The sequence below is a fragment of the Leucopleurus acutus genome, assembly GCF_964270905.1.
Source record: "Leucopleurus acutus genome assembly, chromosome: 7".
Taxonomy (NCBI): Eukaryota; Metazoa; Chordata; class Mammalia; order Artiodactyla; family Delphinidae; genus Leucopleurus; species Leucopleurus acutus.
In genome coordinates this window covers 3,578,310-3,638,102 of record NC_139150.1, presented here as the reverse complement: position 1 = coordinate 3,638,102, position 59,793 = coordinate 3,578,310, and the positions used below count along the sequence as shown (strand labels likewise).

Sequence of the window (59,793 nt, the reverse complement as noted above, 5' to 3'; positions counted from 1 at the left end):
CTGTCCTCAATTCTTTTCATTCTTTTTCCTTTATTCTGCTCTGCAGTTGTTATTTCCACTATTTTATCTTCCAGGTCACTTATCCATTCTTCTGCCTCAGTTCTGCTATTGATTCCTTCTAGAGAATTTTTCATTACATTTATTGTGTTGTTCATCATTGTTTGTTTGCTCTTTAGTTCTTCTAGGTCCTTGTTAAACATTTCTTGTATTTTCTCCATTCTATTTCCAAGATCTTGGATCATCTTTACTATCATTATTCTGAATTCTTTTTCAGGTAGACTGCCTATTTCCTCTTCATTTGTTTGGTCTGGTGGGTTTTTATCTTGCTCCTTCATCTGCTGTGTATTTGTCTGTCTTCTCATTTTGCTTAACTTACTGTGTTTAGGGTCTCCTTTTTGCAGGCTGCAGGTTCGTAGTTCCCGTTGTTTTTGGTGTCTGCCCCCAGTGGGTAAGGTTGGTTCAGGGGTTTGTGTAGGCTTCCTGGTAGAGGGGACTGGTGCCTGTGTTCTGGTGGATGAGTCTGGATCTTGTCTTTCTGGTGGGCAGGACTGTGTCCAGTCATGTGTTTTGTGGTGTCCGTGAACTTATTATGATTTTAGGCAGCCTCTCTGCTAATGGGTGGGGTTGTGTTCCTGTCTTGCTAGTTGTTTGGCATAGGGTGTCCAGCAGTGTAGCTTGCTGGTTGTTGAGTGGAGCTGGGCCTTAGCGTTGAGAGGGAGATCTCTGGGAGAGCTTTTGCCATTTGATATTACGTGGAGCCGGGAGGTCTCTGGTGGACCAATGTCCTGAACTCAGCTCTCCTACCTCAGAGGCTCAGGCCTGACACCTGGCTGGAGCACCAAGACTCTATCAGCCACCCGGCTCAGAAGAAAAGGGAGAAAAAAGAAGAAAGAAAGAAAGAAAGAAAAATAAATAAAATAACGTTATTAGAATAAAAAATTTAAAAATTATTAAAAATAAAAAATAAAAAGTAATAAAAAAAGAGAGAGCACCCAAACCAAAAAACAAATCCACCAATGATAACAAGCACTAAAAACTATACTAAACAAACAAACAAACAAACAAAAAATGGACAGACAGAACCCTAGGACAAATGGTAAAGGCAAAACTATACAGACAATCACACAAGGTAGCATACACATACACACTCATAAAAGGAGAAAAAGGAAAAAATATATATATTTTTAAAAAAGGAAGAGAGCAACCACATCAATAAACATATCTACTAATGATAACAAGCTCTAAATACGAAACTAAGATAAACATAAAACCAGAAACAAGTTAGATGCAGACAGCAAACCCCAATCTACAGTTGCTCCCACAGTCCCCCGCCTCAATTTGGGATGATTCGTTGTCTATTCAGGTATTCCACAGATGCAGGTACATCAAGTTGTCTGTGGAGATTTAATCCGCTGCTCCTGAGGCTGCTGGGAGAGATTTCCCTTTCTCTTCTTTGTTCGCACAGCTCCTGGGGTTCAGCTTTGGATATGGCCCCGCCTCTGTGTGTAGGTCACTTGAGGGCATCTGTTCTTCGTTCAGACAGGACAGGGTTAAAGTAGCAGCTGATTCGGGGGCTCTGGCGCACTCAGGCTGGGGTGAGGGAGGGGAACGGATGCGGGGCGAGCCTGCGGCGGCAGAGGCCAGCATGACGTTGCACCAGCCTGAGGTGCGCCGTGTGTTCTCCCGGGGCATTTGTCCCTGGATCACGGGACCCTGGCAGTGGCGGGCCGCACAGGCTCCCGGGAGGGGGGTGTGGATAGTGACCTGTGCTCGCACACAGGCTTCTTGGTAGCGGCAGCAGCAGCCTTAGCGTCTCATGCCCGTCTCCGTGGTCCACGCTGATAGCCACAGCTCGCGCCCGTCACTGGATCTCGTTTAGGAGGTGCTCTGAATCCCTTCTCCTTGCGCACTCCAAAACAGTGGTCTCTTGCCTCTTCGGCAGCTCCAGACTTTTCCCCGGACTCCCTCCCGGCTAGCTGTGGCCCACTAGCCCCCTTCAGGCTGTGTTCACGCAGCCAACCCCAGTCCTCTCCCTGGGGTCTGACCTCCGAAGCCCGAGCCTCACCTCCCAGCCCCGCCCGCCCCAGCGGGTGAGCAGACAAGCCTCTCTGGGCTGGTGAGTGCCGGTCGGCACCGATCCTCTGTGCGGGAGTCTCTCCGCTCTGCCCTCTGTTGCTGTGCTCTCCTCCGTGGCTCCAATGCTTCCCCCCCACACACCCCCATCTCCACCAGTGAAGGGGCTTCCCAGTGTGTGGAAACCTTTCCTCCTTCACAGCTGCCTCCCAGAGGGGCAGGCCCCGTCCCTATTCTTTTGTCTCTGTTTTTTCTTTTGCTCTACCCAGGTACGTGGGGAGTTTCTTGCCTTTTGGGAGGTCTGAGGTCTTCTGCCAGCGTTCAGTAGGTGTTCTGTAGGAGTTGTTCCACGTATAGGTGTAGTTTTGATGTATTTGTGGGGCGGAAGGTGATCTCCATGTCTTACTCCTCTGCCATCTTGAAGCTATCCTTAGCTGCTGTGTCCTGAGCCAGACTTTCTTTTTCAGGAAACCTCGGTTTTTTGAAGGCTTGTAAGGCCTTCACGTGATGAGACCCACCCTTTGAGTGATCTTTACTTGAAGGCAAGTCAGCCACACCTATAAGTAGCTTCACAACATGTGTGGACTAAATCACCAGTTTGATCGAATGACTGCACACTATGGCCTGGGCAGGTTGACACGTGAAACCAACCGTCACGGCCCACCTTCTTTTGACTTGGTACCCACAGCTCTGCTGTAGCCATGTTGAGTCTCTAAGTGAAGACAGTAAGAGAGTCGTTCTCCCTCCTGATGAGACACGCGGACACTGTCCCCAGGGCATGCAGAGTGCTGGGGTGATGCTTACTTTTCTCCTTGACGACCTGTAACTTAAACCCTGTGATGTGAGGGTAACAGTTATTTGTGTATCTTATGGTCTATGTTATGCTATATGGTAAGAAGATAAAGGAAGGGAAGAAAAGAAATGTATTTGATGCGTGCACAAGTGTGTGCGCGCAGTCTACAGTCATGAGGTTGGTGAACTTTTTGTCCTCTTGCAGCACCAGTGCCAGCTCGACTGCCAACTCCCAAGCTGGCACCACTGTCAGCGCCAGATCTGGTATTAAAGGCGTTTCTGGTACCAGCCCGACAGCTAGAGGTAGCACCAGCTCCAGAGCCAGAGCCAGCTCCAATCACCAGCTCCTGCAGTGTTCTAGAGCTGGAGCTGGCTCCAGGGCCACCTCCAGATTTAGAGCCAGTGCCAGGTGCAGAATGAGAGCCGGCTCTATCACTAGATCTAGAGTCAAGTCCAGTGAGAGAACTAGTTCCATCATTGGCTCATGGAAAAGCCCTCAAACTCCAGTGAGCTCCGCAACTGGCTCCAGCACCAGCTCCAGGGCTGGAACCAGCTTTGGCACCAGCTGTCTCACCAGCTGCAGGGATGGAAGCAGCTCTGTCATCAACCAATTTGCCAGCTCCAGCAGCAGCTCTAGAGTTTGGATCAGACCCAACACAAAGCCCAGAGTGACAGATAGCAACAGGAAGTGAACTCGAGTCTACCCCAGCACCACCTCTGGCAACACAGCTAGAGCTACAGGCAGCTCTAGAGGTAGAGCTCTCTCTAGAGCTAGTGTCAGCACCAGAGCTAGCTCGAGCATTAGCTCCCGAGCTAGAGAGAGCTCCACTGCCCGTTCCAGGGCGAGAGCCAGCTCCAAGCACCAGCTCAAGAGCGCGAGTGATATCTGGAGCCAGCTCCAGCCAAAGCTGCAGACTCGGTGTCAGTTCCAGCACCCGCCTCAGCACTGATCCATTGCCGGAGCCAGTTCTATTACCACTAATAGTTCTGGCTCTCCAGAACCAGAGTCAGAGCTGGCTGCAGAGCCAGAGTCAGCTCCAGCACCAGAGTTCGAGCCAGCGCCATGGCGACAGTCAACTCAGGCTCCAATACTGGCACCAACTCCTGAGATAGAGGCAGCTCCAGCCTCAGCTCCATTGCTGCTCCTGGGCGGGGCTGCTGTTATCCCACGAGCTGGAGCTGGCTTGAACACCAGCCGTCATGTCAGCTCTACCTCTGGAAGATAGAGACAGCTCTATCACTGACTCCCGTGCCAGCCCCAGTGACAGAGTGAGAACCAGCTCAAAGCCAGTTTAGAGCCAGTGCTAGGTGCCAAGGAAGAGGTCGCTCCAGCGCCAGCTCTAGCATCAGCCCCAGAGTTACAGCCATTCCTGGCACCAGCTCCAGAGAGAGAGTCAGCACCAAGTTCAGACCTAGAGCCTGCTCCAGCCACAGTTCTAGGACCAACTCCAGAGCCAGAGCCCCCGTGAGAGTCAGCTCCTGCAGCAGCTCCAGAGCAAGAGCTGGCTTGGGCGCCCGTAGCAGACTTAGAGCCAGTGCCAGCTCAGGAGAAAGAGCCACAGCTGCAGCACCAACGTCAGAGCTAAATCGTGCTCTGGCACCAGCACGATGCCATGTCAGAGGCAGAGGCGGCTCTGTCAGCAGCTCCTAGGCCAGACTCTGTGCCTGCTCTGGTGCCAGAATCTGCCCTGACACCAATTCCAGAGGTGGAACCAGTCCAGAGCTACAGCCAGCTCCACCGCCAGTTTTAGCGCCAGACACAGAGCTAGAGCCGGGACCGGCTGTACAGCTAGAGGCACCAGAAGCAGATCCAGCACCAGACCGGAGCTGGAGTCAGCCGCGAAGTCAGCGAGGGCTCCAGCACCAGGGACAGCTCCTGCGTCCTCTCTACAGCAAAATCCACAGCTGCTTCCGGCACCTGCTGTAACCTTAGCTCCGGAGGTACAGCCGGCTCCAGGACCTGATCCACGGCTCAAGCCAAACCAGTACCCACCCAGGAGGCAGCTTCAGTGGCCGCTGCAGAGCCAGAGCCGGAGCCAGCGACCGCAATAGCTGTAGCACCGGCTCCAGTGCCAGTGTGTGAGACAGCTCGAGAGCGCTGTCCAACGGCAGAACCAGGTCTAGACCGTCTCTGGAGGTAGATCCGCCTCCAGCGCCTTCCCCAGAGCTAGAGCCAAGTCCAGCATCAGCTCTTGCATCAGCTCCAGTGCCAGTCCTAGGAGCAGAGCCACCTTTGAACTAGAGCCAGCTCCGTACCCGCTCTAGGACTGGGCGGGGCTGGGGGCGGGGCTGAGGGCGGGACAGTCCCTTCTGGGCAGGTCACTCCCAGGGCCTCCTCCTCCTCCCTCCCTGAGGTCCCGGCCCTCGGGTCCTCTGAGGCCCCGCTTTCCCAAGCGAGGCTCAAAGTGGGCAGAGACCGCTCTGTTGGAAACTGTGGCCAATACCTTAACAACTGTATATGTTTTGACCCAGAAAATCCACCTCATGGATTCTGCCCTGAATAGAGATTTATGGACACAGATGTTCCCTTCAGCATGATTCTGAGAGTGAAAAATGGCAAATATCCCATAGCAGGGGCTTTTCGGAAATTCTGATTCGGGGCCCCAGAAAATGCGGAGGAGGAAGACGATGGACTGATCAGCACCCGCCCGGGGGAACCAGGTTCCAGAAGGGCACACGTGCCCAGAGTCCTCCCCACCTGACACCCACAATTGCACACGCACACACGTGCACATGGGCACACACACCACGCGAGAATTCCTGCGGGTAAACTCCTGGAATTGGCTTTGCAGGTAAAGGGTGGCACCCGTGGAGCTCTGGGGTCCTGCGCACTGTTCTCCCAGAGAGGAGTGTCCTTCCACGCTTCCCTCTAGAGGACCTGCTGGGCCTCTGCTTCCTCACACTGTCCCCAGGGCTGGTCGCCACCAGACTAGAAACCTGTCGGTGTGGTGTTGACAGCGCCGTCTCCACGGCGTCTACATCTGCGTGTCCTCGGGAGGTCAAGCGTCTCTGACCTGTACCGACCACGTGTGCGGCCTCTTGTTGGAGCTGCACATGTGTGTTCTCTGTCCCTTTTTAAAACATTGACTTTCAAGATCTGGGGGAGCACAGGGGTGTCAAACCTTTCTCTGGCCCTGGGGTGTGAGGAGGGCTGCTCCAGTTTGCGGTTTGTCTTCCCAGCTTTCTACATGTTTCTTGTTTCTGTTTGGCCATGGGAAGAGCCAGGCATTTCCCCTCTGTCTTCTGGCTCTGGGGCCATACTCAGAACAGGGGTCTCTACCCTGAGACTGCACACATATTTACAAAAAAGACTTCAATTTGTACATCCCATCTTTAATCCATCTGGCATTTCCCTTTCATATAATAAAAATGCTATTTTGAAGTAAAAAAAGAAAACAAAAATTAACTACTCCCCTCTTAAAATATGTGGCCTACAAAGAAAGCCACCTTGTATAATTCCATTTATAGGAAACATCTAGAACAGGTAAAGACACAGAGACAGAAAGCAGATTACAGGTTGTCGGGGGCTGGGGGAGAGAGGAATGGGGCATGAGCGCTTTGGCTCAGGGATTCCTTCTGGGGAGTGAAACAGTCTGCCCGAGACCCTGGGGAAGGTTGCACAGAACTGTGAATATACTCGATGCTCCTGAAATGCACAATTTCAAATTTAAAAAACTAAACTTGGTTATAGGAAGACGTAAAAGACACCATAAATAATGTGAAATGAAAACATAAAATGAAAAACCAAATCAGAAACAGTAACGGGGGAGGGGAAGGGAAGTTCGGGGGCGGGGGGAGCGGGTAGGAGTGGGTCAGGAGCTGACGCTGAGCGTGGCGCCAGAGCTCGTTCTCCCCGCAGGGGCAGTGGGTGCCGAGCCGGCTCTGGGTCTCCTCCGGAGCAGGTGCAGCCGCGGGCCCTGGATGCAGAGGTGCCGACGCAACTGATTGTGATGTTGGCTCCCACTCCGGTGGGTGCCGCCGCTCAAGGTGTTCCTCCAGCCACTGATGGAAACGCCTCCAGCTCTGGATCTGGCTTTAGTTCTGTTGCTGCTTCTGCAGCTGGATCTAGGTCTTCAGATTGCACAGGGGCTGGTGCTGGAGGCAGTTCTAGATCCTGAGATGGCAGTGAAGGTGCAGGAGGAGATCCACGTGCCTGCCTCACACGGGCCTTTGCAAGCAAAGGAAACAGCCCGCGGCCTTTTACAGAGGCTCCAGCCAGGATCTGAGACAGGACGTCTCCCCCCCAGCGGTCCCCACGTGGGCGGTCCGAGGCAGCCCCGGGGGCTCCTGCGTGTCCAGCACCGACCCCGCTCCTCACCCTCCGGCTCTGCCTTGGTGAGCTCTGTGCGCTCCAGCTGGGCCAGGAGAAGGTGGGCGCGGCGCTCCAGGTCGGAGCCGGGCATGTTGAGCTGCACGTAGGCCACCAGCTGCTTGAGGCACGGGAAGTCCGGGGGCTGACAGAAGTCCTCGGAGTACTGGTCCAGCCAGGCGCCCAGGATGGAGGAGACGGCACTGGGGGCAGGCGGGCGGGCAGCAGAGTCAGGGGCCTGGCCTTTCCTTCCACGCGGCTGTCCCCTGGCTCCCCCATGGGGGCTGGGCTTCTGGGCCCGCCCCTGCCCCACCCGCACTGGGCTGCCAGGCGGGGGCAGGCCTGGTCGGCAGGCCTGGTAGGAAGGGGCCCTCCGTCCCTGGTGACCACCTCTCCCTTCCTCGGGGGAGCCTGACTCTCTCCTGTCTGCCCCCAGCCCCCCGGGCCCTCCCCACTGGGAAGGAAACTGCAGGAGGGCAGGGAGGGCCGCGCCCGCTCTGTCCATCGCGCTGGCCTGGCCGCACACAGTAGGCGCTGCATAAACAGGGGAGGGAGAAGGGGACAAGCAGAGTGCGCCCCTGCCCGGCCTTCACGGGCCTCGCGCACCTGAACCGGAAGCTCGCGCACCGACGGCTGCCTTGGTCTGTGCGCCGGAGTGCGGGTCTCGTCCTCCCAGGGACGCCATTCTTGGTGGTGGGGAGGTAGCCGGCCCCCTGACCCTGACTGCGCTCCCGTGAGCCCCAGCTGAGCACTCACACTGGTCTGCGAGGCTGACGTGTCAGCAGCTTGCCCCCCACACCTCCTGTCCTGGGCCCCGGATCTGAGTGGGGAGGGATGCTCTCAGGGGCCGGCTCTGAGCCCCCAGCCTCCCCTCTGCTCCCTGGGGACATGGGACCCCAGCCACAGCTGACTCCTTTCCTCCTGCAGCCAGACCTCAGCCCTCCAGCGGGAATCACAAGATGTGTGGCAGCCAGGGTTCTGCTCAGCCCCTCCCATCAGACCCAAAGTCTACTCACTTTTTCAGTTGGTCCTGAGGTCCGCTGTCCTCGCTGGAATAAGGGAGGATGCACCCGTATCTAGAGGAGGCCGTGAGGGCGTCACATCTACCGTACCTGCTATGACGTCTAGTGTTACTGGCTGACCCTCCGGCTAGGATGGAAGCCCGGGAGGGCGGGCATTTTTGTCTGCACCGTTCACTGAATAAAGCCAAGTGCCTAGAAAAGTGCCTGCACACAGTAGGCGCTTCGTATGTATTTGCTGAACGAATGAGCCCAACCAGCACCTTACAGACGCCTGAGTGGGCCTGGGCCCTCAGCCGGCCCCCAGCCAGCCCTGCCCTGGCTACTCCCAGGAAGGACCCCTGAGACAGAATCTGGAACCTCCTTTACAAATGGGAAAACTGTTCTGCCCAGCGGCTGGAAGCAGAGAGCTTCTCCATGGGGCAGAGGAAAACCTTAATTAAAACCGCCCCAGCCCTCAGCAGCCCTTTCCACGGGGCCGGGCGCGGGGCCGCCCTGTCCGTGCTTATCCGACAGTCCTGGCAGCCCGGCCTTCACGTGAGCAAACTGAGGCTCAGAGAGGTAAAGCGACATTCCCAAGACACACAGCCAGTGGGTGGGCGGGGCGCTTACCTTTGGAACAGCAGGTCCAGGACCCGCTGGGTGGTGGTGAAGGCTCGGTAGGTGCACAGGAAGATGGTGACATAGGAGAGGTCGCTGCCCTGGAAGGCGGGCACCAGGTGCTCCACCAGCTTCTCCAGCGTGCCTGCCTTCACGGTCCGCACCTTGCAGGTCTCATACAGGTTCAGGGCTGACTCATTTTCATACACGGGCTGATTTTCGGACAAAGGAGGGACAGGTCAAAAAATAGTGTGAGAATATTCAGGCTCGTATGTTGAGATGCAACGGTATAGAAAGAATTGGCTTTGCACGTGGCCAGGGCCAGGCCTGGGAGCACTGGTGGGTGAAGGGAGGAGCCCAGCTCCTTGGGTTGGGACTGGCCACTGGAGGCAAAGCCCTGGGCTGGACCCTGGGCAGTGACCCCAGGTGGCATCTGGCCCCAGCCACCTGCAGGCCCGATTCTAGAGACCCCTGCATGCCTACACTCACCGCGAGCCTGTTCTGGCCCGAGTTGGTGGCGTGGTGCACCTGCCCTCACCCACCCTGGCCCCAAATCCCCCCCTGAACCCAGCTCTTCCAGGCCCCTGGGACACCAACCACTCAGGGACCGACCCTGCCAGACCCCAGGAAAGGTCAGGGCTAATGGGCAAGTCGTCACCGCGGCAGCAGGAGGGGAGGGCTCAGGCCCTTGCTCTCCAGGCCTTTGGGGCTTCTGGCCTCTCTTGGTGTTTATCTCCAGGTTGGCAAATTGGAGGTCCCCTCCTGCAGGGAGGATGCATCTGTATCTAGAGGAGGCCGTGAGGCTGTCATATCTACTGTGCCTGCTGTGATGTCTGTCGGGGCTGGCTGACCCCCGACTAGGGTGAAAGCCTGTGCTCTGCCTCCCCCCTCCTTTCACCTGAGGCCCTCTGGAAGTGCCCCCCCGGGCCGGCCCATCCGGGCTCTGGGCTCCGTCAGCCTGTGCCTCCCTTCAGGTCCTCGTGTACCTGAAACCGCCCAGCTCGTCTGTGTCCCATCGTCCGCCGAGTCACCTGCTCAGTGCGGCCACCCCTGTCCACCCCTGTCCACCCCTGCCCACCCTGCTCCCAGCGTCCCCAGGACCGGCAGCACAGTCAGTAACCGAAACACACTCTCATTGCCCCTGCTGGTCTTCACTGGCCTGTGTCTGGTGCAGGTTCCAGGGGGATCCTCAGGGGACAGAGGATGGCCAGGGCCAGGCAGGCCACCCTGGGGAATGGGGTGGGGTACGGGTGCTCAGGGGTGCCCGCCCTCCAGGGCTGCTCCCCTCCACCCAGCCCGAGTCAAGGGCAATGGAACAGGGCCTCCTCGCGTGTCCCTCGTTGCCCTGCCCGTGTTGCCCTCCCCAGACGGCCTGCTTTTGAAGGGCGGTGTGGCCCCTCCGCCTTGGGGAGGCCCAGCTCACATTCCAGAGCTCCCGTCCACGGCCACTGAGCCTTCTCACACTGTGCTGATCTCGAGGGTCTTGGCTGCCCACTCCGGCCTCCCTGGAGCGCCGAGCGACAGGCCCGGCCAGCTCTCTCCAGAGGAGTTCGGGAAATCTCACCCACGCACACCGAGGGAGGTGTCTTGTGGGCGGAAAGTCTTGGGGGGACCCCTCAATTTACCTGCCTGTGAATTTGCATGCCCATACTTCATGTTTGCAAATTAAACCAATGCCTGTCAGTTGGTTTCAAACTGGCATTCAGCTCCTTGCCCCTTCCAAACTGTGAACCCTTCCAGAAAACATCAGGGACCTCCGCCTCGCATGCCCCCCCTGAAAGATGCTGAGTGGGCCTGTGGGACCAGTCTTCCGGCCCCCATGTGCTACTGTAGGACGTGGACTGGCATGATGCATCCATCCACACGAGGCCATCCTGTTCTGACCCCACCAGACCCTGCTGCCTGGACCCTTGGCAGCAGACAGGGTCCTGGGGTGGTCATGTGCACCAGGAGACACGGGGTGGGGTCCTGGAAAGCAGGGGCCCACACCTCATCCCAGGAACACAAGTGTTGCCAAGGAAGGTCCCACAAATGAGGGGGCATCCAAAAGTTCGTGTGAACAGGGTCCCATCTTACCCGACCACCTGGGGAGGATGCCTGTTCAGGGCATGGGCAGGACACGAGGGCCTCGAGCCTCAACACCGAAGACGGTGTCGAGGGGCAGCAGGTGCCGTCCCATCCAAACCCACGTGCACATGCCTGCCTGTCTCCCTGAAGCTCAAGGACCCAGGGGGCAGGAACGTGTCTCGTGTGCTCCAGGGGCCCCGTGGGTGCCGATGAAAACAGAGCACAAAGACCACGCTGCAGAACCAACGGTCCAGGTCCCCATTCTGCCCAAATCTAAGCTTTATTCCTGTTGAAATCATGCTGTCTGCTTTGCCCAGCCTGTTCCAACCCGGATGGAGTCTTCTTAGTGGCTCACCCTGCAACCTCACGTTATAAAACAGCCCCTGAAGCCAGGCAGCAGGGAAGCAGCCCAACCTAGAGGTATTCTGGTTGAGAAAAGTCAACCTGGTGAGAACCTTCCTAACATACAAGGGACTCATCTTGAGGTAGAAACAAGGACTTCAGACTCCAGGGACGGGATGTTTTCCGACGGGTCCTTTTCAGGCAGGCCACTTGCCCAGTGAGCCTGCTGGGTCCTCGGGTCTGAAGTGGAGCCCCGGGCGGGCAGCTGCTGAGAAGCGTTCCTAGCAGCAGGGACCCAAAGCCTGGAATAACTGGGAAGGTGCTCAGAACCATGCCGGCGGGGGCGGGGGGGTGTGGGTGCAGGGGGTTGGGTTCCAGCTTCAGAACAGACTCGGCTGCTGTTTCACTCGGGAGAAGAGCAGGCAGGTCAAGGGGAATGACCCAAGTCCAGCTCGGCCTGCACTCCCGGGGAAGGAGGGTCGGCTGCACCGCGGCCCTTGGCGCCCTCCTGGCCCTGCAGTCGGTACAGGGCCTCGACCTGCTTGCGCTTCTCTTTGGCCCGGTTGATGGTGGTCTGGAAGAGCCTGCAGAAGAGCTGGACGGCCGGGGGCGAGTCGTCATTGCCCGGGACGGGGTACGTGATGAGGGATGGGTTGCAGTTGGTGTCCACGATGCCCACGGTGGGGATGTTCATCTTGGCCGCGTCCCTCACGGCTATGTGGGGCTCAAAGACGTTGTTGAGCGTGTGCAGAAAGATGATGAGGTCTGGCAGGCGGACGCTGGGGCCCAGGAGGAGGGGCGCGTTGGTCAGCAGGCCGCCCTTGAAGTAGCGGGTATGGGCATATTCCCCGCAGTCCCGGGCCACGTTCTCGATCAGGTGTGAGAACTGCCGACTGCGGCTCACAAACAGGATGATGCCCTCGCGATAGGCCACATGGGCCGTGAAATTCAAGGCCAGCTGCAGGTGCGTCGCCGTCTGTTCCAGGTCAATGATGTCCTGGTCCAAGCGGCTCCCGAAGATATACGGCTCCATGAACCTGCCGGACACCCACCAAGGCCAGTGTGAACCAGCCCCATGTGGCCACCTCCACCCGCCCTTTCTCATGCGCTCCCCCAGCCCTGGGCCCCTGCACGGGGGGCACGGCAAGCCCAGGGCTGGTACAGTCTGCAGCCCTCACCACGACGATGGCAGCGGGGACGCTGTCCCAGGAGTGACAGCCGCGGGCAGTGGGAGGGTGAGGGTGGGCGAGCAGGGCAGGCTGGGCTGCAGGCCACTCCATGTCTCGGGCAAGCGGCTTACCCCTCTGAACCTCCACCTGGCCGCGCGGAGTGCCTAACAGAGTGGACCCACACGGACATCTGGACACTTAAACGTGACGTCCGGACAGCGTCCCACCCGGTGCTGCTTGTCTGGCTCCCATCCTTGTCATTATCATCACCTTTGAGGCTTTACAACTGAGCCCCACCCCCTGGGGGGGCTGGGGGACCAGAAAGGCAGGGGGTGCCCCGGGCTGCAAGCGTGACAGGCCGGAGCAGGAGGCAGCCAGGCCTCGGAGGGAACCCTGAGGGCACAGACCCGCTGGCCTGGGCCGAGAGCCGGGGCTGCGAGACCGTCCTCTTGCAGCCCCCGCCCCATTCACTCTTCTGCTCACCCCCGCCGGGACTCTCTCTTCCTCTCCGAAGAGCCTTCCCAAGGCCCCACGTGCCCTCACCTCAGGTGACTTCTCCGCAGCACCTACAGTGGCGTCCCTCCTCCCACGCCCCGGCCCCACTCCCTCTTCCCAGACTCTGAGGCACTGGTTGCCCAGGGCTCCCACCTGGGACTTCCTCTCTCCTCCATCCCCCACTCCACATGTTCTCAAAAGGTCCTGATGTGGTGGCCCCCGGCCCAGGCTGCTTCTCCCTAGTGCCTGCGTGACATCCCCACTGGGGTGGCTGAAGGGTCATCCTCATAGGACCCAAGTTCCTGATGTGAAGGATGTCGACACCTGCTCTGGGCTCTGCTCAGCTGGACCTCCGGCTCTGCCCCCATCACCCCACATCCAACTACTGCTCCGGCTCTGCCGGCGCAGCTGGGCCCATCACCTTTCCCCTGAACATCTACAACCGCCTCCCTCCCTGGCCTAACTGCTCCTCCAATACACGCCCAACCCAGCCGTCAAAATCGCCACGTGAAAAGACTAGGCCAGTCACCACTCCTCTGCGTGCCCTTGGAGACACCTCCGTGAGATGCCGACGGCTTTGCCAGCACTGCCCTCCCGGATGGCCTGTCTGTCGGGGAACCAGCAGCAGCGGGCCTGGCCCCACCGACGACCAGGAGCCCCACAGCAAGGTCCGCGGGGTCTGGGGGTCAGGAGGAGCAAACGGGGCCTGAGAATAAACAGCTGCCCCTCCTTGGGGCTCAATGATCCCATCTGGAAGAAAAGGGAGCTAGACGCTCTTAAAACAAACTGAGGGCTTCCCTGGTGGCGCAGTGGTTGAGAGTCCGCCTGCCGATGCAGGGGACACGGGTTCGTGCCCCGGTCCGGGAAGATCCCACATGCAGCGGAGCGGCTGGGCCCGTGAGCCATGGCCGCTGGGCCTGCGCGTCCGGAGCCTGTGCTCCGCAACGGGAGAGGCCACAACAGTGAGGGGCCCGCGTACCCAAAAAACAAAACAAAACAAACAAACTGAAAAAGGGGCCCTGGACCCCAAGGCAAGGGTCCCGAGCCCCCCAGGCACCCCTACACTCGCCAGGGGCGTCACCTACCTGTGCCGACAGCCAGCTTTGTGTCCCAGGTGCACCCGGGCATCGAAGAGACTTCTTACAGAAAACAATTCCTTGACATTGAAGAAATCTAAGTGCTTGAGGGGCTCGCTCAGGATCCTCTCGTTCAGATCTGGGGCGGGGAGGGGGAGAGGATGCAGGGTCTGGATGCCGGCTCCCAAGCCTGGGGTCTGCGGGAGAGCAGATGCTGAGGGTCCCCAGGGGCCTTTTCTGGAGGCTCGGGGCGGAGGCCGAGATCTGACCCCAGTTTCGCTCCTGGGTAAACGTGGCCGAGTCTTCACTCGGAGAGAAGGGGCGCCGGGTGGTGTCTGAGGTCCCCGTGGTCCCGCCAGCCGCCCGCGGGAGCTCCCCGGCCGCGGTTCGTGGCGGGGGGGGGGCCTCGGCCCTACTCGGCGGTGGGGCTGCTCGGAGGGCTGCAAGCTCGTGCGGCCCAGCACGTGGGCTGCCAGGGGCGGAAGGCCGCCCTTCGCCCTCCCCAGTCCCGCATCCTCCAGGGGCCCCATGGAGACCCAGAGCGCCCGGGACTCCTAGCAGCGGGGCAATTTCAAACCCCCAGGACCGCAGGGCCGGAGTTACCGCTGCTGCGCTCGGGCTCCCGGGCTGCAGAGGCCACGGCGCTCCCCAGCGTCCTGCCGCTCGGCCCCACCGGGCCCGGGGTCGCCGTCTGGACGAGGTGCAGCTGGAGCGGCCAGCGCCGGACACCTGCGGCGACAGCAAACTCGTGGCGCGCGCCCCCCACCCGCCTCCCTCCTTCCCTCCCTCCCGCCGCCCGGCCCGCAAGAGGGTCCCTGCCGCGCCCCCCACCCCCGGGTCCCGGGCGCCGTACCTGCGCCGAGCAGCCGAGGTAAGACCGAGCCGGGTACCATGTCGTGGACTCCGGTAGGCGGACGGACGGACAGACGCGGAAGACGGGCAGGCGCGGCCGCACGAGCGGCTCCTCCTTCCGGCTGCGGCCCGCGCCTTCGCCGCAGCGTCACCTGCAGGCCCGGGGGTGCCACTGAGCGCCCGCCGCCTCTCGGGCACCCCAGCTCTGGACGCGTCCCCGCCCCTTGGCCCCCGCCTGCCCCCCGGGTCGGAGCACGCAGTCCTTGGGGAAGGCTGGGCCTTGCGCCCCAGGTCTGCCCGGGCACCGTGGACCCGCAAGGAGCGTGGGGCGGGCCGGAGCCGGGGTCCTGTCGAGCGCGGGGTCTGGATACTCCTCCCCTCGCCCCCTCCCTGCACAGTGCCCGGCGGCCGAGGAGGTTCCCAGCCGTCCCGCGGGAACTCGCCGGGAGATGGGGACCGTCTTCACCTGCGGCCAGTCCAGCACAACCTCCCGCTGTCCAAAAGTGTTTTAATTTTTAAACATTTGGCTTAGAAAGATTCCATAAAGTTAGGCAAATCTGGAGTCTTAATTTTAGATGCAGCGTACTGGGGGGCCTGAAGTCGGGGGTGGGGGTCAAGGAGCAGCCCTGGCCCACGCGGTGAGCGTCGGAGCGTTACAGCGGAGAGGCCTTAGAGAACCTGAACTCCGCAATTTGCCGATGAAGCCCCAGGCCCGGGGTTTCATCTGCCTGGAAATCTGCCCCCCACCGCATTTGGGAAAATGTTGGCGCCGAAGGCTACTGATCATAGGGTACCCGGCACTGCGGCCCCAGGAAGTAATGCCTTATTATCCCGGCTAGCCTAGGGCCTCGTGGCTCGCCACGGAAGGTTCTAGAACTTCGGACTTCTGCCCCACAAGCCGGCGGTGGGCGGCCTCCGGCCCAGGAGGCGCGGCGCCTTTAAGGGCCCCGCCCACCCAGTCAGGTGACCGGACCGTCGCTTAGCAACAAGACGCCGCGCGGCCCCTCACGGCCCCAGGGCTGAGAAGCTGTTTCCTGCCCGCTCTTTCTTTCCCCCGAAACTCGGGTGGACCGAGGCGAGATGTCCGAGGAGGACCCCCAGGGATGCGCGGAGCAGGAGGTGCCCAAGGCCAAGGCCCCGCCGGAGAAAACCAGCGACTACTACCGCGTGAGCGAGGACCTGCCGGCCAGGTTCAACAACCCGGCTTGGTTTCGGGGCTACAGGTGAGGACCAGGGAGTCCGGTCAGGGTCCACCTGGCATACGAAGAGGAAAGAAAGGGCTCCTGGTCCAGCCGCCAGCCAGGTGCCCAGCTGGTCCTGCGCTCTGCGCAGATGGCCCGTTGTGCAAGAACCCCCAGGCCCCCTCCCGGCCCCCAAGTCAAAAGCGGGGTCAGCTGTTAGCCACCAAATGAGCGCGGAGGTGCTGCCTGCGGCTGCGACTCGCGGGTGGAGTGAGTGGGCCTCCCGCCAGCGAGGTGGGGCGGGGTTTGCCCAGGGGAAATCACACAACTCGGGCTGATCCCAGCAGCACCCTCTAGGGCGGGGTCAGTCTCCTCTCCTTTCTAGGCGGAGAGGACCCGTCCGCCTGAGGTGCATGGCGACACCTCCATCACCAGGCTGCCGAGGGGCGTGGCCTGCCAGCTGTTCCAGTGCGCTGCAGCCTCTTAAGACACAGCTGGGCAGGCTGTGCGTGCCTTCCCTGCTCCCCCCTCTCCCCCTTAGTCCCTCCACGATCCCACAGAGTTGGCTCTGTTAGCATCTTCATTTCCCAGGAGGGACATCTGGGTTGTAGAAAGACAGATCCCAGAGTTAGTATGAGGCAGAGCTGGGGTGTCTGAGCCCACAGCCACTAGTTAAACTGCTGTACCAATAGCATCAGGACTAGAGACTGCAGGAACATTTTCTCCTGGAGGCTCAGAAGTGGAGGGACCCCCCCGCCCCGCCATGGGAAGGCATCCCAAAGGGCTGGCCCCCGCGAGTGGCAGGCCTGGAGGCTGAGTCACAGCTCCCAGCCTACCCACCCACCCAGGAAATGACAGCATGGGCCCAGGTCCCACTGGGGCTGAGGGCCAGCACTTGCCACCTGGGAGTTCTTTAGGGCTTTGGCAGAGGTCAGCAGAGGGAGTCAGGGAGGCTGAGCCTGCCAGGGAGGCCAACCCTGCACTCGACAGGAGCCCAGGTTCACGGCTGCATCGCCAATCTGGGGCATTTCCAACAAAGCTCCACCAACCAAATATGTTAAAGCTGTGGCTTGGGCAGAATTAAAACAAATGAGTGGAAAAGAAAGTATTTTTCTCATCTGCTAGGACCAAGGAGCCCCCCTCAGTGTACAGGACCAGTAACCAAGCTTATGGGAGCAGAGCACCCACCGTGCACGAGATGCCGGTAAGGAGGAAGCAAAGAAAGGTGCGCAGGTGGGGCATCTCTAGGAGGAGGCTGAGACTCCGGATTTCTCAAAAGAGCAACACATCAGGAGGGGGAGGTGCAGAGAGGCCCGCAGTTCCAACAGCACCAAGGGGGAGGGCGCACCTCAATTCCTTTTGGGACAGGGCAGGGTAGAAATAAATGAACGAATGAGTTTAGCAATGAAATGATTTAAAGGATGGAAAAAGGGCATGTAGTCTTCCTTACAACATCCCAAAGGGCTGGCCCCATTCACTCGTACAACCAGCCGACTCTCGTAACCTAATGCAGTAGGTTTTGAGGCAGATAAATGAAGAACTGCCTTCTTTTTGGAGTAATACCGTATTTTATGAAATATTTAACTTGTGATCTTAAGAGACAGCACTGGCTGATGAAAGCACAGGTTACAAAAGGGCCCCGGGATCTACGCACTTTTGGGGAACCTGACCCCTCTTTAAGATCAACCTCACATGGCAGGGAGCCTCCTAGAACCCCCTGATGCCCCTGCTGGGTCCAGGTAAAGGGCAGATGGACCAGTGTAAGCATCCCCTGGGTACCCAAGACAGGAGGGCCTCCCATTTTGGGGCTGGCAGTGTTGTTGTTTTTCTTCCAAATTATTCATGTTAAAAGATCATGATAATTGCTTATTTACCTGTTTTTCATGGGGGATAGAGCTTTTGTGAGAAGATTATTTCTCTAGAAAGTTCCTAGAGCATTTAAAGGTCATTCTCCCAGGATCAAGGGATCAGGTATTTCCACGAAAAAGACCGACACACTTACAAACATAGGTCCAGATGTTTTGCTTTTATAAAAAAAGGCCATTTGCTGGTCTTATGAGGCAGTGGGACGTGAGGCACCGAGGTTCTCCGGAGGCAAGTTTAGAAGTTTTTCCTGCTGCTTATCGACCTGCTTTATCTGGAACCTGGTTTCCAGTTTTCTGACCTGAGTGTGGCCGCAGGACTCAACCAGAAGCACGCAGGGTTTCCTTCCCACGTGGGAACAGAAAATAAAAATGCATTCTTTGGGTTTTAGAAAATATACTGAAGGAAACTATTCTTAATGACACTGTAGTGGTGGATACATGTCATTCATTATTCATTTGTCAAAACCCAGCATGTACAATGCAAAAAGTGGACCCTACGTACAGCGTGGACTCTAGTTAATGACGACCCGTCACCATTGTCTCAGTTCTAAATGCACCACACTGATGGGAGATGCGAACAGCAGGTCAGCCGTGTGTGCTGCCGGGGAGGCGATGCGGGAACTCCTCACTCTGCACAGCTTCTCTGTAGACCCCAAGCTGCTCTAAAAAATAAAGTCTATTTTAAAATGCACTGGGACTTCCCTGGCAGCCCAGTGGTCAGGACCCCGCACTTCCACTTCAGGGGGCACGGGTTTGATCCCTGGTCGGGGAACGAAGATCCCACAAGCTGCAGGGTGCAGCCAAAAATGAAACAAAGCAAAACAAAAAAACACAAACAACAACCACAGAAAACAAGCAAAAGAGCGCACTGAAGGCCATTTCTCTTGGTACTTGCTTCCTGCCAAGGAGACAAAACATCAAGTGACCTACTTGACACGAGGGGAGCCTAGAGCAGGCCGCCTGCCCCAAGCGCACTATCTGCTGGTGGCCCAGGCCACCTCCGCCAGAAAGCCCGAGGTCACCTGGGGATGCCGTATTGCTGAAATGACTCCTACCCCTGGGTGCCCGCACACGCCAGCGGCCTCATCTGTGTTCTCACTGCACCTCCACCTCGCTAGGGCATCCCCTCCCCAGACCCCTCGGCTGGGGGGGCATGGCCATCAGAATTGTTTTAAAGCTCTACAAGGGATTCTAATACCCCATCAAGGTGGAAACCTACTGATGTTCTCTCTTTTCCACCGAAGAGAAAACGCAAGTTCAGAGAGGTCCAGTAACTTGCCCTAGTTGTACAGCTGGCAAAAGCTGAACTGGGAACAGCTTTGGGCCTGACCCCTTGTAACCATATTCAGGTGTGGCAATGCCTTGCCCAGGTGGCCCCATAATTGATTCTTCTATCCATGTAATAGTGAAAGGAGGCACCATTAATCATTATTCCCTGACATTAGGCAGAAATTGGGATGGTTGGGGCCAACTAGGCCAGCCATCCTGCCCACCCTGGCTTCTCTGCTTCCTAGGATTGGAGACGACATTTTCTTACAAAATAAGAATTTAAAAACATTTTCTTACAAATTTTTATTTTTCTTCCCAAAATACCTAATGACTGATTGCTCAAGAGTGTTATCATGTATCACTAACCCTAGTGTCCCCTTTTCACTTCCAGAAGGTATTTTATCCAAATTCGTATAAATTTTCTAGACAAGTTGCAGCTGGTGGAATGTTCCAGAACAATACTTTCAACGTCTCCATGGAGAAGAGCATTGTGACGGGTCCGGACAACTACATCACCTTCTACGACCGGCTCAACTTCCACCCCAGCTACAGGGTCAGCAAGCCGTCCATCTGTGACTGAGGGGCCTCCCGGCTCTGGCGGAGATAGTCTGGACAGTTGGCAGCCGTAATCTTTGATAACTTGCCCAATTGTAAAGGAACACGCTTCACTGCTTTCCCTGAAAATATTTTTCCCCTCTAGGTTAGAAAAATTTGCAAACGGGGCTATGATGCCCTACTTTCTCCGTTTTACATCTAGATGAAAAAGAGCTAATGGCTTGACTTTCCATTAAAAACCTTGCCATGTCCCCAGTCCCTGACTCAGGTATAATCGATGAGTAGGGCGGTGGGCATCCCGGGACCCCGATCTCAGTCTGAATGCTGGGAACGCCCGAGAGCCCCACCTGCATCTCTGGGAGCCATTTTTATACTCATGACAAACTACGCGTGGCTTCTGTTCTCAAGCATCCTGCCGAGCCACGGAGGGAGGGTAGGATGCTCTGCCTGGGTGTGGACGAGGGCTGGGCGAGGAGGCAGAGGGGACCTCAGGAGGAAAGCTCCAGGCGGGACCAGGCAGGAGGGCCCTTACTGGCCCTGACCCGGGCCAAGCTTGGAGTGATATTGAGCACCCCCTGGCCACGAATGGGGCGGGGACAGAGGCGGAGTCAACAAGGTTGGTGACTGCTGCTGGTTGCTGAGGGGTGAGGTGTACGTCGGGCTTCCCCACTTGCTGTTCATTGTACCTCTTCAATAAAAAGTTTAAAGAAAATCAGGCGGGGAAGACCATGTTTTTCTCAGGTAGGGGTAATAACTACATGAAGTGGATTTCTCTTTCCATGTAGTTAGTTCTCAATCAATGTTTACTATGATGTAGAGGGTCCTCAATAAGAAAACATTTTCTACGACAATATATATCTTCCAGACATAGATTCCTCCCACCTTCCTTTATGACAGCTCATCACAGGAAATCCGGAAGGTGTTGGAACCAGACAGAAGAAATCATTGTTACAGACCACCGTCGCTACCTTCCTTACAAAGGTTTTTACCCAAAGACGTTTTACTCACATATGAATTGGGGAGGAAATGAAATACCATCACCGGTTATTTCTTCATTAAAGACTTATTATTACACAAAAGTAAACATTTCAGCAACATTCTTAACGTTCAGTTTGGGGTGGAAATGGTTTCCAGAGAAAATCAATCTATTATTTGAATAGAAAAGGTACAAAGCTGCGTCTGGAGCCAGGGTCTATGTCATATCCTTCTCCTTAGCTGGAAAACTAGCACAGACTCCAGGCATCACACTGAAAATGCCTTTTTTTAAAAACAACCTTTCATTAAAAATACCAAAATCCTCAGAATGTTTCTGTATTTCTCCTCTGTTGAAATAAAAAAAGAAAAAGAACAGCTGATCAATCCAGTTTCTAAACTCACTGAAAAGGACAAATCCCTGCCTCTGAAGCTGGCTGGGAAGCGCAGGGGATCTAGGGGAGGATGCAGCCGTCAGGCAAAGTGACGGTTTCCCCTCCAAGCTAGACCCGGTGAGCACCTGCACTCCCGGAACAGGGCAGCGTGTGTAGGTCAGAGCCCGGGCTGGGACGGTCAGTCGAGCTGACATCCACAAACAAAACATGCCAAGCACGCCAGTGAGCTTTACGAAGTTAATCCTGGCATCAAAATCAGGCACTGATGTACTTTAATTGTCATAGCCAATAACCAATATTTCTGTATCAGTTGCTAATGAGTTAATGGAACGTTAGACTCTGTACGTAGAATAAATGTCTGGAAAGACAGACAACCGAAGTACCTCTGGTATAACGTACATGCCTGTCTTCCTGAAAACTCACCCACCATCTCCGGCTCAGGCTCCCAATTCCCACATGCTCCTGGCGCCTGGGCCCCCGCGAGGTGCCATGCTCCCCTCCACTTGTCTGTTTTCATGGTTTCCGAAGAGCTTTGACAGTGTCACCTCATCTGATGCTCACGCCTGGGGCAGGTCTTGCTGTACCTCCATCTATGGATGGGAAAATTAGGGTCCAGAGGGGGTGCCCTGCAGCAGGTCCTGGGCTTGAACCCGCCTTGGGGGGTCCTGGGAGGGGCCAGGTCATCAGAATCTGACCCCATAGACACACCCTAACTTCCTACCTGTTTGCACGAGTCATATACGAACTCCAGCGATTATCATGAAATTTATCTTTTTAACCTATTTTCAAACTGGAATCTTCATGTGTGAGGGAAAAATAAAAGAGTTTAGATTGACAGGTCTAACCCTAAATTACAAGAACATGCCTTCTGTTCAGCATTATAGCACACAGAATGGGAAGAAAATGACACCCATCATTCTTCTGACCTTTGTACTGAGTTCTTTTGAAATCTTAAATCCAATCAGAACAATTACAGGAAAGGCGATCCAAAGAGGTTAACAAAAACCAGTTTCCACAGGTTATTAAATAAACTGCACAGCAATTCCAGAGAAACTCTTTCCCCATCCACGAGTAGGTCTTTTCTTTAGATGGCCTCTATTCCACTCTGAAATGAAACATTGACGAAGTTTCACAGCACTTTACTAATCACTTAATTTAGCTGCTGAGTTGGCTTAAAACCAGTAACTTCTTACTCTAAAAGTATATTTTCATTTGTCTATTTTTCTTCAGTGATATTTAATCTTTTATTTACAGTCAATTAGAATAAATGGTTTCAAATACCTAGTAAAATGTGTTGACACTGGGAAAAAAAAATCCCTCTGTTCAGCACACAAAACACCAGAAATCTCAAAGCTTCTGCAAATAATATAATATTTCCCCCTCCCCGTCCCCTCTACACAGGCCCTTAAATTAATTTCAAGGAGAGAGGAGGATCAAGGTGGTAATACTTTTTATATGAGCAGATAAAGTGCTAGTATTTCAGTTGAGGGCCTGGTTTCCCACTGCGAGTGTGTCACAGCTTGGGAAAACCTGTTGATAACTCGGATTCTGAGCAAAAGAGAAAGTTCAGAGCAACACTTTGCGATTTCTTAAAATTTTATTTATTTTTGGCTGCATTGGATCTTCGTTGCTGCGTGTGGGCTTTCTCTAGTTGTGGCAAGCAGGGGTTACTCTTCATTGCGGTGCGCAGGCTTCTCATTGCAGTGGCTTCTCTTGTTGAGGAGCACGGGCCCTAGAGCACGCGGGCTTCAGTAGTTGCAGCGCGTGGGCTCAGTAGTTATGGCGCATGGGCCTAGCTGCTCCGCAGCATGTGGGATCTTCCAGGGCCAGGGCTCGAACCTGTGTCCACTGCATTGGCAGGTGGATTCTTAGCCACTGCACCACCAGGGAAGTCCATGACTCTTCTCTTTAGGAAGACCCTCTCCTTGATGCGGAGACGTGGGTGGTGAACACTGAACACTAACCTCCAGGACTTCCCACTCCCATCCTATTCTGCTGGGACTTCTGAAACGGGCCCATTCTTTCCAGAAAAGGGGGCAGTTCCTGCAGCGACACAGTGACCCCAGGATGACCTAACCCAGAGCATTAGACACCTCAAAAACCGGGTCTCTTGGGGCTTCCCTGGTGGCACAGTGGTTGAGAGTCCGCCTGCCGATGCAGGGGACACAGGTTCGTGTCCCGGTCCGGGAGGATCCCACATGCCGCGGAGCGGCTGAGCCTGCGCGTCCGGAGTCTGTGCTCCACAACGGGAGAGGCCACAACACTGAGAGGCCCACATACAGCAAAAAAAATCCCCCCAAAAAACAAATTAAAAAAACCGGGTCTCTCCCCCTTCTTTGCATTAGGTGAAATGAACCTGTGGCCCCAGGTACATAGACGCCCACCCCCTCCCCATTGGGAAGCAAGAGGGGCTCTTTGGTTCGGACTTATCTGTAGGTCTGAGTAATTACAGCTTGATTTGGTAACATCCTTGCCGAGACTCTTCCTACAAGTGCGGGCACATGTGCCATCTCATGCAGCAGCTCCGGGGATGCTGTGATGCAGGGATGCAGGGTCGGGCCCGGATCATCGGAGGAGCTGTACCAGGGCTGCAAACGTATAGACAGCCATCACTGAGGGACAGTGCTCCCGTCTGCCCCCCACTGCAGCCCCCTTTGCAGACAGGGTGCAGGGGGACCTCGGACCTTGGCCCCAGTGTGTGCCAGAGTTGACCTAGGATGCTGGAGAGAGGGAAAGCAAAACTCTTTCACGCAGCCTGGCTTGTTGGCAATCCAGGGATGGGCCCGCACGATCACGTTTACGTCCAGTTTGTGAAAGCCAGGCATGGCCCGCACTGCCAAGTAAGCACACAGACTGGGGTGAGGGAGGCAGGGGGAGAGGAAGGTGCAAAGGGTCTGGGGCAGACTGGGATGGGCCGCAGGAGCAGAGAGGTGCTCAGGACTAAATGCACGATGGCACAGAAGAACACTGGCAGGTCCTAGACATTGGGTTCTCACGTCAACATCCTGCAAAGGCCACTCTGCACAGGACAGACTACATCAACTGATTTGTGAGCAGTGCCTGATTTATTAGCATAAAAAAAAACAAAAACAAAAAATCCAGTTCTTATATACAAAACAAGTTGATTTTTGTTTTCAAGTGTTAAAAGCACTCCTTCAAAATTAAATGAAATTTAAAGCATGGATTAATTAATTGTTTTTCTGGGAAGCACTTAAGTGAATGAATATTCGACAACGGAAATATCGGATGCACAGCGCGTAGGCACCGGACGGTCACGGAGTCCACAGGGCCTGCTCGTCACAGCATCTGACCCAGCGGACACTGACTGTGGGTGCTGGCACACGTCCCCATTTGGGTACAGAAGTGAATTCCTGCTAAGACCTAGGGGGGCACAACATGTAGAAAATTCACTTGCACATCAGAATAACAACTTCAGCTGCAAATTAAACCTTGCTCCAGGCCCACTGCAGCTACTGATGAGTTGTCACAATTGCGGCAGCCGATCAGTCTGCTGGACGATCGCGGGTAAACGTCAGCGCTCAGCCTCACATGTGCAGGTTCCCACCTGCCTCTTCTGTAGCTGTGGGCACCGCAGCAGCCTCAGAGCACAAGGTATAGGATGCCACGCTCTTCCCTGTGTGCGTGGCACCGCCACTCAAACACACCGAGAGCACGGGCACGCCCCTGCTGGTGGAGCACAGTCCCAGCGAGCCCAGTTCCTGGAGGGCGGTGGGCTTTGTCCTCGGTCCTCAGGACTCCGGGCACCAGAACCCATGAAGCAGCCGCTGCCTCTTTGCTTTGCCCAGATCAGGACAAGGGCATTTAAGACACACGGGCTGCCTGGTACCTTTTTAGAGCTGTGACTAAAAACGAAGGATGGCAGCTCCTGTATAAAAATAGGTTTATTGAGCCGGTAGCATCATGTCATGATTGAACAGGACTGGACGTTAAACAACACAGGCTTCAGGTGTGAACTGGTGACCGGCCCTGAGATCTCACTCAGGACTCCTACGTGCAACTGGCATGGCCGGTGTGCTCGCTGGCCATTGTGCTTTGAAACGCTTTTCCAATTGAAGACATGCTCGGGCCTCTTTTACATAAGAAGTGCCGTCCAGGGGTGTCCCAACCAAGACCGCTGGGGCGCTCTGGCACGTCTCAGGCGGGGCACCAGCTGCTGCCTTCCTCGGGCCCGAACTGTGGCCACGACTGGCCATGGCCACCAGCGCTCAACCCCAAGTGCAGGGACAGTCAGAACCAAGTGTTTGCTGATCCAAGACTAGTGCGGAGACCACGGAAAGCTGCCCCGAGGGACGCCCTACAAAATCCGACGGTGGTATTCCCCAAAAATATTTTTTACAGCACTTTAAATAGTTTACAAAAAGCCTACAAAAATTATATTTACCAGGACACATCTGTTAAATAAAAACATCCTTTCGCGTTAGTGTACATATATACGGGCTGTACAGGGGCCTCCGGGGCTCCGCCCTTTCATCAGGAGTGTGTGACATGTGGGGACGGGCACACACATGCTTCGCCCACACTTGCCGCGGCCAGGAGCGTGCTCACAGCTGGAGGACGGGGCCCTTGGCCAAGAGGCTGCCGCCCTCCTCCACAGACGCATCGCTGAACTCGCTGGCATCACTGCCCAGGACCTCTTGGTCTTCATCGTCTCTGTCCACCCCCCTCCGCCTGTACCGCAGGTCTAAGATGCTCTCCTCCGGCCCCGAGTTCCTCCTGTCGGGCAGACTGAGCCCTGCCTGGGACTTCTTGGGCGGCCAGCGGCCACCCTCCTGCTTCACCAGCAAGTGTGAGCTTCCGAACACTGGGCCGTGGCCAGCCTGGGTCTCTCGGAAGGCCGAGAAGGATGCGCCCTGCAGAGGCAGGCTCAGGGGGGGACTGAAGAGGCTGGCCTGCTTCCCCCCCCAGGAGACACTCTTCCCGAAGTGAAACAGCTGCGTGGAGAGCAGTGGTGAGAAGCCGGCAAAAGGCAGGCCTCTCTTGGGGTCCATGGCGAGGCTGGGCGAGCCCCGGGCCTGGCCCTCCAGCCGCTTCTCTCTCTGGCCCCTGAGGCCCCCTTTCCACGCCGCCGCATCCCTGCCTTTCGTGCTCAGTGCCCAGGTGCTCTGCAACCGGCTCTGGGGGGAGAAGTCAGTCCAGGGCAGGGCGAGGCCGGCCCGGGGCCTCCCCTCTCGCTCGGCGCCTGGGGTCCGTGCCAGTGAGCTCCGGCTCTCTGCCCGAGCGCCAGCCTCCATGCAGCTCGGGAGCTGAGCCACTGCGCTTTCCCCTGCGGCAGCCTCGGCCCCCCTCGGGCTCTTATCTTTGGGCGCATAGGCGGTTCTCCTACTGGCTGGTGACCCTTTGGCAGACGCGGTCCCGCTGACGCTCCTGGACGGCACCAGTTCGCATCTGGCCAGGGCTGCAGGGCTGCAGGCCTGCTCGGCGCGGGGGCTGCTCCTCCCGGCCGGCGCGAAGGCTCTACCCGGGCCCCTCGGTCCCTCGGCCGGCTGCAAGGGCCCCCTGCACCTCTGGCTCCGGGTGCACATGCCAGGCTGAAGGGCTGGGCCGGGAGGTAGCACTTTCCGGCACGGCAGCTCCGGTTTGCCTCCATTCCCCGTCCCGAGAGCGGTGGGGCCCCCTCCTTGAATTTCTGATCCGCTCACGGACTCCTTGGCCTTTTCGGCCAAAAACTTCCTAATCTCCAGTTCAATGCTGTCATCGCTGTCTACAGAGCTGCTGTCATCAGACAGGGAACTGGGGCTTGGGGCCGGACCATGAAGTTCACGGGCTTCCGATTCACCAGAGAACAGGCTCCTTCCTGCGGCTTGGCCCCTGGACCGGGGAGCCGGGGGCGCGTCCTCGGCTGCCACGCCGTCTGGCTTTGCTCTCACCGCTTCTCGGCAGAGGACGTGCGAGGGTCTCCCCGGGCTCTCTTTTCTGGACTTTGAGAGGCAGCTTTTCAGCAGATGTGGGCTTCGGTCTTTCCAGTCTTTCGGGAAGCCCCCTACTTTATCCAGGAACTGCGTCTCCGTGGTGCTGAACCTGACCCTCTTCTTGCAGCCGGCTCTGGGGTCCTTGCACCTCTTCCGGAGCCTCCGCTTGGACCGCAGCAGGTCCTTGATGGCCGTGTCCAGGTCCTCGTCACTGTCCAGCGAGCTGCTCTTGTCCTCGGAGCTCTCCTTCTCATCCACGCGCCTCGCCTCGGCCGCCTTCCCGGGGCCTGGCAACATGGTACCCTGTGTGACTGAGGCCCCGTGCTCATCACCCAGCACGCCCGTCCTGCAGGGGAGAGGCTGGCCCCAGGTCTCACCCTCCCTTCCCGGGGCCTCGCTGGCTTTCCCCTGGCTGGGTTGCACTCTCCCCTGGCTGCGGTCGGCGTCCCGGGCGCCCTCCTGCGCCTCGGCCGTGTCTCTGGTCCTCTTGGGCGTGCACGGCCGCACGGCGGTGCTGCCTGCTCCGCGTTTCCTCTTGCAGCTCAGTGACAGGTCCGGCGTTTTGGAGGCCGAGGCGCTGAGGCCGGACGGCAGCAGCGGGCTGTGTGCCGGTGGCGGGCACGTCTCCGTCCTGGGCAGCAGCCCCCCTGACTGCGCCTTCAGAGCCAAGAACGTCCGGATTTCCTGTTCGATGCTGTCGTCGCTGTCCACAGAGCTGCTGTCACCGTCGGAGCAGGAAGGCACGTCGTGGGGATACAGGAGTGGGCTGGTGGGCGGGGATCTGGTGCCGCCCTCCAGGGGACCCGGCAGGATCGTTTTGGAAATGTCCAGGATCGCTTCAGCGCACATCAGCTCCGCGGATGTGTCTGCGCGGCACGGGGACCCGTCCACAGACTTGCTTTCGGCAGCTGTACTTCCTGGAGGTGCAGGAGCCACGGTTTCCCTGGGAGGCCTGGAGGGGTGGTCGGGGTCCAGGCCACCCGGGCTGAAGTCCGCGGCCTTGGTGGCCACCGGCTTCTTCTTGCCCGGGGTCTTCCCGTGGCCTTCGAGCCAGGTGCTCTTGGTGCAGAGGCCCGTGCCGTGTGCAGGGGGCCCGGGGCCCTTCTCCTCCGCGGGCAGGGCCCTTTGCGGCGGCTCGCCACCTGCCTCCTTCCTCTTCTCCAGCTGGTACAGCTGGATGGCCTCCTCGATGCCATCATCGCTGCTTGAGTCGGCCGCCTCAGGCACCAGGGCCGCGCTCCTGGCTCGCCTTCCCCTCTTCCCTGAGCCGGTGCCCCTCCTGACCCCGACTTTACCAGGGGCTGCTTCTGCAGGGCGGCCCGCAGCCGCGGCGGGCTCAACGGTGACCTTGCACCTGGGGCCTCTGGGCAGCGCGCCAGCCTTTGTGGACCTGGGAGGCTTCCGGAAGGTGAACTCCTTACAGGCGCCCGCCAGCTCCTGCTGGTACGCCTTGCCCGTCGGCTCTCTGCTGGATCTAGACGCCGACTGGGCCAAGCTGTCAGCGGGGTCTGGTTTTTTGTCTGCAGGAACGTCGCATTTTTGGGTTTCGTGCTGCCTCTTCTCACTTAGGAACTGTTCGATCTCTGCCCGGATGCTCTGTTCGAAGGAGTCCTCACTGCTCACGCTGAGCGGCGAGGCAGAGCCCTGGTCCTGGCCGACTCCCCTGTGGCTGCCGGGGACACCAGTGGGGCCAGCTGCAAGGTCTGGGGGGCACAGGGCGGTCAGGGTGCCGCTCGGAGGCAGCTCTGGTTTGCATCGACTGGCTGCGGGAGGCCGGGCGGCACCGCTCTTGGCCTTCAGGTACTCCTGGATGGCTTCCTCAATGTCGCGGTCCACGGAATCATCACTGTCCGAATCCAGCACCAGGGGGCCAAGGGCCGCGGCCTCCTCCTCCCCCTTGGGGTCAAAACCAACAGCAAGACCACAGGCGGCAAAGGTGGGGCTGGTAGCCAGCCTGGTGCCACGGCCCCTCTCCGCTCTCTGGCTTCTCTGCCGGCCATGCTCGCCACTCATGCCCAGGGCGGCCCCGTCCCCCTGAAGCGTGCTGATGACCGCCTGCACCTTGGCGCTCACCGCCGCTCTCGGGACGCCCTCCTTCGGCTCCGAGAAGCATCCGGGAAACCTACAGCTCCCGGGTGGGCCAAAGGCCTCCCATTTGGACGGCAGGGCGAGCACAGGAGGCGCATTCATGAGATACATCCTAGCCGACGGGACGCGCAGAGAGGCGGCACTTTGCTTCTCTGCCTGCTTCACATCCTGGAGGAGAAGGCACGCCGGGATGGCGCCCTAGGTCACGTCACGGAGAAGCGGTGGGCCTGGTGAGGGTCCAGCCGGCCGCGGGTCCCAGGGCAAGTCACTCACGCCTCCCGGGTCGCATCTCCCTTGGCTGTAGACGCAAGGCGGCCACGAAGCTTCATGAGAAAACGCTTCCGAGCCACCCGCAGCGAGCTCGCGGAAGCTCACACGAGTGTCCTTTCCCCGTCCCTCCGTCCATCTTCTCCGGGACGGGAACAGAGGTTTTATTTACCTCCAAAAGTTGTCAGGAGGTGCCAATGAGATAAAGACTCAGTGCTCCTCTGCAGGTGGAAAAGAACAACTACTATGAATCCAGGTTCAGTGAGACGTCGTGGGTAGGTCCAACCTTGACGCGAATCAGCAGCTCCTGAAATGAGAAGTTACTCAATGGGAGCATTTAAACATTTATCTCCCTAAACAACTTTAAAGAGGCACTTATACCAAAGCCTCTTTATTTTATTTATTTATTTATTATTATTATTTTTTTTTGCGGTATGTGGGCCTCCCACTGTTGTGGCCTCTCCCGCTGCGGAGCACAGGCTCCGGACGCGCAGGCTCAGCGGTCATGGCTCACGGGCCCAGCCGCTCCGCGGCATGTGGGATCCTCCCGGACCGGGGCACGAACCCGTGTCCCCTGCATCGGCAGGCAGACTCCCAACCACTGCGCCACCAGGGAAGCCCAAAGCCTCTTTATTTTAAAACGTCGAATGTATATTTGCCAGATCGTCTCACGGGACCGTATGATTATTTTTAGGTAATTAATATAGAAGTTGCCCCGAACACAGTAAGGCGCCCCTTTTCACGCTGTGTGGTTTCTCCACAGCTTTTGTATCTCAGACCAAATGCGGCTGGGTCGGCAGAACCACTGGGATAGTCTTGGGGACACTTTGAAGAGCTGCTCCCAACAGCCTTTACACTACAGGTCTGGGACCACCGCCGGGGAGGGGAACATAACGCAGGCTGTACACAGCCGATTAGAGAGACGCAAAATACATCATATAACTGTCAGCTCTTAACATGTTTCTCTGACCTCTCCCGATCCCCTGCAAACTGGAATGCAAAGTAGCCGAGATGCAAGAGGAGAGCTTGGCAGTGCTTGTGGAAACAGGGAAATCGAGTTCCAACTCCAAACAGTGCCGGGCAAGGCGGTCACCACCCTAGGGCCTTGGGGGGTGGCCGGAAGCGGCCTGTGTGTTTGCTTTGCTTCCCATGCAGATCCTTCTCCCCCAGGAGCTTCCTTCCTGACGAGCACAGAATCCTGTGTTTACACACCACGGTCCTTTCCAGGAAAGCCTAGCCCAGCCACCTAGGCACAGATGTGCCCAAACAGGTGGGACCAGCAATTAACCAGAGGGCATGACCAATTCAGAAGGAAGTCCTCTGCTATTACTACTTATGCTCAGAAAGTGAGACTCTACAATGTAAAAGAATTTGCTGCCTTTACCTGCGATTCTCTTCAAGTCCAGGTTCGGCGTGACGTTTGCAGAATGGTTCAGGGATTGGCTCTTCGTCCCCCCACCTCTACGCTGTAGCATCTGGTGCCCACTTTTTAAACGGACTTTTGACTGCCAAGATTAAAGAGAATCAGAGACCTAATTCAGAGGCTGAAACTACAGCTGGTAAGTATTTGGGGGGAAAGAAATCACATTAAGGGCTCAAAATTCAATTTTGGAAGAACTTACCCTGAGGCCAAATACAGTTAACCACAACTAATTCCCAACTCTCCTGGGCCATCGGTCTGATCCTGTAGGATGGTGACGGCAGGGAACATGGGAGGCTATTCATCAGTCCTCAGATGTGAGCACCCATAACAGTCCACGATCCCTCCCACAGCACCACCCTCCAGGGAGATTCCCTCCCAAGGGCAGTGGGGAGCAACAGTGGGGAGGCGGAGGGCTCTTTCCCTGGGCTGCGCCCACCTTGCTGTGGTCATCATTCAAGCTGCCTTGGCAAAATGACAGCGATTACGAGACATCTGCATAGGCCTTGAACTGGGAAGAGTCTAAATAAAGAATCTTAACTTCTTAAACAGCACTGCTATCTGGAAAAGTGGGCCCAAGGATGAACCCAAGCTGCAGTGGTTTCCACTCCAGGTAGCAGAGTGGGCGGAAGGAAAAGCGCTGCTCTCTACTCAGCACCTTGACCATGTTCGTAGCTCTTAAATGACTATCGAGAGCTCGGACTCCTAGCGGGCAGTTTTCTGAACTGTCAAATTACCTAGCGCAAGAATGAGGTTAAAAATTCAGACAGCGTCTCCAGCGACAGCTTGTGGCTTTAAGACAATCACCCACAATGAGATGAATCATTCTGGAAAACTCCCCGAAACTGTACTTGGAGAGACTGTGGGCTGAAGCCTGGGGGCTTTCGCTTTGCCAAACTGCCACCCTGCTCCTCGAGAACCCGGGGACCAGGTCCGGAGGGTGGCTGTGAGGACACCTAGCCCTGCGCCCCAAAGCCACGTGGTGCTAGAATTTGAACAGTGAGGAGGGCACCTGGGTCTCTTCTCAGTCTAGACACCAACCTCCAGGAGGACAGAACCTCGCTAATGCTCATCCCCTGGCCAAGTCCGGCTCCCCGCACGCGATGTGGCTTCGCCATTAACGCTGTGCAGCTCCTGCCCTTCCCTCCCAGGCTGGACTTTCCCCAGGATTAGGGAGGTGAGGGTCGGGATACAAGGCCCAGAAGGAGGGCCCTCTCTGGAGGGCCAGCCTGAAGTGGGCGTGCGCTGGAATTCCGGCCCTGGCCCGCGGAAGATGAGACTTTACAATACGGCAAGGACGGCTCCCCAGCAAAGCTGCAGGGCCACTGCCAGTGCCTAGGGGGCCGGAGGCCAGGCGAGACCCTCCCGGCTGACCCTGCCCTGCCCTCTGCTCCCGGCCTGGGGGCGCTCACTCCCAGCGCAGCCTCTGCCAGGAGGGATCCCGGCGCCCGGAGAGGCGACCCGGTTCTCTGGCAGGAAGGGGTCGGGCCTCCACGCAGGGCTGCGCCCGGGTTATATTCTGGGCTCGGTGGGCTTGGGGGCGAGGGGCCCGGTGACCCTCCGGGAAGCCGCACGGGGCGGGGCGCAGGGCACGATCTCAGCGGGAGGGCCGGGCCCCGGGCCCTCGGCCGCGCCGGAAGCTGTCCCGCCGCGGGCCCTCACCTGCGCCTCACCTGGGCCCCGCGCCCGGCCGGCTTCGAGGAACGCGGGCGCGCGCAGGCGGGGGTCCCGGCCAGGAGCCGCCTCTGAGGCCGCGACCCCCGCCCTCCGCGCCAGCTAACTACACGGCGCCGGGCCGAGCCCGCCCCGCCCGCCGCGGCCCCTACCCCGGCGGCCCGGCGCCGCGGTGCGGCCTGCATGCCCGCCCTCCGGCCAGGCCCCCTCCTCCCACTCGGCCCCGCACCGGCCCCCGCCCCGCGCGCCGCGTCCCGGGGAGGCGGCGGGGTCCCGGCGCGGAGGGGCCGGGCCGCCGGCGCCGGGGGCGCGCGCGGGAGGGCGGGGCGCGCGTGCGCGGGGCGGGGCGGCCCCCGGAGCTCCCTCCCCGGACCTACCGGCGGCGGCGGCGGGGCTGTGGCGGCCGCGCTCCGGAAGCCGTGCCCGGTGGCTGGGCATCATGGGAATGGCACGGCCGAGTTCCGGGGGAGGCGCGCGGCCCGGCCGGACCCCCGCCCGGCGAGCGCGCGCCCACCTGCCGGCCGCGCTGCGGAGGAGCCGCGGGCGCCGCGCGCCGCCCCCGCTCCCACCCCGCCCCGCCCCGCCCCGCCCCGCGCCCGCGCCCGCGCTCGCGCCCCGCGCCTGCCCAGCCCGGAGGCGGCCCGAGCCTCCGGAGACGCCCCGCCCCTCCCCAGCCTCGGGCCGGCCCCCCGAAATGCGCCCGGTGCGGTTGGAGTGAGTAGTCGGAGTGATGTCTGACCCCCAGCCCACTCCGGCCAGAGGCTGGGGCCCTCCGGTGCTGTTTGGGCGCCCCCTCCCCTGGCCCCCAACTGCCCCGGGAGCGGGGGTCGTGCGCTGAGTCAGTGGCCGAGTTGGCAGACGCCGCCCTGCCTCCGCGGTCCCCGGTGGGAAGTTCAGGCCGGGAGGCGCACAGATGGGCTACTTTGTCGTGGATGATGTTACTATGGTCATCAGCAGTCCTGTTACTAGAAGCTCCTACACGGCCAGCGTCCGCTGTGTGCCTAGCACCGTGCCTCTGGCTGGAAGGAGGTGGTTCCTTGCCTTAAGTCTGCGCAGAGCTCAAGTCTGGCTCCCTGGAAGCAGCGGGTCCCTCTGTGCCCCCCTGCCCCCCAGTACCCCAAGCTCCAGTGCTGCATGGCCAGCCTTCTTTCCAGGAAAGCTGCCCAGGCCTCCTGCTGCCTTTGCCCAATGCTTCTATGTGTCTGCGTTTCCTACTTCACCCCAAGCTTCGGGATAAGGAACCTGAGGCTAAGAATGGATAAACAGCCCGCCCAGGGGCTGGGTCCTGCAGCAGGGAAGCTCGGAGGCAGCCTCATGTGTAGTGGAAACCCAGGACTTCAGAGCCGCAGGGGACCTGGGAGAGCAGAGCATCCCTCAGTCGTTCAGGAGATGGTCACTGAGCACCTGACCGTGTGCAGGCCCTTGGCCTGGCCTTGGGGGTCTGTGGAGGCCGGGGTGGAGGCTGGGGCACCCTGTGACTGGCTCCATAGGCGTACCTTCAGCTGGGTTCCAACAGGAGGAAACAGATGTTAAAGACACATCTGTCCTGGGCGTTTGGCCTGTTTGGGAATGGGGAGGGAGCATTGTCTTCCAGGAACACCCCCCCCCACCCCCCCACCGCACAGTAAGACAGGTTCTGTTTTCTGGTCTCTTCGCTGACTGTGTGGCCTTGAAGTTCTTTCTGGTTTTGTTTGATTTTTCTAACAGTTCAGAGATCTTCACCGGAGGCTTGTGGTGTCCCACTGCTACTCAGGGTGCTAGGGCTGGTGGGGGTGGAGCCCGGGCAGCGGGAGGGGCAGGTTGAAAGCAAGACACGAAGACTGTCCGTCTTTCCATCCCTACCAGCCTCCATGCCCCAGACCCAGACGTATCTCGGGGTGAACTGGGGTTTCGTTTCCTGTCTAAAAAGTGCCAGAAGTTGGACAGGAGAAAAAAGTCAGAGGCTTTTTCCTGCAGGAATGAGAAGGGGGCTATTTCTAGCCTTATCCGCCTAGGGAATTTTGAAAGCCATGAAAACATAGCATTCATGCTTCAGAGAATTGTTCAATAAACACTGTCTTCTATGAGTCATACTCTTTCATTACCAGAAGTTTGGGAAAAGACATCTAATTAATAACCTAATGAGCCACAAAAAGGGATGCACAGATGTTACTATGGTCATCAGCAGTCCTGTTACTAGAAGCTCCTACACGGCCAGTGTTTTTATTTTTTTTAATTTTATTTATTTATTTATCTAGTTTTGGCTGCGGGCTTTCTCTAGTTGCGGCAAGCGGGGGCTACTCTTCGTTGCGGTGCGCGTGCTTCTCATTGTGGTGGCTTCTCTTTGTTGCAGAGCACGGACTCTAGGCACGTGGGCTCAGTAGTTGCGGCGCACGGGCTTAGTTGCTCTGCAGCATGTGGGATCTTCCCGGACCAGGGCTCAAACCCGTGTCCCGTGCATTGGCAGCCGGATACCTGACCACTGCGCCACCAGGGAAGTCCCTTTCCACAGTTTGTAAATAGTGCTGTGATGAACATCTTTGCTGATGTGTCCTTGGAAGCCGGCTGAGTTTTCCTCAGGGTAAATTCCTAGAAGAGACCTCGCCTGGGCTGAGGACTGGTATGCGTTTTGGCCAAAATGCCCTCCAGAAATGCCCAGCTGACATACCGTCTACCCACTGAATGGGGAGCACGGCTGGATTGTATCCTTGCATTCGCGTCTGGCAATCTCACAGGTAAAACAAGTCTTTTCCACTTTGATTTTCATTTCTTTGCCTGGTGGTGGTGTAGAACATCTTTTTATTTTACTATTGGCCATTTGGAAAATTGCCTGTACGTGTTCTGTGAGCATTTAAAATTTTCCTCTTGGGCCGTGTGTCGTTTTCTTTTTCCAGAGTTTCTTGCATTAAGGATTTAGCACATCTCCAGTGTATACTCGTTTATTTTTCAGTTTGTCATTTTTCTTTTAACTTTGGATTTAGCTTTTGGTTTGTTTTGTTGGCCATGCGCGAGTTTTCAATTTGTGTAACCAAGTCTGTGAGGTTTCCTTTATGGCTTCTGGCTTAGCGGTAAGGCCCAGGGCAGCTTTTACCATGCTGAGATTTTGTAAGCGTTTACCAATTTAGTGGCTAAATTTACAAATAAGAACAATTGAAGCCACGGAGGGGCATGAATTGCAGATTCCTGTGGAAATCAGAAATCCAAGGGTGTGACGGGGGATAAGCAGATTCTGGAAAGGGAAAGGCTTTTTTCTTTTTTTTTTTTTTTGGCGGTACGTGGGCCTCTCACTGTTGTGGCCTCTCCCGTTGCGGAGCACAGGCTCCGGACGCGCAGGCTCAGCGGCCATGGCTCACGGGCCCAGCCGCTCCGCGGCATGTGGGATCTTCCGGGACCGGGGCACGAACCCGCGTCCCCTGCATCGGCAGGCAGACTCCCAACCACTGCGCCACTAGGGAAGCCCGGGAAAGGCTTTCTTCATTCCTTTTTGAAACCGCCGACCTTCAGATACCTATGTATACACATACGCTCGTGCACACACACACACACACCTGCGTGTGCACACAGGCACACGTGTGTGAACACACATGCACGTACACACACATTTATACTGTAACTTTGAGGAAGCTGTGTCTCCTGCATGCTGTAAGATCTTCATCGGAGGAACAAGAAGGACATCTATTTTTATCAAAACTTTCCTGTTGTAAGAGGTGCTGACTTTGGCGTTTAGTTTTCCCCCAATCAGTCTCCTCACTGTGCAAGTTCCGGGTCTCCTAGGATCCGCCCACAGGCTGCTTTCCTCCTCTTCTTACCACCATGAAGTGGTCTCCCTTTTCCAAGGCAGGGGTCACCCTGGCATCTCTGCTCAGCCCAGGCCTGACTCTTCTAGAATGACAGTCAGTAGCTCTGCTGTGTCCCAGATGGGTGAGCACTGGCAGCAGGGACCAGGGCGGTGGGTGGGCTTCCAGTCAGGCTCTGGGGCCCTGTGCGGTCACTGCTCCTCTCTGGCCCTCTCTTTGCCCTTCTGTCAAGGGAGCAGGGAATTCTTAGGGACCTTCTCAGTTACTCTCCACACGGAGCAGAGGACCCCCAGGAAGACAGCCGGGACAGCAGGGCCAGAGTCAGTGCGAGTGACAGAAGCAAGAGGCCCCTTTATTTGTGCCTGTTTTCCCTAAAAGAGTTAAGGGTGCTCTCATAATGAAAACCTCCAATGAAGGGGGGTGCCACTTCCTCCCCCTCAGCCCCCCGCCACTGATGGTCCCTAGGGGGGACACGGGCGATGCAGGCACCCCCGAACCAGCTGATGGGAGGATGAAGGACTGCATCCCCACCAGCGTCTGTGAAGTGTGAAGCCCGCCGACCCCTCTTCGAGGACGCTGTCCCGAGGTTATGGTCACACGGTTCACGCAGGCGGATCTCCACAAAGACGATTCTTCACTTAGCAAAGCAAACCCCACCTCCACGGCTGTTCGGAGGGGCGGCGACACTGACCATCTGTGCCCGGAGCCTCTGCTGGAGAGGATGAGGTGGGTCCACATGAAGCCTCGGCTGGGCTGATCTCGCTGGTGGCCATGGGGTGTCCTGCCTGGCAGAACGGACGACAGAGTGACATTTCCCCGCGGGACTTGCCAGCCACCGTTAGCAGTGAGACCTCCTTTGTGGAGTGGCCCCGTGTGAGGGCTGGCCGGGAGATGCTGCGTTGTTCTGCTGGCTTCTTTATACGGTTTCAACTTTAAAATCATGAGCATTGTTTTCATATATACAAAAATCACCTCATGTAAAGTATGGAATGGAAATGTATGAAAGTTCATGTGTGTAAGTGTAGACAGCAGACAGACAGACAGACAGACACACACACAGCACCCAGACCAGGTCCAAGTAACTCCGCCCACTCGATTCAGTCTTTGGAAATTCTATTTCTGCAAAACCTTTTTTTTTTTTTTTTTTCCGGTACGCGGGCCTCTCACTGCTGGGGCCCCTCCCGTTGTGGAGTACAGGCTCCGGACGCGCAGGCTCAGCGGCCATGGCTCACGGGCCCAGCCACTCCGCGGCATGTGGGATCTTCCCGGACCGGGGCACGAACCCGTGTCCCCTGCATCGGCAGGCGCACTCTCAACCCCTGCGCCACCAGGGAAGCCCTGCAAAACCATTTTTTAAAATCTCTCGCCTGATGAGATTGGGATTGACACATATGCGCTACTATGTATAAAATGGGTTACTAATGAGAACCTACTGTAGAGCACAGGGAACTCTCCTCGGTGCTCTGTGGTGACCTAAATGGGAAGGAAGTCCAAAGAAGAGGGAATAGATGTACACATATAGCTGATTCACTTTGCTGTACAGCAGAAACTAACACAACATTGTAAAGCGACTATACTCCCATAAAAATTAATTTAAAAAATCTCTCACCTCAGAAATGACCTTTATTCAGTTTATTTCTTGAGTGTCAGGTTCTTAGAATTTTCCTGACATGAATTTCACTCAGTTTATTATTTACCATTTCAGGGGCCAACTTGAGTTTAAGATCGTCTGTTTATAAGGCAGCTAAACTAAGGCAGAAAATAATCTCCTTGAGAAGAAATTTTTCAGGAGGGCCCAGAGTCCGTCATAAATGGAGAATGAAGTTACATTACCTCCGATTTACTCATGTAAGGGCAGGATATCTTCCAGCTCAAGATTTGAGAGAAAAATGATTTTCTCTCTCCGATTCTTGGCAGAAAATAAATTGGACCAAGGTCCTCATTCTTATCAGGCAATTTTGGGAAGTTTGCGCCCGTCCTCTCCTCGGAGGGCCTGTGGGTAACTGGGGCGGCACTGGGAGGTGGCCAGACTGGGGGCTGAGGCCCCCAGGTTTGGGGAACCCTTTAAAGGCAGGAAAACATACTGAGCAAAGGCAAAGCGACAAAGGCCGGCAGAAGTCGGATGTCTTGGGCCCAGACACTCTGGGACAGGAGCCCCCCTCAGGTCAGTCCACGCAGACATGAGAAGGAGAAGCGTGTGCAGGGCTCAGGCTGGAGCATCCTTGGACACAGGACTGGGCGAGGGGAGGTGGCCATAATGTGGGTGCAGTGGAGGCCGAGACTGAGATGACCCCCTCAGATTGTCCCACTGAGGAAAGTGGCCGGGCCGTTACACCCCCTGCACAGAGGCCACTGGACGTGGGCGGCCCCCGGGAAGGAGAGGACCTCAGTCAGGAGTGTGGCCAGTGCAGACCCCACTCCTGGCGCCTCCGCCCTGAAGGGGTCTGGGCAGCTGCCCTGTGTCCACTGCAAACCTCCAGGACTTTATTCCTTTGGAAACAGCTACTCGAATTCTGTACTTGAGAAATGCCACTCTTTCTATCCATATTTCAGGCAGAGTTAGTTAGCTTGTTAAATCTATAGGAGTTTTATCCCAACTACATTCAGTGGAAGAGGCTGCTGAAAATTTGTCCAGAAATGATAAGATTATAAGACTTAGACATGAAAATCTGCATCAGAATGTTAACAATCAGGAAACAATCAGGATGGAAATGATGGCAAATGTGGCAAAGGAAACCAGTTCTGGCAGAACTTGTCGTGAGGACGCTTCCGTGCTCCTGGGGAACGAATTGGCACAGAGTAAAAATGAGAGTTCACACTTCAGTCTCAAAAATGTCCCCAAATCTGTAAAAATGATTCTATTTCAGTTTTCTTTTGGCAGAAAGAAGAGGAATCTACTGCACGTTCTCTGAGTTTTGGAAAGGCAATATGGAAAATTCGACCTTTTTTGAATACAAAGCTCCTTCTATCCTGAATCATGTATTCCCTTCCTAGGACGTGGGCTGGGGAAGGGTCTCCTCAGATTGATAAAGGGTCCTGGTTTCTCTGTGTACCAGTTAGTTTGGTGCCATTAGAGGAAAGTCGGGCTGCGTGGAGAGCTGGGCCTCCCCCTGTGTCCCATCCCCTCTCTCCATTCTAGAAGGCACTGTCTACGTTCACACTAAAGCCGGTTTCAGAAACATTCCCCTCCATGACACTTTCTGTATTCCATCTTGGAAGTATCTCGCTCTGGCACATAACTGGAAAAACGTCAGGAACTTGCAGACCCGGGAAGGGACATGAGGCCTGCACTGGTGGATGGAGACCCACTGGGAGGGGGCATGGGTGGGGTGACTGCCTTTGGGCCGACACCCAGCTCCGTCCTGGGGGGGCGCTCCAGTAGGCTGGCTCTCAGGCAGAGCACAGAGGCGTCGGAGGCTGGGAGTGAGGCGTGAATGGGGCAGGCACAGAGCCAGGGGCCGTGCAGGGTTTTCCCCTCCCTGAAATGAGAGCATCAGACACAGCTTTCCCCTGGGAGCCTGGGTTTTACTTTCTTAGTTTTCAAGTGACAGTGTTTCACCGCCCTGAGTGTGCCCAGTGAGTGTGGCTGTTTCTCCGACATGGGTGGCACAGTGTGGTCGTCCACACGCCTGACCCACCCAGCGCCCAGGCTGCAGGGCAGGACAGGTGAGCTGCCCCCAAGCCCCTGCGGAGATAGTGTGTGCAGGGAGAGCCGGCGGGGTGCCAGGGTGGGCGCTCAGAAGTGGACCCACTGCCCAGCTGGCATTTCCTGCTCTGTTTACACAGCAGGACGAGCCCCTTTATAAAAAGCAGCTGTGGCACTTCACCCTACACTCAGACACCACGGTCTCCAGTTACAACAGAAGGGGGTTTGCTCTGCTGGGAGGCAAGAGGAGGTTGACCAGTAAGACAGACTTAAAATGTAGCCATAATTCCTAGAGTAGAAGCCAGAGAGAAGGAAGCTTTTACCTGGGCCGCCCAGCACCACTGAGGTTTTATACGAGAGACTCGCTGGGGGACAGGCTGGTTGGTTACATTTACGACTTGGGCAGAGGTGACCTTTCATGTCGCCCTGTGCAGTCCGCTCGCTTATAGTCTAAGGATGCGGGGCGTTAGTTTCATCCTTAATGCACAGAAACACAGTGGAGACTTGTATGTGTTCAGTTTATCTCAGCACCATTTAAGGCGTCAGGGAAAAGAGCTGGACCACAGAAGACAGGCTCAGAAGTGGATTGTCCGGGTGGGGGGCAAGCAGGCCCCGCTGGATCCCCAGCCACTGTTATTCTCTGCAGCCTCTGTTGCCAAGGATAGAAAGGGCCAGGCGTGCTGTGCAAACCCTCTAGCTAAGAAGCCACCCTGGCTCTGGGAGCCTGGAACAGAACAGGCAGGCACAGTCTGAGGTTTCCGGGGCTGGAGGGGCTGCTGAGGGTGCCACGGTGACAGCCCCTGCTCTGACGGCTGCCCTGGACCCGCGGCCGGTTGGAGAAGGAACTCCACCTAAAACCTCAAAGGAGAAACCCAGGCGTTTAAAGGTGGTGCCCAAGAAGGAATGAGCGTTTGACAACTGGTTTCTGCTCTGAATCTTCACAGAATTTGGCTGAATTTTGGTGCCTTTGGGCTGAACTTGGGGAAAAGAGCAGAGCTTTGTTTTGCACTGAGACCTGGAGCAAAAAGAGGCGTCTCTGCTGTGCGCCAGCTGGATCCTCCCAACACGCCCAAAGCTGATCTTGACGTTGGACGAGGCTGGAGAGAGCGTCCCATTGCGTGGTCTGGGGACCCCCGCCTTGGGCCTCTAGGACCAGGGAACTGAGGACAGAACGTTTGTGGTTGGAAAAGGAGAGAGCTCCCTGGTGGACGTTTTCCTGAAGAATCCAGAGCTGACTGAGAAACTTGGTGGAGGAGAAGGCCACTTCTGGAGGAATGTCCAAGCACAGACCGCGTCCTTTGGCTGAACGTCCTGATGAAAAGACAAGGCTTCTTCCAGGGCTGCCCAACCGAGGGAGCCCAGAGACTCTAGGCTTTAAGGACAGGCCAGCGGCAGAGACAGCTTCATTCAAGATATCCTGCCCCAAACTCAGGAGCCTTATCCAACTTGATAAGAATGCTAAAATTTTAGGAAACATGTTACAGCCTCAGCCCTGAGAGTACCTTCTCGCTTTTCTTACCACTGGTGTCAAGACTTAGTTGGAGACCTGAAATAGAACAACATTGATCTTTGAACCTGAGACCTTGATCTGGGGGGACAAGTTCAAAGGGAGAGCCTGCTCTGGTGCGGGAGCCGGCTTTCCCCCGCCCCGGGAACCAGCGCTCAAGGGCTCACCTTCCGGCCTCCCTGCCTGGACCCGGAAGCCACCTCCTTCGTCCACTGCCTTGAGGGAGGTGGACTGGCCATCCTCCTTCACTGGCGGGACAGGCTGTAGGTGCCCTCCTGCTGGCCGCTCAGCACAAAATAGAGTAAAATTTGAAAATAAGTCTAAGTCCATGCGTTCACTGTAACATTTCTAAATAACCCAAATCGTTACCATCGGTGGGGGGTCGGGGAGGGGAACAGGAATCAGGTCTTCATCTTGAGGACGTGACGAGGAGAAATCCAGCATTTTCCCTGCTTTTCCCGAGTGAGCTGGGCCACTGGGGAGCCAAATAGTACATAGGGAGTGGGGTTTGTTTTGTTTTGTTTTTTAAATTAAAGCACTCCGACTAATAAACGGAAGAGGAACGTAGAATTCAAATATCACCATTTTGCAACTCCCTGGGGGAATTAATGGGAATGGCAGCTGGTGGCCCTTAAAAGGGGATGGTCAGACCTTCTGTGCCCCTGACGAAGACCACGGCAGCCCCAAGGGTTGGCCGAGGGGACGGGACTGAGTGATGGAGCCCCAGCTGCCACCTTGCAGGGATCTGCAGGGCCGGGGTGGGCTGGCTGAGCACAGGGAGGGGGTGGCTGGCCAGCAGCGCCCAGAGCGCGGAGCACCAGGCAGGGCGATCAGTCTTCCCAGATCAAGTGTGTGGCAAAGGCAGGAATGGGGCAGGCTCTGGCATGTTACTGCCCCTCCCCTGCTACGGACACTAGGGGTCTAATCGGCTTTTCCCCAAGAGCACCTGGTGGGGTCCTGGAGGGAGAGCCCTTGCATATGCGGACCCCCCAGCAGAAGCATCCCCTCTGCAGCTCATTATGCATCTTCTGCATTCATGTTTTCTATGTTCCCTCTATTTACCATTTCCAGTTTCCTCCTTTCTTTGGCTCCTTTACTCTTCCTTGCTGGCTGTTCTTTTGTTTTTTGTTGTTTTGGGCCACACAGCATGTGGGATCTTAATTCTCCAAACAGGGAATGGACGCATGCCCCCTGCAGTGGAAGTGTGAAGTCTTAACCACTGGACCACCAGGGAAGTCCCCTTGCTGGCTCGGTTGAAGCCTGAGGCTTGCTGATGTATTTAAGGAGAGTCTGAAGTGCTGGGAAGGGCTTCACAGACCATCTGGGGAAGCCCCGCCCTTTTACAGGGGAGGGTCGTAGCCACCAAATTGGACTAAACAGGGGTCCTACTTCAAGTGCACGCACACACCCGCAATGCCCTTGACATTCAGAACTGTGGTCGCCATCCACAAAATGGTGACTTACGTTTCACAAGTGCAGGTTCACTAAGTTGGGAAATAATTGGGTTTCCTTTAAAGCTGTCTAAGCAGAGAAGAAAAGTCAAGGAGACGGGACACCTAAAGGGCCGAGACTCCCTTACTGGGAACGTTCTTTTGTGCTGGGTCCGACCGCCCTGATGCCAGGGACTTAGGTTACCAGCAGACAGGAGTTCTCTGCTGATTCCCTCCAGCCTGGCCTCAGCCTAAGACTCCCCGGCTCCCCCAGGCAGCAGCTGCAGCTCGGTCAGTTGACCTTTATCTGATCAGGTGACAGTCTGGCTACAAATTCTTAAGTCGTGACCAGTCTGTCCTCTGGGGCCAGGCTGGAGTAGCTGAAACCACCCGTTTTTTTTTCTTTTCTTTTCTTTTCTTTTTTTTTTAATAGATCTTTATCGGAGTATACTTGCTTCACAATACCGTGTTACTTTCTGTTGCACAGCAAAGCAAATCAGTCATATGCATACACATGTCCCCACATCCCCTCCCTCTTGAGCCTCCCTCCCACCCTCCCTATCCCACCCCTCTAGGTCATCGCAAAGCACTGAGCTGATCTCCCTGTGCCATGCTGCTGCTTCCCACTCCACTAGCTACCTACTTTACATTTGGTAGTGTATATATGTCGATGCTACCCTCACTTCACCCCAGCTTCGCCCTCCCACTCTGTGTCATCAAGTCCATTCTCTATGTCTACCTCTTTATTCCTGTCTTGCAACTAAGTTCATCAGTACCAATTTTTTTTTTCAGATTCCATATATATGCATTACCGTATGGTATTTGTTTTTCTCTTTCTGACTTACTTCACTCTGTATAACAGACTCTAGGTCCATCCACCTCACTACAAAGAACTCAATTTCATTTCTATTTATGGCTGAGTAATATTCCATTGTATATGTGTGCCACATCTTCTTCATCCATTCATCTGTGGATGGACATCTAGGTTGCTTCCATGTCCTGGCTATTGTAAATAGTCCTGAAATGAACATTGTGGTGCATGTCTATTTTTGAATTATGGTTTTCTCAGGGTGTATACCGAGCAGTGGGATTGCTGGGTCATATGGTAGTTCTATTTTTAGTTTTTTTAGGAACCGCCATACTGCTTTCCATAGTGGTTGTATCAATTTACATTCCCACCAACGGTGTAGGAGGGTTCCCTTTTCACCACACCCTTTCCAATATTTATTGTTTCTAGCTTTTTTGATAATGACCATTCTGACCAGCGTGAGGTGATACCTCATTGTAGTTTTGATTTGCATTTCTCTAATAATTAGTGATGTTGAGCATCTTTTCATGTGCCTCTTGGCCATCTGTATGTCCTCCTTGGTGAAATGTCTATTTAGGTCTTCTGCCCATTTTGTAACTGGATTGTTTGTTTTTTTGATATTAAGCTCCATGAGCTGGTTGTATATTTTGGAGATTAATCCTTTGTCTGTTGTTTCATTTGCAAATATTTTCTCCCATTCTGAGGGTTGTCTTTTTGTCTTGTTTATGGTTTCCTTTGCTGTGTAAAACCTTTTAAGCTTAATTAAGCCCCATTTGTTTATTTTTGTTTTTCTTTCTGTTACTCTAGGAGGTGGATCAAAAAAGATCTTGCTGTGGTTTATGTCAAAGAATGTTTTTCCTATATTTTCCTCTAAAAGTTTTATAGTGTCTGGTCTTACATTTAAGTCTTTAATCTATTTGGAGTTTATTTTTGTTTATGGTGTTAGGTAGTGTTCTAATTTCATTCTTTTACATGTAGCTGTCCAGTTTTCCCAGCACCACTTATTGAAGAGGCTGTCTTTTCTCCATTGTATATTCTTGCTTCCTTTATCAAAGATAAGGTGACCATATGTGTGTGGGTTTATCTCTGGGCTTTCTATCCTGTTCTATTGATCTATATTTCTGTTTTTGTGCCAGTACCATACTGTCTTGATTACTGTAGCTTTGTGGTATAGTTTGAAGTCAGGGAGCCTGATTCCTCCAGCTCCGTTTTTCTTTCTCAAGACTGTTTTGGCTACTTGGGGTCTTTTGTGTTTCCATAAGAATTGTAAGATTTTTTGTTCTAATTCTGTGAGGAATGCCATTGGTAGTTTGATAGGGATTGCATTGAATCTGTAGATTGCTTTGGGTAGTATAGTCATTTTCACAATATTGATTCTTCCAATCCAAGAACATGGTATATTTCTCCATCTGTTTATGTCATCTTTGATTTCTTACATCAGTGTTTTATAGTTTTCTGAGTACAGGTCTTTTGCCACCTTAGGCAGGTTTATTCCTAGGTATTTTATTGTTTTTGTTGCAATGGTAAATGGGAGTGTTTCCTTAATTTCTCTTTCTGATTTTTCATTGTTGGTGTATAGGAGTGCCAGAGATTTCTGTGCATTAATTTTGTATCCTGCAACCTTACCAAATTCATTGATTAGTTCTAGTAGTTTTCTGGTGGCATCTTTAGCATTTTCTATGTATAGTATCATGTCATTGGCAAATAGTTTTACTTCTTCTTTTCCAGTTTGTATTCCTTTTATTTTTCTTCTCTGATTGCCGTGGCTGGGACTTCCAAAGCTATGTTGAATAATAGTGGTGAGAGTGGACATCCTTGTCTTGTTCCTGATCCTAGTGGAAATGCTTTCAGTTTTTCACCATTGAGTATGATGCTTGCTGTGGGTTTGTCATATATGGCCTTTATTATGTTGAGGTAGGTTCCCTCTGTGCCCATTTTCTGGAGGGTTTTTATCATAAATGGGTGTTGAATTCTGTCAAAAGCTTTTTCTGCATCTATTGAGATGATCATATGGTTTTTATTCCTTAATTTGTTAATGTGGTGTATCACATTGATTGATTTGCGTATACTGAAGAATCCTTGCATCCCTGGGATAACTCCCACTTGATCATGGTGTATGATCCTTTTAATGTACTGTTGGGTTCTGTTTGCTAGGATTTTGTTCAGGATTTTTGCATCTATGTTCATCAGTGATATTGGTCTATAATTTTCTTTTTTTGTTATATCTTTTTCTGGTTTTGGTATCAGGGTGATGGTGGCTTCGTAGAATGAATTTGGGAGTGTTTCTCCCTCTGCAATTTTTTGGAAGAGTTTGAGAAGGATCAGTGTTAGCTCTTCTCTAAATGTTTGATAGAAGTCGCCTGTGAAGCCCTCTGGTCCTGAACTTCTGTTTGTTGGAAGATTTTTAATTACGGTTTCAATTTCATTACTTGTCATAGGTCTGTTTATATTTTCTAATTCTTCCTGGTTCAGTCTTGGAAAATTGGACCTTTCCAAGAATTTGTCCAGTTCTTTGTGGTTGTCCATTTTATTGGCATATAGTTGTTTGTAGTAGTCTCTTATAATCCTTTGTATTTCTGCAGTGTCAGTTGTGACTTTTCCGTTTTCATTTCGAATTTTATTGATTTGTGTCCTCTCCCTTTTTTTCTTGATGAGTCTGGCTAAGGGTTTATCAATTTTGTTTATCTTCTCGAAGAACAAGCTTTTAGTTTTATTGATCTTTGCTACTGTTTTCTTCATTTCTATTTCATTTATTTCTGCTCTGATCTTTATGATTTCTTCCCTTCTACTGACTTTGGGTTCTCTTTGTTCTTCTTTCTCTAGTTGTTTTAAGTGTAGGGTTAGATTGTTTATTTGAGACTTTTCTTGTTTCTTGAGGTGAGATTGAATTGCTATAAACTTCCCTCTTAGAACTGCTTTTGCTGTATCCCATAGGTTTTGGGTCATCGTGTTTTCATTGTCATTTGTTTCTATGTATTTTTTTTATTTCTTCTTTGATTTCTTCAGTGATCTCTTGGTTATTTAGTAGGGCATTGTTTAACCTCCATGTATTTGTGTTTTTTGCAGTTTATTTTTTTCCTGTAACTGATTTCCAATCTCATAACATTGTGGTCAGAAAAGATGCTTGATCAATTTCAATTTTCTTAAATTTTCCTAGGCTTGATTTGTGACCCAAGATGTGATCTATCCTGGAGAATGTTCTATGTGCACTTGAGAAGAAAGTGTATTCTGCCACTTTTGCGTGGAATGTTCTATAAATATCTATTAGATCTATCTGGTCTATTGTATCATTTAAAGCTTGTGTTTCCTTATTTATTTTGTTTGGATGATCTGTCCATTGGTGTAAGTGGGGTGTTAAAGTCCCCTACTATTATTGTGTTACTGTCGATTTCTCCTTTCATGGTTGTTAGCATTTGCCTTATGTATTGGGGTGCTCCTATGTTGGGTGTGTAAACATTTACGATTGTTATACCTTCTTCTTGAACTGATCCTTTGATTATTATGTAGTGTCCCTCCTTATCTCTTGTAACAGTCTTTATTTTAAAGTCTATTTTGTCTGGTATGAGTATTGCTACTCCAGCTTTCTTTTGATTTCCATTTGCATGGGATATCATTTTCCATCCCTTCACTTTCAGTCTGTATGTGTCCCTAGGTCTGAAGTGGGTCTCTTGTAGACAGCACATATACGGGTCTTGTTTTTGTCTCCATTCAGCCAGTCTGTGTCTTTTGGTTGGGGCATTTGATCCATTTACATTCAAGGTTATTATCAATATGTATGTTCCTATTACCATTTTCTTAATTGTTTTGGGTTTGTTTTTGTGGGTCTTTTTCTTCTCTTGTGTTTCCCGCTTAGAGAAGTTTCTTTAGCATTTGTTGTAAAGCTGGTTTGGTGGTGCTGAATTCTCTTAGCTTTTGTTTGTCTGAAAAGCTTTTGACTTCTCCATCGAATCTGAATGAGATCCTTGCTGGGTAGAGTAATCTTGGTTGTAGATTTTAAGTATAACCTGCCACTCCGTTCTGGCCTGCAGAGTTTCCACGGAAAAATCAGCTGATAACCTTGTGGGGATTCTTTTGTATGTTATTCCCTTGTTGCTTTTAATATTTCTTCTTTGAATTTAATTTTTGTTAGTTTGATTAATATGTGTCTTGGTGTGTTTTTCCTAGGGTTTACCCTGTAGGGGACTCTCTGCACTTCCTGGACTTGGGTGACTATTTCCTTTCCCATATTAGGGAAGTTTTCACTATAATCCCTTCAAATATTTTCTCAGACCCTTTCTTTTTCTCTTCTTCTTCTGGGACCCCTATAATTCGAATGTTGGTGTGTTTAGTGTTGTCCCAGAGGTCTCTGAGATTGTCTTCAATTCTTTTCATTCTTTTTTCTTTATTCTGCTCCTCAGCAGTTATTTCCACCATTTTGTCTTCCAGCTCACTTATTCGTTCTTCTGCCTCCATTATTCTGTTGTTGATTCCTTCTAGTGTATTTTTCATTCCAGTTATTGTGTTGTTCATCTCTGTTTGTTTGTTCTTTAGTTCTTCTCGATCTTTGTTAAACATTTCTTGTATTTTCTCAATCTGTGCTTCCATTCTACATCCGAGATTCTGGGTCATCTTTACTATCATTACTCTGAATTCTTTTTCAGGTAGACTGCCTATTTCCTCTTCGTTTATTTGGTCCTGTAGGTTTTTACCTTGCTCCTTCATCTGTGACGTATTTTTTTACCATCTCACTTTTTTTTTTTTAATGAGTGGGATTGTGTTCCTGTTTTCCTAGTTGTTTGGCCTGAGGCTTCCAGCACTGGAGTTTGTAGGCTACTGGGTAGAGCTGGGTCTTGGTGCTGAGATGAGGAACTCTGTGAGACCTCACTCCGATGAATAGTCCCTGGGGTCCGAGGTTCTCTGTTAGTCCAGTGGTTCGGACTCAGAGCTCCCACTGCAGGAGCTTTCCCCCGACCCCAGGCTCCCGAATCAAGATCCCGCAAGCCTCGTGGGGTGGCAAAAAAAAAAAAAAGAGAACAATAACAAAGTAAAAAATAAAATTAGACTCGGAAACTAACAGATACGTTAGAAAGAATGTAAAAATAAAAGTATAGATGAATCAACAACCGGAAGGTACATTAGACTCGGAAACTAACAGATACGTTAGAAAGAATGTAAAAATAAAAGTATAGATGAATCAACAACCGGAAGGTACATTAGACTCGGAAACTAACAGATACGTTAGAAAGAATGTAAAAATAAAAGTATAGATGAATCAACAACCGGAAGGTACATTAGACTCGGAAACTAACAGATACGTTAGAAAGAATGTAAAAATAAAAGTATAGATGAATCAACAACCGGAAGGTACATCAGTACCACAGTAGTAAAAAGGAAGAGGAGGGAAAGGAAAAAAAAAGGGGTGGGTGGGTGGGAAAGGCCTTGGCTGTGGAGAGCGTGGCCTAAGCACCCGCGAGGTTTGGGTGGTGGGCGGGGCCCATGCTCAGGACCCACAGGGCTGGGGGCTGTGGGGGATGGGGCTTAGGCTCAAGGAACAGAAGGGGCCCAGGCGTGCTTCCCACCCCTGGTCTCAGAGGGTGGAGGACCTCACCTGGGAGCCCAGCTGGCTTCCTGGGCTGGAGCGGGCCAGGCATCGCCCTCTGTTCCTCTCCCGCTCCTCCCGCAGGGCCCCTCCCGCCTGCCTCTCCTGATCTCCCCGGCCTCCGTCCTATGCCTCCAGGACCATTACGGCTGGTGGGGGGGGGGGAGGGCGGGGGAAAGGGGGCCCTTGGAGGACAGGGGACCAGCCTGGGAGCTCAGCAGGCTCCCCGTGCCCCAGTGGGCGGGGCAACCACCCTCCGCTCCTCTCCAGCTCCTCCTGGATGGCCCCTCCCGCCTGCCTCTCCTGACCTCCCCAGCGTCAGGGGCGCTGATCTTGTCTGGCCTCCACTTTTCCTCCCCCCCTCGGTCCCACTACGTCCTACCGGTTCACTCTGGGGTTGCTCCCGTCTCCTGGGGGGTCAGAGTACCCCACCAGCGGCCAGCAGGAGCCCTAGTTGTGGGGAGTCGCTAACTCCTCGTCTTCCCAGACCGCCATCTTGACTCCTCCCCTAAACCATCCATTTCTTTACCGACACTCTCCCCCAAGGTGACATCCCAAGGTGATCAACAGTTGGGACTCTCTGAAGGACACACCCAGCAGGAGTTGGCTTTCCCTTTGCCACCAACTAGAATCTGGAAGGAAAACCTACTGGTGTGAGCAGGGCCATGGGGAAGGTGGCATCCAGGCTCAGAGGGCATGTCCTCCGCCTCCACCCGGGAGACCCAGGGGGAGCCTGGCTCAGCCGCAGCACTCATTCAGAGGGCAAATAAAAATAGCCAAGCAGCCAGCCACCTACAGGGAAATCTACAGCGACCAAGAGTAGATCATGGCTGCCAGGGGCTGGGGTGGGGAGCTGGGGGACTGGGAAGGTGATAGTTGAAAGGGCATGGGGTTTCAACTTGCGGTGAACATGTTCTAAAATCGACTGTGGTGATGGCCACCGGTGTGGTGACTTTACTAAAAGTCAATGAATTGTATACTCCTTTTTTTTTCTTTTTTTTCCCATCTGGGGAGTTTCGTTCATTTATTACAGTGATACAGCCATGAATAATGTTTGAAACTCTTGTGCCTTGGATATATTTTTGCCATGTTCAGTAGTTGCACATCCTTATATTTTTGAGAATTTTGGATTCAAATTTTGGAAATAGCTAGTAGTGTTTTAAAGCCAAGTCCGGTGAAGGGCATCAAGGGACCGAGGTGGTCACTTCCATATTGGGTCACCAATAAAGTGCAACTTATAAACTGTCTCTGCAGTTATTTCTGAAAGAGGAGTTACAAATATTTGGACCGAAGCAGCATTATTCAAATAAACTTACATCTTCCTCGGGTGATCACTTTGAAGGATGCTGTTCGTTTGGCAAATATTTTGTCCCAGGCTGGAGAGGGGCTAGGACAGGTCTGTCCAATAGAACTTTCTGTGATGGTGGAGATTGGAACTGTACACTTTAGGAGACTTATACGGTGTTTGGATTATATTGCAATAAAGCTGTTGGAAAAAACCCCAAACAATGAGTGAGTAAAGCTCCCTGGGTTGGCGCTTGGTGTCACCTTTAGTCCCTGTTCAGTGGTTCTGTCCATCCTGGGCTGCTGAATGGGGCAGGGTGGCCATGTCCAGGTGTGTAGGTTGCTCACTGCACAAGGATGGCTATTTCACACCAACGTCCTTATGGGTAAGTGGTGTCCCTGTTGGGAAGAAGGAATGGGAGGCACAGGCTTGTGGAGAGGATGGCCCCTATTCAGATAATGGTGGTGGGGGGAGGTTCCCAGAGGGCAAGTGGAGGAGAAAGGGAGCACACACTGGTAGCCCATGAGGCAGGGGAGGGAGCTAACAAGGAATAAATAACCACAATCTGAGGGGAAGATCATGTACTGTGTGCTGAGGGGAGAATCCTGTGAAAACCAACAGGGCAAGGTCAAGGGGTCAGGGCAGGAGGGATGGCGTCCTTTCTCTGGGAAGGCATCTTTGGGAAAGTGACATCAGAACAGAGGGCAGAATGTTGTCTGGGAATGAGCCACTCTGATGATGGGGGAGGGGTTCCCCGTGGCAAGGCAGCACGTGCAAAGGCACGGAGGCAGGAACGCTTGGTGGCTTCAGGACGCAGAAGGGAGGCTGGTGATGGGTGTGTAGGAGCCAGGGAGGTGGCAGGGGTGGGAGGGATGGCTAGGCCCATGAAACTCATGGCATCATTTTTTCTATGAGCCATGAGTTACCACTGGAGAGTTTTATTTTAATAAACCTTTTATGTTGAAATAATTTCAGGTGTACAGAAAAGTCGCCAAAATAGTACAGATATCTCCCTTAGAGCCTTAACTGAGACTTCCCCAACGTTAACATTTTACTGCACTTGTTTTTCTCATTCTCTTATATTTATTTTTATGCAACGGTTGAGAGTAGGTTGCAGACGTGATGCCCTTTACCTCTAAATAATTTTGTGTGTGTTTCCTAAAAACAAGGACGTTCTCCTGCAGAAGCACAGTACGGTTATAAAAATTAGGAAACTGATGTTGACACACTGCTATTATCTACAGACCTGGTTCCAGTGGCACCAGCTGACTCAGCAATGTCCTTTCCTCTGGCCCAGGACGCACTCAGAAGTCGCACGTCGCTTTAACTCACCCTCTTGAGCCTCCTTTGATTCAGTTCAGGTCCTCAGTCTCCTTTGTCTTCGTGACCTTGACGGTTCTGCCCTCGACCTTTCCTTCTTTCTGACGTCTCCTTGTGATTGGATGCGGTGATGCATTTTTCCAGGAGTGCCTTGGAAGTGAACTTGCATCCCTCTCTGTGCGCTGTTATCAGGAGCACAGATCCACGTTTGTCCCCATGCTGGAGGGGCTGACATTGATCAGATGATTAAAGTGGTGTCGGTTAGGATCCTCCGCTGTGGGCTTGCTGTTGTCCCCTTTTGATGGAGAAGCATCTTGGGGAAACCAGTTGCTTCCCCTGCAGTTTGAATGGCCCCGGGGGTCAGAAGCAGGGACAGAGCCTCCCTCCTTCGTGGTCAGCTGATCATCGAGTCCTTCCTGTCTTACCCCTACGGTGTGGGCTCCCTTCCAGGCACCTGGACGCCCCCGGGGGAGACGCAGCCGCTGGTGGGTGATGTGTGTATCCCTCCCACCCTGTGAAACCACTTGACATTAGCATTAACTGTTTTAAATCTATGTGCTTCTCCGCCTCCCTGCAGACCAGACCCTGTCTATTTGGACGAGGGGTGTGGAAAGCCCCACACTCGTGTTCCAGCAATTCAAAACAGCCTTGGAGTTCAAGGGAGCTACCATCACTCAAGAACCCTGGTCCTGGGGGGATTTCATCAGCCTGACACCCACAGCCTGCCTGATGGTTCACCCTTGAGAATCTCCCTGGATTGCTTTTCATATTTGTGAAAATTAAATCCAGCTGGACTGCATGGCCATGTGGCCCCCCCACCCCGGGGGTATCATACAGGTCCCGAAGGCCATGCTCTAGAGACAGCATCTTTCTAGGGGAAGAAATGATTTATTCTCTAGTCTGTTAAAATATTTGTACTGCGTGCCCCAACTTAAAAAGTAATATAGGCTTATTGCAGTGAATTTGGAAGGTAGAAAGAACTATAAAGAGGAAATGTAAAAGCACTTATTCCTGGCAACCATTTCTTTCTTTTTTTTGCATAAATTTATTTATTTATTTATGGCTGCGTTGGGTCTTCGTTGCTGCGCGTGGGCTTTCTCTAGTTGCGGCGAGCGGGGGCTGCTCTTCATTGTGGTGTGTGGGCTTCTCATTGCGGTGGCTTCTCTTGTTGAGGAGCACAGGCTCTAGGCGCACGGGCTCAGTAGTTGCGGCGCGCGGGCTCAGTAGTTGTGGCTCACGGGCTTAGTTGCTCCGCGGCATGTGGGATCTTCCCGGACCAGGGCTCGAGCCTGTGTCCCGTGCATTGGTGGGCGGATTCCTAACCACTGTGCCACCAGGGAAGTGCTCGGGCAACCATTTCTAATCTCTTTGTATTTCCTGGAGGCCTGAAGTTTTCTATAAAGAAATAGTCACCTGGAAATAGGGAGAAAGAGATCAGGACAGGGCTGGGTTGTGAGGACACAGTGCAAAGACTCCAAGGACCGGCCCAACTCCCCAACCAGTCGCTCCTGGGTACACATCCTGGCCCTGTTGCGCGGTGGCTGAGAGGCCGTGGGAAGCTGCCTGAGCTTCCCGGCAGGACCAGTGAGGTGACAACAGTCCCTACACCTGGGGTTTTTGGGACAACCCAACCACGTGACATTATGGTCTGTAGTAAACCTTTGATTGGCAACATCATTCGCTCCCCACCTTTGAAAATCGGAATGGCGCTCACCATCCTCAGGGCATGATGGCAGTAACCCCGGAGTTCGAGGGCTCCCTGGGCACCTCCCTTGGGTGGCAGGAGGGCATCCCCGTGCTCCCTTCAGGGTTCCATCAGTTGTGTTGGAGCCCGGTCTCTCTCCAGCCCCAGATCTGGGTAGCGCCCACTGCCCGCCGACTTTGGCCCCTGATGCCCAGAGGTCCCCTCTACCTTTATCAAGCATGAAGCTTCCCCAAGGGATAGAGAGGATAGGAAGTATACCCAGGCCCCCTGCTCTGGGGCCTATTGGCTCAGCCCACCCTCAGGGGTCCCTTAGAGGCCAGATCCCCCCAACCCAGAGTGTTTTCAAGAGCCCCTTCACCACAGCCCAAGGCCTACCTTCCTAGCTCTCTGCAGCTCCAGGGCCCAGCCCTTCCCAGAGGGTGGACAGCCGGATGTCCACACTCTGAGGGGACTTCCCTTTCCAACAGGCGCTGGCTCACCGTGGATTCCTTCCTTTCCCAGGTTGAGTGCTAAACCCCAGGGTCATCGATCAGCCTCTCCTCCTGCCAGACCTTCGGGGGTGGAGAGCCTGCTCCCTGCATGCTCTGGGGTCACAGGCCTGACCCATCAGAGCATGCATGCGCACATGCACTGCTCCAAATGGCAGTCACAGGCGTCAGGCCCGGCACTGTCTCCGTCCACGTTGAGAGACAAAGCGTTTCTCCCAGGAGCACCATCTGCAGATACGTCCCCCGGCCTGAAACTCCAGCCCTGCTTCTCTAAAGCCTCCTCTGCACACTGTGGTCTGGGGCTGAGTGGCCCGTGCAGGTGAAAGTGTAATGCAGCGTAACCCTATGGGGCTCTCATGGGCTGGCCTCTGCCATGTCCTCCGCCTGCCTCTTGTCTGTAGAAAAACTTTAGCCAAAGAATAAACTTAATCAGAGAAATGAAAATAATGAAGGAGCAAAGAAAAGTAGTCAAACAGGGCAAAATGATAATAGTTTAGCCATTAGACATTTAGCCATTAAACAAAGTCAAGGTCATTCAGTTCCTGCTCAAGGGCTATAGATAATATTCTGAGCCATCTCCTTTGAGCTGTTTTGCAGGTACCAAAATCCCACCAAGTGGAAGAAGTTAACTACGTGGTGATCAGACTGTAGCCATGACATAAGCTGCCACAATTCTAAGACCTGGCCTCAGGGAAATGGGAACAAACCAACCCTGGACTGAAGATTAACTGTATTTAAAACAATCAAGATGACGCTGGTCAGACCACCATGACCAATTTCAAGATGAGTGTGGGAGCTGACTGTGCTGTTTCTGCACATAGCCCCCCGCCCCAGCCTGTGTACCCCTGAAACTCTGCCTTTAAAGCTCTGCCCCCGACTGGCAGTGGAGAGTTGGTTCTTTGGGACAGGAGCCCAGCTTGCCCCCAGGATTGCTGGCTTCCTCAATGAAGCAACATTTCCTTCTATCCAATACTTGTCTCTCAGCATTGGATTCTTTTTTTTGGCCATGCCACGTGGCTTGAGAGATCTTAGTTCCTCGACCTGGGATTGAACCCGTGCCCTCAGCAGTGAGAGCGCAGAGTCCTAATTGCTGGACCACAAGGGAATTCCCTCAGTATTGGATTCTTGTGTGACGAGCAGTCAAACCCGCGTTTGGTAACAAAAGCCCCAGTGGGGGGCCATGCAGCCCCCTCTTCCCTGTCTCTGTGAGAGTGAACCACTTCCAGTGCCTCATCGCTCCCTCTGGGGTCTTCCCAAGCCCTCACCCTCCAGTGCCTGCCCTCTTCCCCAGTCAGAATTTCTCTCACTCTGAGGGAGCACTGCTTCCCTCCCAGGCAGGTATTCAGGACCCTCTCCAGGCAGTCCTTTTAGCTCTCTCTACAGTCCTTAGGGGCAGCTACTGTCATCACCCCCATTTCACAGATGGGAAAACTGAGGTCCAGAGAAGTCACGTGACTTCTTGAGAACACATGACTTGAGAGGGGGCACAACTCACATCCCCAGGCCTAAGGTGCTGGCCTTCCCTGAGCTGTTTCTTGAGGCAACTCTGGGCCCTAAGCTGGGCCTCCTCTTCCGTCTCCCACCACATCCCCACCTCCTCTTCCTCCAGGCCTGTGGTCCTCAGAGGTGTGACTGCTCCTCCCATTAGGACTTTGCTTTTCCACCCCTTGACTCTGGGCTAGGCTGAGTGATTCGCCTCAGCCCACGGGACCTCAGCACACACAGTATAAGCAGGGGCTTGCATGGCTTTGCCCACTGGGGCTTGCTGGTCTCACTGATGTTTGCGGTCCTGAGACCACCATGTGAAGAAGCCCAGGCTAGCAGAATGGAGAATGACTGAGCCCTGGGGCAAGGAGGAGCTACTCCAGCTGAGGGCCTCATCTTAGTCATCCAGCCACCAGCCAACCCACCAGCTGGCCACATATGCATGAGAGCATCCCGACTGGTAGAAGAACAGGCCAGCTGAGCCCAGACCAAACTGCTGAACTACAGAACGATGAGCAAATAAAATGGTGGTTTTTTCCAGCCAGTAGTTTTGCGGTTGCTTGTTATGTATCAAAAGCTGACTGAAGCGGAAATTGGAATCCAGAAGGAGGGAGGGGCACACTGCAGTACACAGACCCAACCCATGTGGCATTAGTTTTGGGACCAGGCAGTGGACAGAAAATGGAAAAGTGTCAAAGAACTTATCAGCAAAGGTTAAAAAAATGGCAAAATGGTAGTGGAGTCTGCAAAGGCATTTAAAGAAGAAATGCTGCAGCTGATGGAAAAATGGTGTAACACCGTAGCTCAACAATTGACAAAATGTTGCCTGTTGTCTGTAACTTGGAAGACAGAAAATGTACCTGTGGATCTGGTTGAGAGATTTCTAGGTGACATGTTGAAATTGTCAGGTAGCGTCTTTCCGCTATGTGAGAACCAGGAAGGCAGACATGAGCTGAAATGGGAACCACTCAATCTGCAAGCAGAATTTTTTTTTTCTTTCTTTCTTTTTTTGTGGTACGCGGGCCTCTCACTGTTGTGGCCTCTCCCGCCGCGGAGCACAGGCTCCGGACGCGCAGTCTCAGTGGCCATGGCTCACGGGCCCAGCCGCTCTGTGGCACGTGGGATCTTCCCAGACCGGGGCACGAACCCGCGTCCCCTGCATCGGCAGGCGGACTCTCAACCACTGCGCCACCAGGGAAGCCCAAAAAAGCTGTTTTTCTGTATTATCTTTAAACAGTTATTGTTTTTCCTTCCAGATTTAGCTCTACAGTCCATATGGGATTGATTGCTCTATGTAATGTGAAGTATTGATTCCATCTTTTAAAAATATGAATATTTAATTGCCCAGAACCATTAGGTGGAGACATAATTCCTGAATTCTCTGCAATGCCACTTTCGTAATAAATCAAGTATCCATTTATGCACAGATTTCTATCTGGGTTCCACATGGCATTGCCAAACCACCCTGTCTTAGTTACTTAATTACCGTCTTCATCGTCTGTTCAGAAGTTGAAGGATATTCTGATTCAGGGCAATTATGTAGCCACTTGAATGTGACTTCTTTCACTTAGTGTAATAGTTAGAGGTTCATCCATGACTCTGCATATATCAATAGTTTGCTCCTTTTAAATGTTGGATGTGCTACAGTTAGTTTCTCCATTCACCAACTGATGGACATTTGTGTTGTTTTCAGTTTGGGGCTATTATAGACAAAGCTCTCATAAATAGTGTACAAGTCTTAGTATGGACAGACATTTTCTTCTCTCTTGGGTAGATATCAAGAGTGAAACCATTGGGTCACGTGGTAGGTTTATACAAAATTGCCAACTTGTTTTCAAAAATAGCTGTACCATTTTGCACTCCTACCCGACATTAATAAGCATTGCAGTTTCTTGGAACAAGAGTTCAAGTGGGTTGTGTGTTGTATTATTTTTTGGTAGATAGCTTTGATATTTTCCTAGCTCCATTTGACTCCTAGTTTGTTACAAGCTATTTATCATGAATAGGCGTTGAATATATAGAATGCTTTTTCTTCACTAGTAAGATGGTCAAATGATTTTTCATTTTTAGTTTGTCACTGTTGTGAGGGACAATGATAGATTTTTAAATATCGGTAACTAGGAATTTCTGGAACACATTTGAGTGTCTTATGCTATTCTTTGTATCTATTACTGGGTTTGTTATTTAACGATCTTAGGAATATTTAGAATCTATACTTATTCTAGTTTTGGTAAGTTGCATTTTTCTTAGAATTTGTCCATTTAATCTAATTTTCAAACTTATTGGCCTAGAGTTGTACATAGTATCACTTTAACATCTTTTGTGTATATATGCACAAGATCTGTAGCGATGTCCTCTTTTCCATTTTTGATACTAGTTAGTTATGCCTCCTCTCTCTCTCTCTCTCTCTCTCTCTTTCATTAACCTCTTCATCATGGATCTAGCAACTGTATTCGTTCTTCCAAAGAACCAAATTTACATTCTGTTGAAAACTTTGTATTAAATGCTGTTGTATTTCATTAATTTCTATTATTTGTATTATTCCATACATTTTCTTTGGGTTTACTTTATTATTCCTTCTCTAGGCTTTTAAAAGATGGATGCTCATCTATTAATTTTTAGCATTTCTTGTTAATTTTACATACTTTTTAAGGCTATACATTTCTAGGCCATGACTTAAGCTGCATCTCACAAGTTTTGATGTATTAAAATTTGATTATTATTTCGTTAAAAATATTCTCATAATAATGTAATGGTAATTTCCAAGAATGGAAATTTCCTGATTTATTTTGGTTATTGATTTCTAATTTTTATTTATTTATTTGTTTATTGGCTGTGTTGGGTCTTTGTTGCTGTGCGCGGGCTTTCTCTAGATGCAGCGAGTGGGGGCTGCTTTTCATTGCCGTGCGTGGGCTTCTCATTGCTGTGGCTTCACTTGTTGCGGAGCACGGGCTCTAGAGTGCAGGCTTCAGTAGTTGTGGTGCATGGACTTAGTTGCATCCACAGCATGTGGGATCTTCCTGGACCAGGGTTCGAACCTGTGTCCTCCTCATTGGCAGGCGGATTCTTAACCACTGCGCCACCAGGGAAGCCCTGGGTATTGATTTCTAGCTTGATGTGTCTCAGTTACATATTGCTTTGTGACAAACCACCCGAAAACATAGTGGTTTAAAATGACAACAACAGTGGTATTTATTTTGCTCAGGAACTGAAGTTTGGGTAGGGCTCAGTGGGGATGACTCAAAGGCGGGGGGCTGGAATTATCTGAAGTTTCATCCATTTACACATCTAGTAATTAACGCATCAGCTGGGACCTTAGCTGGGTCAGAAAACCTTCACACGAGCTCTCCATGTGTCTTCAGCTTCCTCACGACATTACGGCTGCGTTCTAAGGGTGAGACCTGTCTGAGAGCGAGCTAGCTGGGTGGCATCAGCTTTGTAACCCAGCCCTAGATGTCTCTCAGCATCAATCCCGCTAGATTCTGGTCCTTGAAGGTAAAGCCCTGCCAAGTTCCAAGCGAGGGGAATTAGACTCCATCTCTACACAGTTCTGGAAGACCTTGAAACAGAAATACTGTTGAAGCTATTTTTATTGAAACTACAATCTGCTACACTCCCTGAAGTCAGAGAATGTACCCCTCATGATATCAGCCCTTTCACACTTTTGAGACATCCTTTCTGGCTCAGTATATGGTTAATTTTTGTAAATGCTCTGAGTGCATTTGGGAAGAATGTGTGGAGTTGTAAGAAGTAACAAATCTCAGTTTTCTTGGCCATGTTGATCAAATATTCTATATCCATACTGATTTTCAAATGATTGTTCTATTTAATTACTGAGATTGTATTAAAATCTCCCATGATGTGTAATTGTCTATTTTTCTTTGTTTATTAGGTACATAAAAATTTAGAATTGTCATTATTCCTGATAAATTGATTATTTTATCAATATTAAGTCTTTCTTATGTCTAGTAATGTTTTTTGCTCTAAAGTTTATTTTTCTGATATTGATATAGATAGCTACACCAGCTTTCCTTTGGCTGGTATTTTATGCTATCTTTTCCTATTCTTTTACTTTCAAATTTTTTTTTTTTTTTTTTTTTGCGGTACGCGGGCCTCTCACTGCTGTGGCCTCTCCCATTGTGGAGCACAGGCTCCGGACGCGCAGACTGAGGAGTTGTGGCTCACGGGCCCAGCCGCTCTGTGGCACGTGGGATCTTCCCGGACCAGGGCACAAACCTGTGTCCCCTGCATTGGCAGGTGGACTCTCAACCACTGCGCCACCAGGGAAGCCCTACTTTCAATTTTTAAGTATATTTGTGTTTTAGGTGTATTTCCTGTAAAGAGTATATTGTTTC

At 53.5% G+C, this 59,793-nt stretch overlaps 3 protein-coding genes across 3 annotated transcripts; 1 reads left to right on the top strand and 2 right to left on the bottom strand.

Moving 5' to 3' along the window:
* Positions 1-11,134: 11,134 nt before the first annotated feature.
* Positions 11,135-14,837, bottom strand: MRPS2 (mitochondrial ribosomal protein S2). Its single transcript, XM_082842280.1, has 4 exons — positions 14,796-14,837; positions 14,546-14,671; positions 13,952-14,081; positions 11,135-12,239 (listed from the first exon to the last, which is right to left on the bottom strand). Exons 1-4 carry the CDS (start codon positions 14,833-14,835, stop codon positions 11,630-11,632), a joined length of 906 nt encoding a protein of 301 aa, XP_082698406.1. The 5' UTR covers positions 14,836-14,837; the 3' UTR covers positions 11,135-11,629.
* A 1,037-nt stretch (positions 14,838-15,874) lies between these two features.
* On the top strand, positions 15,875-19,689 carry PIERCE1 (piercer of microtubule wall 1; the record flags this gene model as incomplete). The annotated part of the gene is made up of 3 exons (XM_082842230.1): positions 15,875-16,017; positions 17,101-17,179; positions 19,501-19,689. 3 exons carry the CDS (start codon positions 15,875-15,877, stop codon positions 19,687-19,689), a joined length of 411 nt encoding a protein of 136 aa, XP_082698356.1.
* A 5,904-nt stretch (positions 19,690-25,593) lies between these two features.
* Positions 25,594-29,160, bottom strand: PPP1R26 (protein phosphatase 1 regulatory subunit 26; the record flags this gene model as incomplete). The annotated part of the gene is made up of 1 exon (XM_082842004.1): positions 25,594-29,160. The coding sequence occupies one exon, from the start codon at positions 29,158-29,160 to the stop codon at positions 25,594-25,596; it is 3,567 nt and encodes a 1,188-aa protein (XP_082698130.1).
* Positions 29,161-59,793: the final 30,633 nt, after the last annotated feature.

What these genes read in the sequence shown, in the direction of transcription:
- MRPS2 (XM_082842280.1), bottom strand. Translation starts at nt 14,835, where the DNA reads ATGGTACCCGGCTCGGTCTTACCTCGGCTGCTCGGCGCAG. An exon ending in ACCTCGGCTGCTCGGCGCAG is followed by an intron (nt 14,672 to 14,795) that starts GTACGGCGCCCG and finishes CTGTCGCCGCAG; the next exon opens with GTGTCCGGCGCTGGCCGCTC. An exon ending in AAAGCTGGCTGTCGGCACAG is followed by an intron (nt 12,240 to 13,951) that starts GTAGGTGACGCC and finishes GGTGTCCGGCAG; the next exon opens with GTTCATGGAGCCGTATATCT.